This window comes from Triticum aestivum, chromosome 3D (genome assembly GCF_018294505.1).
Source record: "Triticum aestivum cultivar Chinese Spring chromosome 3D, IWGSC CS RefSeq v2.1, whole genome shotgun sequence".
NCBI lineage: Eukaryota > Viridiplantae > Streptophyta > Magnoliopsida > Poales > Poaceae > Triticum > Triticum aestivum.
Window position 1 is genome coordinate 119,644,009 of NC_057802.1, and position 72,089 is coordinate 119,716,097.

The following is a 72,089-nucleotide window of genomic DNA, read 5'->3' on the forward strand; positions in this document are numbered from 1 at the left end:
ATATAGACATGGGAGGAAACAACACCCGAGTGTTTGCATAGCAACTTAGTAAGGCAAGGATGACACATAAACATAGGTAGACATGCATTGCATATGGAAAAAAAAGATTGGCTAATTTAGCAACATTAACAGGATGCATGAAGCGGGTAAGAAGAATAAACAACAAACACAATGTGGTGAGAATGAAATAACCAAGAAATGACTTGAACCACAACACCCATACACATACAAAAACAATCACTATCTTACCCACTAATTTGTCCATATGCACACATATAAAACAAACTGAGGAAGAGTTATGAGCAGGAGTTAACAAAAGGCTACCTAGCACTCTAGCAGATGGAGCCATCCCACTGTATCGTCTCAGACCGTGGCACCTCTCGGAGCATAGTTGAAGACAAACCTCCAAATTCCTAGGAGAAATTGACCACCGCAACACCTATCAATAATGCTACACAAATCAAGATGGAAAGGAACAAATCAGGTAGAAATCAACTCACCCACATCACCAATATAAGAAAGAAACAAAAGATTTTTTCCCCAATAACACGAACCTGCAGCCATAGCACAAAAAGCCTCCTGGAAGTCGAATTTGGCATCGACCTGGACTGCGAGCTATGAGGAGGGCTGGTCATACATCACATCCACGGCTGCACGGCGGCGCCGACCTGCAAGCAAAAGGAAGATCATGAGAAACTGGTGCGCGTTGGTCCTAAACAAACGGTTTTTAACCCCTTTCCGCGACGGCATCTGGAACCGTCGCCAAGTGAGTGTGGGCGATAGGGGGGTCCTTCCCACATGACCCAGAAACCGTCGGGGATATGCCCTCCTGGCACACACGTTCGGCAACATGAGGTCGTGTGTGACCGACGAGCGCGCAAATACGGAAATACATATAGTATAGATAAAAAATACAATTAGACGGCGAAATTGTTTCCGGTCACAAGTACATCCCACACAGTCAGTCCCCGCTAAACGTTTCCGTTCGTATGTACATCCCACACAGTCGCTCCAAGGAAAACGTTTGCGCAAGGTGGCGTAACGCAAACAGTTTTGAAGAGAATGTCGTGTGTGATTGTTCATTGATCCAACACAGTTTATTCCTAGAAACTGTGTGCGTTGCCTGAGGCCATCACCCAAGGTGGTTTCTCATTAACCGTTTGCAATAGGAAAACCCAATTAGCAAGATAGTTGGCCAATTAGCAGGCTAATCCCCTATTATTCATAATCCATTTACTAATCTAATTGACATTCATATTAACAACATAATATATTCCATTTCCATATTAAGGAAGCAGGATTTCATAATTGAAATACATCAGAGTACAACATGATATAGCTTCAGCACTCAGCTACCCCATTACACAACTGCACCAGCAGAAAGTTTGACATGCAACATCTAGAACCTTTCGAAATTAGCATCTTAGACGGTACATAGAGAGATGCATCTCATCTGAAAAACTGCTGAAGCGGAAGGCGAATATTGAGCCTTCATTCATGTTGAAGGTCTTTGCAACTTTAGGCCAGTGCCTGTGGATGATTGACCGTCCATCCTTCAACCTCTTCAGGAACACTTCAATATTGAACCGTGGGTGTTGTATGAAAACTTTCCTCGCCTCCTGACCACAAAGGTGGTTTGAGAGGTAATCATCAGTGAAGCCTGAAAACAAGGATGTGCATAAATATCTTCTCTATATTGGAAATGGGGCAAAGGAATACAAAAAGGCAAGGTATAATAGTTAGTACCATCTTGTAAACCTCAGTGCTTCCCATTGTTTCCCTGCAACACATATAAGGTAGTTAGTCATCACGTTAAGTAAGGGTTCGCATGCTATCAGTAAAATATGTTGATGATAAATAAGCACATTGCAGATTCATCAGATTAATTCAAGCCACCTGGAAAACCCATTTATCCAAACCAAGAATGATTAAGAACTAGGAAATATAGCACTCGTATATGTTTCTCATGTATTAAGTGCATCCAAATTCGATTTATTCCTCACATGGTATACAATAACAGAATGCAGCCACAGCAATTGAACATCGCATTGCAGAATTGAACAAAGCAGTTAACTAAACACCACAACAAATGAACCAAACGTTAACTGAGCACCACATTGCACAATATAACATACTCCTAACAGAAGATCAGACAGTTAACCAAACCAAGCATGCTTAACAACTTCGGAATATGGCAATTGTATTTGCTTCTCATGTATTTAGTACAGCCAAGTTCGATTTATTCCTCACATGGTAACAGAATGCAGCCACAACAATTAAACATCGCATTGCAGAATTGAACCAAGCAGTTAACTAAACACCACAAGAAGTGAACCAAGCCACAACAATTGAACCAAGCAATTAAGTAAACACCAATTGAACAATATAACATACTCCTAATAGAAGATCAGATAGTTAACCAAACCAAGCATGTTTAACAACTTGGAAATATTGCACCCTGAAGAATTGAACATCACATTTGCAGAATTGAACCAAGCAGTTAATTGAACACCACATTGCACGACATATAGAACATATACACTATAGCAGAAGATTGCATGGTAAAAGTAGATAGCACAATTCACTAGAATTTGTTAAGGAAAGGCAGTAGCTAGCAAACTAAACATGGGTCCTTATAGTGAGCTAATAAGACAAGCTACTCCTCATTGTCGGAGATATCGATGACGATTGGCTCCTTGGACATGGAAGAGGGCGAGGCCTCCGCATCGTGGGTGCCCTCGTTGTAGTGGTGAGTTGCCTAGGCCGCTCCGGGCACCAACCTGCTGGCTCTCGAGATGAGGTAAGCACGTGCACGCTGAGAAAACACCTCATAGTCTTCGTCGAAGCCACCGACGGTGGCCTTGAGAAAACGCCACAAACTGTCGTTTAAAGCAGCCAACCGCGTCGCGGCGTCGCGCGCGAGGCGTCAACGGTGGCCTCGACGGCGAGGTGCTCCTCCAAGATCTGGGGGTCGGCACGAATGGCAGCCATCGCGACCTCATCCGCGCGTGCGGCCGCAATTTGCTTCTCCGCTACCAAATGCTCCTTGAGGTCCTGGGTATACCGCGTGCACCATGGCTTAGGCCGGCGCTTATTTGGTGGAGGGGTCGGTGATTTGGGTGGAAGATGTCGCGCTCGCGCCGGCGGTCAGGTCATGTGGGATGTGGAAGGAGGGGGAGGATGGGGGTCAGGTGTGGATTACCTTCCTGGATAGGCGAGGCCGAGCAGCGTGAAGGAGGGTCGCCGGCGAGGAGGCGGCGGTGCTGTAAGCAAGGAGTGAAGGTTTCAACTTGGAAAGGGGGGCGGAAAGAGGGGAAATGTGGCTTTTGGTAAGGTGGAGGGGGCGGGGCGGTAGATATTTCCACGGAAGCCGAAAATTTGGAATTGCTTCAGCCAAAAAACGGGCGCACAAAGTGTCATCAAACACGGTCCCTTATTCAGACACAGTCCAAAGATATTTTGTGCTGCATCTCACACGGCTGGTTATAATAAACTATGTGGGATCTACTAGATTTTTGGTCTTGATTTGAATTACATAAATTGGTCACAGCGGCCATGGACGGTGTTTCAATTGCTAGACCTTTTATCTGCAGTGATCATAAAAGAATTGGAATTATTCAGGGTTCGTTTGGACATTTTTATGCATTGAGTGAGTTTTCAATGCATTTATGTGCATAATTCAAATTTGAACTACATACACATGCTCCAGTGCATATAAATTCGTTGAAAAATCAAATCTTTGTCGTTGGGTGCATGCTTAGGTCCCATGCAAGAAATGGGAATGAACTTCAAACACCATGGCATCAATGATTGCTGGCAAAACAGTGAGATGCCTGGTTTTTAAATTCTAGTAAATCCAAAACTCGTCTGAAATTCATGAAACTTGGCATGCTACCATGGAGCAGCATCAACATGCCGTGGTACAAATTTTGTCCCATTTGAGGCAGGTTTGGGTATATGCTTCTCACAAACCGGAGCTTCTCGCGACAAGCATGATGGTTTTCGGTAGGGAACGCCCCACCTTTGGGGACGAAACATTATCCATTGCCTCTTATTGCTTTCAAGTTTATTTCTCGTGTCAACATAGAACAACAGGAGTGTTGTCTGAATTTTTGTGATTTTTCGGGGTTCGTTTGGATATTTTTATGCATTAAGTGAGTTTTCAATGCATTTATGTGCATAATTCAAATTTGATCTACATGCGCATGCTCCAGTGCATATAAATTTGTTGAAAAATCAAATCTTTGTCGTTGGGTGCATACTTAGGTCCCATGCAAGAAATGGGAACGAATTTCAAACACCAGGGCACCGTTGATTGCCGGCAAAACTGTGAGATGCCTGGTTTTTAAATTCTAGTAAATCCAAAACTCGTCTAAAATTCATGAAACTTGGCATGCTATCATGGAGCGGCATCAAAAATGTCGTGGTACCAATTTTGTCCCATTTGGGGTAGGTTTGGGTATATGCTTCTCACAAATCGGAGCTTCTCACAACCAGCATCATGGTTTTCGGTAGGGAACGTCCCACCTTTGGGGACAAAATGATATCCATTGCCTCTTATTGCTTTCAAGTTTTTCTCTCGTGTCAACATAGAACAACAGGAGTGTTGTGTGAATTTTTGTGATTTTTCGGGGTTCGTTTGGACATTTTTATGCATTAAGTGAGTTTCCAATGCATTTATGTGCATATTTCAAATTCGAACTACATGTGCATGCTCCAGTGCATATAAATTCGTTGAAAAATCAAATCTTTGTTTTTGGGTGCATGCTTAGGTCCCATGCAAGAAATGAGAATGAATTTCAAACACCATGGCACCGTTGATTGCCGGCAAAACAGTGAGATGCCTGGTTTTTAAATTCTAGTAAATCCAAAACTCGTGTGAAATTCATGAAACTTGGCATGCTACCATGGAGCGGCATCAACATGCCGTGGTACAAATTTTGTCGCATTTGGGCAGGTTTGGGTATATGCTTCTCACAAACCGGAGTTTCTCACAACAAGCATGATGGTTTTTGGTAGGGAACGTCCCACCTTTGGGGACTAAACGATATCCATCGCCTCTTATTGCTTTCAAGTTTTTTTCTCGTGTCAACATAGAACAACATGAGTGTTGTGTGAATTTTTGTGATTTTTCGGGGTTCGTTTGGACATGTTTATGCATTAACTGAGTTTTCAATGCATTTATGTGCATAATTCAAATTTGAACTACATGCACATGCTCCAGTGCATATAAATTTGTTGAAAAATCATATCTTTGTTGTTGGGTGCATGCTTAGGTCCCATGCAAGAAATGGGAATGAATTTCAAACACCATGGCACTGTTCATTGCCGGCAAAATAGTGAGATATCTGGTTTTAAATTCTAGTAAATCCAAAACTCGTCTGAAATTCATGAAACTTGGCATGCTACCATGAAGCGGCATCAACATGTCGTGGTACAAATTTTGTCCCATTTGGGGCAGGTTTGGGTATATGCTTCTCACAAACCGGAGCTTCTCACAACAAGCATGATGGTTTTCGGTAGGGAACGTCCCACCTTTGGGGATGAAACGATATCCATTGCCTCTTATTGCTTTCAAGTCTTTTTTCTCGTGTCAACATAGAACACCAGGAGTGTTGTGTGAATTTTTGTGATTTTTCGGGGTTCGTTTGGACATTTTTATGCATTAAGTGAGTTTTCAATGCATTTATGTGCATAATTCAAATTTTAACTACATGTGCATGCTCCAGTGCATATAAATTCGTTGAAAAATCAAATCTTTGTCGTTGGGTGCATACTTAGGTCCCATGCAAGAAATGGATATGAATTTCAAACACCAGCGCACCGTTGATTGCCGGCAAAACAGTGAGATGCCTGGTTTTTAAATTCTAGTAAATCCAAAACTCGTCTGAAATTCATGAAACTTGGCATGTTATCATGGAGCGGCATCACCATGCCGTGGTACAAATTTTGTCCCATTTGGGGCAGGTTTGGGTATATGCTTCTCACAAACCGGAGCTTCTCACAACAAGCATGATTGTTTTCGGTAGGGAACGTCCCACCTTCGGGGACGAAACGATATCCATTGCCTCTTATTGCTTTCAAGTTTTTTTCTCATGTCAACATAGAACAACAGAAGTGTTGTGTTAATTTTTGTGATTTTTTGGGGTTCGTTTGGACATTTTTATGCATTAACTGAGTTTTGAATGCATTTATGAGCATAATTGAAATTTGAATTACATGCGCATGCTCCAGTGACTATAAATTGGTTGAAAAATCAAATTTGTGTCCTTATGTGCATGCTTAGGTCCCATGCAAGAAATGAGAATGAATTTTAAACACCAAGGCACTGTTGATTGCCAGCAAAACATTTAGATGCTTGGTTTTTAAATTCTAGTAAATCCAAAACTCGTCTGGTGTGCAGGTTCACCGAGAAGCGTGTGAGATGTTCAACGCAGGATTTGTGCATCTCTTCAACGCAAACTATTCAGTGAAGCAGTAAAGCGGTAGAAAATAAACCAAAAAATATACGTGCTGCCACATGCCCCGTTTGTCGTGCGAGCAGGCGTGAGTTGATGGGACGCATGCGAGCAGTCCGTTGCGCAGGCATACCGAGAGGCGTGCGTGCAGGTGTGTGTATCGATGGGGAGGCGTGTGAGTATTTGTGTGAAATGATGGTAGGAATGGCAGACGTCCGCCGCGCAGGCTCACCGGGAGGCGAGACAACTTTTGACCACAGCCTGCCTCGCTCCCACTGGTCCGTATTAATTGCGCGCCCGAGCCGCCGGCCTTAATAGGCGGCCGCACGCCCATTCCATAGTGGTCACCGATGTCTGGACTCCGGAGTGTATGACGATGCCGCCGAAGCGCACCATCGGAGGGAGTGGCGACGCCGGGGCTGGTGAAGCACCCGCACAACGCATCAAGCTGGCCACAGAGGTTTCCGTCGCCGCCGACGAGGTCTTGCGCGGGCAGCAGCATGACCTTGAATTCGTGGGCGCCGTCGTGCCCCCCCCCCCCCAAGCTGGAGTCGGAGGTCAACAACAACTCCGGCAACAACTGCGACTCTGATGAAAAACCGGTTAGTCACCTACATATATGTTTGTGCCTTTTTTCTTCCTGATCTTGGGAATTGATTTCGAGTGTCCTACATGTTATACCATTTTTTCTTTCAGCGCCGCCGCCGGATGTAGATCTTCGACCCGGCTGTGCGGCCAGAAGCGCCCCCCGGAACTGAGGAACCAGTAGAATCTCCGGCAGACCGTATCAGCGATCTCCCGGACGGAATCCTCGGGGAGATCATCTCCCTTCTCCCCACCAAGGATGGCTGCCACACACAAGTCCTCGCATCTCGGTGGCGCACTCTGTGGCGCACCGCGCCTCTTAATCTCGACTATCGTCAGCTATCTGTCGATGATGATTCTGAACTCCCCGGAGCCATCATCTCCTCCCACGGGGGCTCCGTTTAATGCATCTGCATCCCGGCATGCTACTTGCTAGACATACCCTGCACGGTGGCCGCCTGCCTGACATCCTCTCAATTCGATAAACTCCAGCAGCTTGAGTTCTACCATTACAGCGATAGGTTTCCACCAAGAGCTGCATCTGTGCCCTCACCACCGATGCCCATCTCATGATTTTCCTCCTCTCTCCACACCGTCACCTTGACCCGGTGCCATCTAGCAGACTATCTGGTACAAATGCTTCGACTGCCAGTGCTGAAAAAACTTGCGCTTGTGTTGGTTGATCTGTCGGTGGCCTCACTTCATAGCATCATCCACTCTAGCTGCTCTGCACTGCATCGTTTGGTGCTTGTTTTTGGAATAGGAATCCATATCCCTTGTCTTAAAATAAAGTCGTCTCACCTTGTAAGCATTGGAATTCATTTTGAAGGACATGAGCTCATCATCGAAGACGCCCCTTCACTTCAAAGGTTGCTCCTTAATTGTTGTTATAAATCTTCACAAATAACTGTGGTCTCTGCGCCTAAACTGGAGACCTTGGGTGCAATTAGTGATCCGTTTGAATGGTCCGAGATGGTGTTTACCTCCACACCTATTGAGATATTGTATATTATTCACGTACACTTTTCTAATTTGCATTTTTCATTTGTGTGCATAAGTTAAATATCATCTTGGAGTACACTTTCGGTGCTAATATTATGTTCTATGCTCAATGAAGCGCTTGTCCATCCTATCAGTGGTGGTGGATTCTGTCAAGACATTATATATCACTATGTGGTGTTTTGATCTCAACATCATTATTGCCTTGCTGCAATGCTTTCCATGTCTGGAGAATTTGTATATGAATGTGATGATTTCACGCACATTGAAAGCCCATATATAATGTACTATAATTAATCGTAGAGCTATCACTCTTTCAACATAATCTTTTTTAGACATTAACTGTTTTCAATCTTCATCTCTATTTAGGCCCTAACACATGGAAAAAAGGTATAACCAATCGATGGTTCAAGAAGCACCGGGATTTTCTCAAATCTCACGACATTCGTTTGAAGACAGTAACACTGGAAGGATATGCATCCAACAATGCAAACACTAGCTTTGTCACATTCTTCATGTCGAATGCAAGGGCACTATTGTCCGTGAGGATTAAGTTTTTCAACAAGAAAATTCTTACGACTGCAGGTGTTGAACAACATAAAAAGAAGTTTCATGTGGACCTAAGGGCTTCTGATCATGCTCGGCTTCTATTTACAACAACTTTTCAACATGGACCAGTAGAATTTCTGGCCGTTGATCTTGATTTTATGGATCAGACCGATCCATTTGATTGTGACTGCCGAAAACTTTGGTTGAGTTATGTAACACCCCTGATGTAACTTTCCATATTTGTAACTCCAACTCTTGCCATTTTCGGCTATGTGTTATGATATTCCCTTCGTGGTCGGGTTTTGTTTTTCCGTTTTGCATTTTTTTCATGTCATGCATCTCATATCATGTCATCATGTGCATTGCATTTGCATACGTGTTCGTCTTTTGCATCCGAGCATTTTCCCCGTTGTCCATTTTGCAATCCGGCACTGCCACCTCCTCCAGCGCACCCCTTTTCGTTTCTTTTCATGAGCGGGTGTTAAACGTTCTTGGAATGGACCGAGGTTTGCCAAGTGGCCTTGGTATACCACTGGTAGACCACCTGTCAAGTTTCGTTCCATTTGGAGGTCGTTTGATGCTCCAACGGTTAACCGGGTAACCGCAAAGTCCTTTTGTGTGTTGCAACAAAACCCCCTCTAAACAGAAAAAAAAACCCCTCTAAGTCTCCTCCATGCTCTAGGTCCTTCGATCACGATCGTGTGGGCGAAAACCGCACTCCATTTGGAGTCTCCTAGCTCCCTCTACCTATAAAACACCTTCCCCCTCCGAAAGTCTTCGCAGATCAAACCCTAGCAAAACACCCCGCCGCCACCGGACGCGTCCACTCCCGCCGGACAAATCCCCGCCGCCACCGGACGCGTCCACTCCCGCCGGACAAATCCCCGCCGCCGTGCCCGGCGAACCGGAGGCCGCCACATCAGCGCCTCGGCCGCCTCCACCGCGCGAGCCCGCGAGGCCCGCTTCGGGCCCTCCCCGGCCCGGTAGCCGCCGCCGCTGCCCCGCGGGCGCCCAAGCCCTCCCGCGGTCGCCGCCGTCTCCGCTCCTCCGCGGCGGCGGCCGCCGCCGCCGCCGTCCGCCGTCCGGCCGCCGCCGCCAGCGCCAAGCGCCGCGCCCCGCCGTCCTCCCGCTGCGTCGCTGCGCGTCGCCGCCTCCCCGCCGACCCTCTCCTCCGTCCCCATCCACCGGCCGCGCCAGCCTTCTTCTCCGGCGAGCCACCCGAGCCCGATCCGATCTGGATCCAGTGGGAGGTTGACTTTCTCCCCCCCCCCCCCCCGAATTTCTCTAAGTCCTAGATTTCTTACAATATGTGCTCATAACTCTCTACATATAGCTTTGTTTCGTGCGTGTAATATATCGAAATGTTCGTCGAGATATTCTTCATTTTGTTCCATTATGCCATGTTCATTTGAGTCCATATCGATGCCCAAATCTCTGGTGCAAGAGTGCTATCTGCTGTTAACTGCTGTTACTTATCAGAACATGAGGATTTGTTATTTTTGTTGCATTTAAGGTGTGCATCTTATGGGCATGAGCTCTACATGTGTTTTAATTTATGCCATGCCATCTTTACAGAGGTGTATGCCATGTATTTTTGTCATCTCTGTGGTGACTAGCACAAGCATGCAAACTAGGCTTCGTGATGTTTCTGTTTTCAGGGACTTAGTAATTTTGCTGTCTGTGACTGCTGTTATTTTCTAGCTATGTATCCATGTGGCTACAAAGAGATCAATGCTCCTTTTGGTGATGTTCAGTAAGGATGTTTTGTAGATATATTTGTGCTCCATCCATCCATGCCCATGTTTGCAATTATGGAGTGCCATAGCATGTCTTAAGCTTGCTCTACTTTTGCTATAAAATATTCCTGGCAGATTCTTAACATGATATTCAATTTTGCCAAGGTTGTTGTAGTTGTTTCATACATGCTATGATCTTGCTCTTGCCATGGATAGCTTCATAAACATGCCATATTGCTGTAGGTATGCTTGTTTTGTCATGAATTACCTTGTGATGACGGAATCAAGCTCACCAAGATGCCCTCATAATGTCTGTTTCTGCCATGCTCTGTTTTCTGCACTTTTAACGAAACTTGTTATGTTTAAATGGTTGCCATCATATCTTCTGATCCTTTTTGGCTTATGGTCAGTAAGGGACTTTTGTTCTATGCATTTAGTAGATTAATTTCATGCCTTGTTTTGTTATGTTAAGTTCCTGTAGCATGTTGATTTCTTGCTCTGAACATTGCTACCTGATGCTGTTTATGCCATGTCCAGTAATTTCACTGTCTGTGAACCTGATATCTTTTGCACTTTTGCCATGCTTGTTTGAACATGTTATGGTGTGATCTACCCGTAGCTCAGTGTTCCTCTTTTGTCAATCATCTCCTGTAGATTACTTTCATATGCTTTGTTGCTATGTTGGAGTGCTGTAGCATAGTTACTTGATGTATTCTAAGTGCTATCATGCTGTTAATCACAGATTCGTGTCATTCTTGTTTTGCTTGCCATTTGCAAACCGTGCATCCGTTTCCGGTGATCTTTATATCGATTTCGACCGAAATCACCTCATCTTTCCAGTGGAATACTTGGTTTGCCAAGTTACTTCCTTGTTTATCCTTTTTCCTCCGGAGCACGCATATGCATCGCATATCATATCTTGCATATCATTCGTGTTTTGCATCATGTTGCTTGTGCATTTCCCGTGATTGATTGTGGTTTCGTTGCTTGTGTTCTTGATTTGGGTAGAGCCGGGAGATGAGTTCGTGAACGAGGAACCTGTTGAGTACGCTTACGAGGATCAAGCTTTCGACAACTCTGAGAACCTTGCAGGCAAGATGACCATACCCTCGAAATCACTTATATCTTTGCTTTGCTAGTTGTTCGTTCTATTGCCATGCTGCGCTACCTACCACTTGCTATATCATGCCTCCCATATTACCATGTCAAGCCTCTAACCATCCTTTCCTAGCAAACCGTTGTTTGGCTAAGTTACCGCTTTTGCTCAGCCCTTCTTATAGCGTTGCTAGTTGCAGGTGAAGTTGAAGTTGGTTCCATGTTGGAACATGGATATTTTGGGATATCACAATATTCTCATATTTAATTAATGCATCTATATATTTGGTAAAGGGTGGAAGGCTCGGCCTTATGCCTGGTGTTTTGTTCCACTCCTGCCGCCCTAGTTTCCGTCTTACCGGTATTATGTTCCTTGAGTTTGCGTTCCTTAGGCGGTTGGGTGATTTATGGGACCCCTTGATAGTTCGCCTTGAATAAAACTCCTCCAGCAAGGCCCAACCTTGGTTTTACCATTTGCCACCTAAGCCTTTTCCCTTGGGTTTTCGCGAGCCCGAGGGTCAACTTTATTTAAACCCCCGGGACAGTGCTCCTCCGAGTGTTGGTCCAAACTAGAGCACCGTGCGGGACCGTCCCTTGGCAACTTGGGTTACGTTGGTACCTGTATGCTTAGCTTATCCGGTGTGCCCTGAGAACGAGATATGTGCAGCTCCTATCGGGATTTATCGGCACAACGGGTGGTCTTGCTGGTCTTGTTTTACCATTGTCGAAATGTCTTGTAAACCGGGATTCCGAGACTGATCGGGTCTTTTCGGGAGAAGGTTTATCCTTCGTTGACCGTGAGAGCTTATGATGGGCTAAGTTGGGACACCCCTGCAGGGTATTATCTTTTGAAAGCCGTGCCTGCGGTTATGAGGCAGATGGGAATTTGTTAATGTCCGGTTGTAGAGAACTTGTCACTTGACTTAATTAAAATACATCAACCGCGTGTGTAGCCGTGATGGTCTCTTCTCGGCGGAGTCCGGGAAGTGAACACGGTTTCTGGGTTATGTTTGCCGTAAGTAGGAGTTCAGGATCACTTCTTGGTCATTACTAGTTGACGACCGTTCCACTGATTCTCTTCTCGCTCTCCTTTGCGCATGTTAGCCACCATATATGCTTAGTGCCTGCTGCAGTTCCACCTCATTACACCATCCTTTCCTATAAGCTTAAATAGTCTTGATCTCACGGGTGTGAGATTGCTGAGTCCTCGTGACTCACGGATTCTACCAAAACAGTTGCAGGTGCCGACGATACCAGTGCAGATGACGCAATCGAGCTCAAGTGGGAGTTCGATGAGGAACGTGGTTGTTACTATGTTTCGTTTCCTGATGATCAGTAGTGGAGCCCAGTTCGGACGATCGGGGATCTAGCATTTGGGGTTATCTTATTTTCATTTGGATTTGACCGTAGTCGGTCTATGTGTGGATTTTGGATGATGTATGAATTATATTTATGTATTGTGTGAAGTGGCGATTGTAAGCCAACTCTCGTTATCCCATTCTTGTTCATTACATGGGATTGTGTGAAGATGACCCTTCTTGGGACAAAACCACAATGCGGTTATGCCTCTAAGTCGTGCCTCGACACATGGGAGATATAGCCGCATCGTGGGCGTTACAAGTTAGATGTCATTGTCCTGTTCAATCTGGATTTTGTCTAAACCTGATGAGCAATTAATTCTCGTGCTTTTGTATTGTTTGTTAGCTGGAGTTAGATATTGTTTCCCTTTTCAACTCAGCTTTGACCCATATTTTCTTTCATACTAGGCCAATGGCTTGCCATTTCTTTAATTAAGACATAAATATTATAAGCATTCACAACATAGGCAAAGAACATCACTCTCATGAGATCCTTGAGATCTTTGTTCATTACAGAACCACAAGTTTTTAGTGCCGACCAGCACCCACAAACTTATTTTCAGCTTGCATACCAAGGGATGTAATTCTTAATAAGAAAAGCTGCATGGTGGTCACATATTTGGATTTATCATTTGGGACCCACGAGGAAAAAGCCTATCCAGGGCGGTGCCGACTCGATAGTAAACATTGATAAACCTGGTTTTAAAATTACTGTAAATCCAAAACTCGCCTCAAAATCATGAAACTTGGCATGGTGTTATGTCATAGCACCAACATGTTGTGGTAATAAACTAGTCCAATTTGGGTCAAGTTTTGGTACAATCTTCTTACAAACCAGAGCCAATCTAATTATTGTGGTAATTTCTAGCTTATTTCTCTTTTTATTGGTTAACCCATCAAATACTTTTTATATATAATAGATGTGTGTGCCCGTCTAGCGCACACACGTTGATCTATCTAACTGTTTCAGTTGTTATGGCTAACCGCAAACAGTTCATCCATGTAAAGTGTATGCCATCAATCGCGGACACTTTGATCTGGATGACCGGTTTTTGTTCTGTTGCCTAATCGCCAACAGTTAATCCTTTTGAAGTGTATGCCCTCCATCACACACACCTAGATCTGGCTGACCGTTTATTTTGTGTTGCCTAATCACCCAATTCATCCGAGTGAACCGTATGCTCTATATCGCACACGCCTTCATCAGGCTGCCCGTTTATTTTGTTTCGCCTCATCACAAACAGTTCATTGGACTGAACCGTATGCCCTGGATCACACATGCAACGTTTTGCACCTTTTTTGACGGTTCTTTTACACCACTGTTTGCGATTATTGCATCGCACACAGTTTCTTCGAAGGGTCTCTGATCGTAGTGTCGCGTTAGCAGCATCCTGCAGTAGTGAGAGAGAGAGTGCTTGAGCTCTGAGGAGCCTCGGTGGGTGCTTCCCCGTGTGCTCCTCCTTCGTTGATGCCTCAGCGCTGTGGATGATGAAGACGATGTGAAGGCAGAGGTGATGGAGCTCAGCGCCGAGGTCTAGCAGCGGACAGCAGATTGGCGTCCTCATCCCTTTCTAGGGTTAGGGGAGGAGGAAGAGCGGTGGCACCACGCGGCCTGAAGACGGGGAGGAGATGCGGGAGAAGGAGGACGGGAGTGAAGGAGTCGTCGTCGGCGGCTGGCTGGACGAAGGAGATGGCGGCGGCGGCGTATGGTTGGTCCCGCTGCGGGAGGAGTGGATGAGGAACGAGAGAAGGAGGTGGCGGCTAGGTCTTTAGCACGAGAGCCACCGTCCTTTTATAGATGTATGTGAAATGTCTAAAATGCCCTTGGCGGGGCACAGATTTTACCTGCGGTGGCACGAGATCTTTACAGCGGGAGGTAACTACGAGCTTCACATCAATCCGACGGTTGAGATCAATCCGGGGCGAGATCCGGCGGTCCAAACGACATCAAGCAAACGATCCAACCGCCGAAAAGCTCTAAGCTCTGAGAACGCCCGGTGCTATTGCGGTTTCTTGTTTCTGGATGTAGTTTTTTTAAACAAAACGGTTTTTCAAATTCACTAAAATAGGGACCACAGGTTGAATACTAAAAATACAAGGACCTTTTTGTAAAAACACCACAACGGTGAAGAACAATGGATGCTTTATTTAGTAGATAAAAAGATAAAGATTAAGGGTAAAGGTAAATGAAAAATTGAACACGGGACGATATCTTAAGATGGGAATGGGCCGGCCCGGAGCTGGCCTGTGGCCCTAAGGTCAATTTGTAAGGCCATGGGTCAACCCATTCTACAGAATTTTGTGGTCTCACTGACCCATTGGGTATATAAGGCCGACCCAAAATTTAGCAAATATTTACACAGTGCATAAGATTGCAGGTGTTTTGAAACAGATGTTTACACAATCCAACATTTGTAGACTCGTCAAATTCCCAAAAGATTAGATATGCAGCAAATAGTTACACAGTCCAGTAAAATGACAAGATCTAATCTTTCCACATATCTAATCTTTTTACAATTAGTGCAATAACGAGATCAAAAGATTACAGGTTTCAAAGAGCATCAAGTTAAAGGACCTCAGTCCAACAGATTCAGATAAGATCAAAAGATTACAGGTTCAACATGCTAATCTTCTCTTCTTACGACTTATTCATTCGGGGTTACACATCTCACTTCATTGCTTGGAACGAAAGAGCACACATGAACAATACTCTGTAATCTTAATCCTTACATGAACACACATAAACAATACGAATCATTCATGAACAATATTCTGTAATCTTAATCCTTTGATCTTTCTTGGAACGAAAGAACTGTACTGCAAACTCATAATCGAATGAAAGAACTACTTCATAATTGAAACTACTGCAAAACCAACACCAAAGAGTGCATGATGGATTGGCGTTGGGAAGGGGAGGAAGCCGACAAGAGGTTCACCTGCGAGATGATGACGCTGAGGACGGCGACCAGAATGGCGAGGTCGACGGCGGACGGGACCGCGGGTCAGCGAGCTTGACGGCGACCAAGACGATGAACGAGAGGCAGGAGGAACGCCGGCGGCAGCAGGCCAACAGAGGTGTTCGGGGGCAGCCGACGGCGGCAGCAGGCCGGTAGAGATGGTCGGGGGCGGCCGGCGGCGGCAGAGATCGTCGGGGGCGGCGGCAGCAGGCCGGTAGAGATGGTCGGGGGCGGCCGGCGGCGGCAGAGATCGTCGGGGGCGGCTGCACAGAGATGGACTAGGGCAGAGCGAGACGGTTGGCTCGACCCGTCTGGTCCATCGGGTCACACGGTGCCAGCTCCATTGACCCGTTTTTTATTGCGAAAATTTTGTTTTTGCCACTCTAGCTTTTGCCAATTTTGCTTATGCCACTCTAGAATTTGACATCTCACTTTTGCCACTCTTTGCTTTTGACAATACATCACAAATGCCATTCTGTGGCAAAACCGATAATTTTTTATTTCACTTTTACCACTTTTAGCTTTTGACAATGTATCACAATTGTCACTCTGAAAATTTTGCTTTTGCCACTGAATGGCAAAAGTGATATATTGTCAAAAGTTTAGAGTGGCAAAAATAAGATGTTAAATTCTAGGATGGCATAAGCAAAGTGGGCAAAAACTAGAGTGGCAAAAATAAAGTTTTCCCTTTTTGATTCGAGGCCGACCCACCTGGCCCATTGGCCACGAGATTTTGGGCCGGGTCAGTGATCCAGCGGGCCGACCCGGCCTATTCCCATCTTGAACGATATCCATCGCTCCCTGCTTTTGAAAGACTCGAGGAGCGTCCCTCATCATCAAAAGGAAAAAAAAGACTTGAGGTGCATCGAGGAGCGGAACCCTATCTTCACCGCCTTTTCTTCTCCGCCGGTAGCCATCCCATCGTCTTCCCCCAGTACACGAGCTTCTCACTGAGTTTTTTGGTGGTGGGGGGGGGCACCTTTATCATATTTCTTTCATTCGAGTTCCAACAGATCCGCGGTAGTATGCATAAAATTTTAATCGTTTGTTACTAGTTCTTCGGGCATACCAGCTCTTTTGTTTGCGCTATATGGGGATACCCTTTCTTTTTCCATTGTCGAGAAGGTTTGCCGTCTTGTTCATTCGAATTCCAACAGATCTGCGGTCGTATGCGTAAAGTTTTAATCTTTTGTTACTACTATTTCTTTCGGCATACCAGCCCTCTTGTTTGCACTATATGTGGTTCCCCATTCTTTTTCCGTTGTCGAGAAGGTTTGCCGTCTTCCAGGAAGGCAAAAAAGAAAAGCTGATCTTGGACATCTCTTTTTATGTGCGCAAAATTATAAAATAGCCCTTGTTGCAGACCAATAGTTGTTGTTCTAGCTATCAGATCTGGAACTTTGTTACATGTAGATCTGAGCTGCAGCCTATGGTGGTGGTCACTACTTGATCCTTCACCTTCTTTGCTTCCTACATTGGATATGATGGTCCACCCTTCATGCTTTGGACCTGTCCAAGCATGAAGTTATATTTGTATGTGCTGTACTACGGCAGAAGTAATATTGGTAATGAGCATCCAAAACCAAATGGTTTTTCTAGGCATACGGCAGTTGTGTATGTTTGCATTTCAGTTATCACTCTTCCGTTTAGGCTTGTTGCTGAAAGCATGTTTTAATTGGCAAGTATTTCAAATTTTGTTCTTTCTTTGTGTTTTCATGGCAATGAAGGACTAGTTGCTGATGAATATTACAGACAAGTGTTGTCCCATGGAAAGCTTAAGCTTAAGACTCATTCCCTTGCTACCGAACACAAACATTGACCTTAGCTATTTGTTGATCAACTCCCATAATTGTTATGCATATATATGCTTCAGTCAAGTGTCATGATGTCCATACTGCAATCCGAGTGTCATGTGTAAAACACACTTATGTGTTATGCTCATGTTATCTACATCATCTTTACCATATTTCTCTAGAAAAAACACACTTAAACATAAGGTCTCATTTTATCATCATGGTCTTCGACATCAGCATTCACCATCACTGTATAAAACGATCACAGTATACTATCAGGCTTCATTTTGTGAACTGACTTTAAATTCAATTTGGTGGTACTGTTTGTAGGAACAAGGATATAGTAAGATTGAAGAAATTGTTGGTCAAAGTTTGCAATATTTAAGTTTGACTGTGGACCTATTTTACAGAGGGAGCACTAGCTGGGAATATGCTAATGTCATATTCTTTTTAGTGAACTGTTGATCTTTTTGCTAAATGATAAAACTGCCACACTAAGTTTAGTTTTGAGGTTTCTTTTGAAAGTTCAGTATTCCAGCCTCAAATTGCCTAGCGCAAATTCTCCAAATGAAAAACATGATAACAACATGGATTGTAATTCCAGGTTGCACTTATTTTCAGGCAAATAAACACTGAAACTGGAATCCCACGCTTGTTCTTCACCAATGAAGACAATGCACAAGGCAACTGAATCTGCTTATGATGAAGATAATAGTAAAGGTAAGGATGTGCCAAGCATGGAAGAAAACGACCCATGGAATCCTTCTTATCCTCCTTGTGCTCCTGGTCCTGCTAAAGACTTGACTGACCATATCAAATTAATCAAGGAGGTGCAGTAACTAAACCACCTTTATGATATTTCTCTCTCCTGTTTCTTTTTCTTACTCACGCCTCTTCATGCTGGTACATTCTTTGTCCCAGTGGATGTGTGAAAGACATGCTTTCCTTGCTGTCTCCTGAGCAACCCATACAATCATCCCAGACCGTACTCCTGAGGTTATTTGCTATCTTTGTTACCATAATTGGACCGACAAATCATTTAGTTATAATTGTATTTGACTTGGCTACAGTGTGAAGTGCTTAGAGAGGGGCTTATAACAATAATTTAATAAACCAGTTTTTTCTTGAGCACCAGCGCTTATTTCTATACCAGTGCTTAAGCAAAACCTGCCTTCTACCAATAAGCACCAGTGCTTAAGCAAACCTGCTTATTTTTCTAAGCACCTCTGTAAGCACCTTGTACTGTAGATGGACGCCTTCTACCGAGACATGTGCATTGCAGCATGCCTTTTGTTTTTCTTATTATGCTTTTATTGATTGGACAATGGATTACCTTTTAACCCTTTTCATTTTTGTATGGATAAACCCAGCCATTGAATGATGCCTTCGTCGATAAATTACCCCGCTTGGTGGCCATCCTGGGGAAGGATAGTGTCAGGCTTTTCCTCAACTTATTCAAGGATGACACACTGGGATTGGCTTGGGGTTTCGTCATAACCCCACAGACCTTCAATCAGATGATTGTGCAAAATGCCTTGCGATGCGCGAAAGTTGCCTTGGAGGGCAAGGCTCCTGAGCTCAATGGGCACCGCGCCAATCCCAACTACATGAATTCATGTGGGTACTTTCCCCTCCACCAAGCTGCTGAAATGTTCTCTGCCGACATGATCAAATTGCTCTTCCACTATGGCGCATCGGCCAATTTGCGTACGTCTAGCCCTGAAGTCATCGAGGGCCTACTCCCACTACATGTTGCAGTTGAGAACGCTTGCCGGCATAAGTTTCTTGAGGACAACCTATTACCTGACAAAGAGAATACCGACTATGTCTACATGCTCATTCAACTGGTTTGCTTACCTGAAATGGTTTGTCCCACTTTCCTGTTAACACATAGTATCACTATTTCTGCAACTATCTATGGCAGCTCCATATTCTGTGTACCCATAATTGTCTTTCTTAGATCCTTCCCAACATGAATTACTACTGCAGCATAACAAATGAAATTTCTAATGTACTGATATATAGTTTCTCTGTGTTACTCTTTTGTATAATCCATGCGGCAACAATTTTATTTTTTAATCGAGTAATGAAGTAGCCATTTCTAGCTGCTGTTAACAAATTTAAATGTTTCAATTTGCTTTTGCTTGGCGTCGATAACATTGATGGAAGTTATTCGGCACTACTTGCTTGTTTAAAGATACTCAGTTTTTGTTCCATGTTGGTGGTTTTTGCAGAAGATCTTCTTGGATACAATCAGACTGATTGCAGAAAGAACAGATGATCTACTTGCTGTGCTCTGGAAATACATATAGGATGGAAAGCTTGCCGAAACAACAGTTTTGCTCCTGGCAGCTCAAAAGAAGATCCGCGCGGGATCTTCTTTCAAGACAACTGGCAATAGCAAGACAGATGGGTTTAGTATTATCTCAAATCTATGTACAAAGGATCTTGTTGCCATAGATTTGGAGATTGCTCAAAACAGAGCTGTGAAGAAGCAGCAGCTGAAGGCGGAGAAAAGGCTTAGGCGTATGGCATTGTTGCTTGTCATTGTAATTTCCGAAGCTGGTGAAGCTCTTGATTCATACATTCGGGCGCATCCAGAGGTACCAAACCATTTATATTTGCAGCTATAATGCATATGTGCTTGTCTTTCTACTAAATATGTAATACCCCCTCCGTCCCAAAATAAGTGTCTCAACTTTATACTCAAAGTTGAGATACTTATTTTGGGACGGAGGGAGTATTAAGGTAAGCATGGGCTTTTAGGAAATCAATGCATTAATCTGATCAATTTAAATCATGGAAATACCAACATTGACTTAGAGAAAGAACACAACATCCAGATTGCATAATAGACTTGTTATAAGTTGAGTTAAGATCTTTGAACTATTAAGTTTCATGCACCAACCAGTATTACCAAAAGTCCGAACTGATGGAGAAGGTTGGGCATTCTACATATACTAAAACACCACCTCTCACGCATGGCTCGATAAGGCCTAAGCATGGCCAGAAAGAGGGCAAGCATTTTTTTACTTAGATTGCGAAAGCTGAGATTGAACCCAAGATCTCTTGGCTCTGTTAAGTTTCATGCACCAACCAGTAGAACAAAAAATCCGAATTGACGAAGAAGGTTGGGCAATCCACATATATACTTAAGCATAAATAACCATGCCACGTAAAATCCTTCATTCAGAACGTAATACCATGAGTTGTGAATGCTAATTTTGGAAGCAAGGATAACCTCAGATTTCCATGAAGATCTAGCAGTCATCCTTTATTTGTTTGCCAACCCATTTTAAAATGTTGTCTATATGCCTTGTTTCGGGAAGTTTCAGCTTCATAGCAACCAGATTATTAAGTTTGCCAAAGGGGCACTGCTTCTTTGGCCTTTGAATTAAGCTCAAACTACCTTAGTAGTTGGAAGCTGAGGCTCCTGTTATGGTCATGAGTGAGCAAGGCAGCATGAGATGAACAACTTCAAACACCTGTTAATCCTTGAAATAAAAATAATAATCCTTCCATTCTTACATGCTAGGATGTCTACATTTTGCCTTGAATGTATGTCGCCTGATTTTATTAATTGCCCTTTGATCTGATTTGTATAAAGAAGATATCAGATCCTTTGTTCTATTCAAAGTGTTAAGGATGAGGGCGCGTCTTGTAATGAAACAATAAGGAAGCTATACCAACTGTCGCAGTAAAATTGTGGATATCGGCATCTCATTTTACTGGCACCTCAGAATCCGCCTGCAAGTATTGTTCCTTCTTATAATACTTTCTAGATGTTTCGTCTGCAAAACACAATTATTAAGTGAATAATTGAATTATGTTAATTAGTTAAACTTCCATGATTTTGGCAAAATGTGGCCTATCTTGTGCTCCCTCCGTTCCATAATGTTGTGCCTGTAGATTTTTTGAGAAGTCAAACTTTATGAACTTTGACCAAGTTTATAGGGAATGATGATATGTATTTGCTATTCTAGATGTAGATGATTTTCTCTATAAACTTGGTCAAAGTTTGACTTCTAAAAAAATCTATAGGCTAACATTATGGAATGGAGCAGTATTATGTTTATTATTAAATGCTTCCATTGCAACAATTATTTCCATCATCTCTCCGTTATATGTGGTTATGTGATGGTGCTCACTACAGTGCCATCAGCTGATTCATGTGGTATCTAGACTCTCTCTCTCTCTCACACACACAGGGACGTTTTCTTATACAAGTTTAATGTGTCGTGTAGGTGCCTTATGCCACACAGGTGGCCCACGTCGAGGTCCTGAAACGTGTCTCATCGATTCTCAAGAACCGTCGTTTTTTTCCTACTGGAGAATGCATCAACATAGGAAACATGTACTTCTTTTACACCTGTTTTCTTTCTTTTCCATTATTATATTTGCATACAAATACACCATTTTTGTTTTTTTTGTAGCTGCCCCTATGATCAACAATCGTCCAGGTTGTCCGGTGAAGAGTTGCCCAACAAATATGATGGGTATGCTACAGCTGAGAAGGTAAAAATATTCTAAAACTGGAGTTTGTCCTATTTGTATGCGGTATGCTTGTTCGCTATCCAAATTCTGTTCGGCAGGGTATGACACAAAAACTTAACACTTGGTGAAAAAATGGAAATTATCCTGTCAATAGAGATGCAGTCTGTAATGTTCTTGCTCTGGTTTTATGCAATGACCAGCAATCTTCTTGTAACATTTTTCTTGTGAGATTTCTCATGGGCTGAATGTGCTAATTTGTTAGCTGAAATGATCTGAATTTCAAGGGCTAGTCCAAACTGTGTGATGTGTATCGTGGTAACCACAAGATGTTACAGCAAAGGGAGAATAGTAACGATACATAGCTAGCAGAAGAAGAAAGATCTACATTGCATCAGATGGTACTAATTGCTAATTCTTTGTTATTTCATTTAGATATCATACATACCTTTTTACTCCCCCAATCTAGGTATCTTTTATTGATCACGGGTCAAAAGGCAGATAAAACGTGTTACAAATCATAATAGTATTTTGCTCAGTAATTTCTACTCCCTCCGTCCCAAAATAAGTGTCGCTGATGTAGTACAAAGTTGTACTTTGAATAACTTTGAAATAGGGAATTGAAATATTTTCCAAATCAAGGGGTTCCAGGGTGATGAATCTTACTTTATAGTTTGTACCCTGTTATTTGTGGTCAGCTTGTATTGCCTACAAAATAGAATGCTCCATTTGCCATTTTATAGTATCCCAATTGCGACCTGCATGTGTCTAAAACACATGCTTATGGAACTTAAGTGTTTCACATGAAGCTGGAAACACAAAAAATAAGGTAGAATGAACAGACGATAAAACTATGTGCAAGTATTTAAATTTGAATAGCATTGACATGGGAAAAAATGAGACTATAAACTGTAATGGCTCTTGGTTGCCGTCTTCTTGGGGCAAACTAAGGACAATGACACTGCTATGCTGTTGACTATAAAATTAACATCCATTGGAAACGACAGCAAGGGGCCCGCTTCCACTTGTTTAGTCCCATACTGTTTGCTTACTCTTTTAACTTGCATGATCCTAGTAGTGATGCTCAATGATTTATACCGTTGGGTTTACTCAATGCTTGTGAGAACTTGTTTTTCTTCTGTTGAATTAACAAAAATATGACTGGATTTGTTAAGGAAAGAGCAATCCTAGAGGCAACTAGCATAATTCCCGTGTGTTGATTTGGAACCAAAAAAATGGTGTGTTGATTTGGAACCAAAAAAATGATTCAGTTGATTAGATTAGTTGGATATAAAATGCACATGCAACACTGGGGAGAAGAAACTCAATTAAGCAGCCAACACCGCAGCTGCGTAACTGCGGCAGCAATGGGAGCACCATTCCAAGATATGTTTTTTTCCTCTTCAGATTGGAGGGGGTCCGGTGGGCTCTAGTCGGATGAGGGAGATTGGGGTGGGATGGAGGAGTGTACTCACCACCACCACCAACCCCAGTTTATAAGATAGTAGAGGTTGGGGAGATTGGGGTGGGGTGGGTGGGGGAGTGAATCACCACCACCACCCCAGTTTATAAGATAGCAGAGTTTCAAATTGAAGGGGGGGGGGGGGGGGGGGGGGGTCTGGTGGGCTCTAGTCGGATGGGGGAGATTGGGGTGGGTTGGGGGAGTGAACTCGCCACCACCAACCCCAGTTTATAAGATAGCAGAGGTTCAATTTGGAGGGATCTGGTGGGTTCTAGTTGGATGATGGAGATTGGGGTGGAGTGGGGGAAGTGAACTCAACACCACCATCACCACCACCAACTCCAATTTACAAGATAGTAGAGAATATCTATACTACTCTACTATATAATGTACATAATGTACTAACAGCAGAACATATGAACCGTTGGGTCATTACAATTGGACGGCTCTAATTGATTGATTCGAAATTGGGAACTCGTGGCATCAGCTGTGCCCAGGTTGGCCCAGCCGAAGCTCGGCAACTGTCTGTGCCATTGGATCAGGCAATCCTAGGACCCATATTGAAGGGATTCGTGGTGGGGACTGCTACCTTGCCTGCCATGTGATCTGGCTCTTGCTTCAGAACTTCCATCTGAGCTAGCTAGACGTGGTGAAATGGTCTCACAGTAGACAAGTAGCACAGGCTAGAAACATCTCGATACGTGCACATGGATAGGCTAGCAACCTAACATAGTAGCACACTGTTGAATACTTGAATGCATGTATGGAAGGATTTCTTTCTTTTTTATATAGTAGTACATGGCAATATTGATTACTGTTTTTTTATAGAAAATCTGTACGAGAGACTAGTGTATAAATATGAGTATCAGGATTTGAACCCTGGTGGGTGGAGTCGTGCCCCCACAACTCAGCACCGTGCCATTGGTCACTGATAAGGGGGAGAAATGTTCAAACAACCTGTGAAAAAACAAATTTACATTTTTTGTTTTGTTTTCGGTCTAGGAAACAATCATGAAAGAGAAATGAGACATTCTGACTTAGGGTGAGAAAGAGGGAAAATGAAAAAGGGAATAGTTCTTACATCAAGTTTATTTTTTGATATTTCTATTTTGAATTAAAATATTTAAAAGTTCACGACACATCAATAACATTTCTTTTTGAAGAAACAATGGCCGTGTCTAAAACATTCCTCATAAAGAAAAAATTGTTGCGCTGTTGTGATTTGATGCGAAGAACAAGTAATCTTTCACAAGTTCTCAAGAGAAAATAGGGATCTCTTCTTGAAAATTTCAAGATAAATTTATCATAACATATGTTCTTTAGCTTTAATTTTAATGTTTTAGTATTTTTCTTATACTACATAACAATCTCGAACAAAGCACAGACAGATGACCAGTAATAGTAGAGATAGAGATATCAATGGCATATGTCCCAATCACTTTACATGTTCCTTGAATGCAGCTTACTCGTTCAGCTGCTTGCCATGCTAGGCAAGTGATATACTCTGAAAAGAAATATCTGAAAACATCACATAGTCCAGGGTAATCCAAATATAATATGTAAGATCTCAGCGGATCATATTTTCTGTGTTGAGTATTTTTAGCATCAACTTTATTGATCCATGATACAGGCTGCCAGAATGAAACAACCTAGAGGATGGAAGCTCGAACATGCAAGGAGAAGCTTCATCCCATGCTTGAAATCAGTGTTATCATCATCCAAGTTGGAAGCAAGGGCATCTCCCATATATCCCTTGATAGAAATCAAAAGCATGAGAGAGACTGAGGAAATTTGGAATAAATCAGCAACCGAAGGATCCTCTTCAATTCCAAATAAAAATCTTGGTTTGTTGGGAAGAGTTCTGCAATTAACAAGTAGTCATCAATCCAGAAGGCTATTCGGTACTGCTGCATCGACGGTCTTGAAACTTTTAAAGCATGCATGAGTTGAGAGGTATGTCGTATGAGCTGTATTTTGTATTTCATGCTAACAAGCCGGTCTAATATAAAAAACGTCATGAAAGAATAGCAATTTTCAGATTTAACTTGATAAGTGGATGGCAATTTTCTTATTTAACTTAATAAGTGGTCTGCTGGGCACCACATATTTAACACATACAACTTGTTTTATTTGCAGTTTCTCAGAAGAGAAGTTACTTCTCTCTCATCATTTTCAAGTCTGCTCATTATTGCTTCCATGCTATCTTAGCCGGTGTGGCTTTCGATCTATGCAGATACAGAAGCGCCTGTTGTGACCTTATGCACAGATGTGGTGCAAACATATTTTATTTCAGTGGCATGCTCCTAACGTGCTTAAGCGCGCATGTATCCCTCACATTTGCCTGGATGTATCTCTCGCATTTGCCTGGATTTAAACTCTAGCTACATATAGTAGCATTTGAACCACTCTGACCCACTGAGCTTGCGTACATGGTCGATCGTGCATTCCTTAGGATATTGAACAGTTTGCGTGTATATGATTTTACTCCGCTTGGGGATGCGGACTTAAAAATTCTCGTATGGAAACCAGTGCTACAAATTTCTACTGATCTCATTGAATTAACTGAAGCTTAAAATAGATTTTATAGTCTGTAAGATTTAATAGGATATATTTGAACTTGGAACGTAAGTTGTTTAAATTTTATTTTGGTTTGTGTCGGGACGTTAATTAAATCAAATAAAATGTGACCCTGATTGTTCGCAGGCAAGGAAAAGAGGGATCTGCCCTAAAAGTAGGACTATAGATAGCAAGAAGTTGACCGATGGCCTTTGCCCTTGCCATTGTCGTCTTTGTCGCGGTAGTAGTGCTTGAAGGCGACATCTCTCCTATAAATGACGCTACGTGGCTGCTGGCGTTGGCTCAGCCGTTTTTCTTTCTTCACGTGCAAAGCTGCTTCAGAAGTGGATGACCGGTCGGGCTCGTTGGCCTGGGGTCAGGAAATAACTACTACTGTACTTCTCAAGTCCTCGGCGTGAAGATGGATTTAAGAGAGATGAAATCCTAGCAATTCACTGCGGTGGAAAATATCCATATCCTTCCACCTCCGCCGCCACACTCTCCTCGTCCGCGTCCGCCACTCGCACCCCTCCCCTGATCCCCTAATTCCCTCCCTTGCGTCACCAGCTTCACCCACTTCTTCATGTGCGACGGCCGACGCAGCTCCCGTGCCTTCCCATTGCCGCTGGATGGGAGTTGTTGGGACATCGCCAGTCCACATCGGCGACGGGTGGTGACCAGCTCTCCGCGCATGTGGAGCAGCGGGTTGCCGGGGGCACAACTACCACTTCGCCACTGCCCTGACTCCTTCCAGTGGATGCGCCGTCGATGGAGACCGCCAACAGGATGAAGATTTGTCGTCCCAGCAAACTCATGCGCTGTTGCCGCCACAATTGTTCTCTTTGTTGGAGTCTTCCTCCTCTAGTACGTCCTCTCCTGCGACCTCCGTAAGTTCAAGGTTTCACTACCGGAGCAGCGGATTCCTTGTTGAAATGTTTGATGCGGTCTGCTCGGCCTTTTTCTTTGGCAGGAGAGAAAAAAATTGGTGTCTTTGACACTCCTGGGACCGACAGATCATTCATGGCATGGTTGGATTTGAATGGGGAAGTGTCCATCCAAAATTTGTTTGGTTGACTGGACTAATTGTTCCTTTGGCTGTTTTAATGGAAACCCATTCACATAATTTTTGCAAACATTAGCGAAGATTTCAGTGGCAGGGAGTGTTTGCCGGAGTGGAAACGATTCAAGAGCTGGAAGGAGCTCAAGATTTTGCTACTGCCTTGCTGATAGGTTTGTGAGGTAATTTAGCTACATATTTGCGTGTTTCTTTTGTGCTCTAGCAATGCATATTTTAATTTGGAAAATAGAAACATGAAGTGTAATTTAAGCATCTAATAGCAGATGTTGTTAGCATGAACAGAATGTGTACCATGGCGGCAGGAGAGGGAGAGGGGGAGGGAGAGGGGGAGGGAGGGGGGGGGAGAGAGAGAGAGAGAGAGAGAGAGAGAGAGAGAGAGAGTTTTATTCACACATTATCAATCCAACTTTTCTGTAACTATTTTATGTACATCTTATGGGAAACGCCAGTTCAGGGTGACGGTTGCGTGTTATATTGACAGGGGTGCAACTCCCTGATAGCGTACAATTGTTGTTGGGATCGAGACTTGGAGTACAAGCGATAAGCTAGAGATAGGAATAATGTTACAGAGATAACAGAGAATACACTGCATAGCCTATCTACGGTTGCAACTAGAACTCCTAGCCGCACCACCTTGGCACCATTGTCACGTTGTTTAACACCCTCCCTTAATCACAATTTGGTCAAGTTGAGATTACGCTCGAGCTTTCAAAGATTCTTGTGGGCAATGCTTTTGTGAAGCCGTCTGCAACCTGATCTCGTGAATGCACAAAACGAATGTCCAATTGTCTGTTTGCAACTCTTTCTCTGACAAAATGGAAATCTATTTCAATGTGTTTTTCCTTACATGAAAAACCGGGTTAGCAGACAAATAAGTAGCACCCAGGTTGTCACATCATAAACATGGAACCTTAGCGTGCTTCACACCCAGCTCTATCAACATGGACTACACCCAGATAATCTCTGTAGTAGCATTTGCTAGTGCTTTATACCCAGCTTCAGTGCTAGACTGTGGCACAGTAGCCTGTTTCTTTGCACACCATGATATTAGATTTGGTCCAAAGAAAACTGCAAATCCACTAGTGGAGCGTATGTCATCTAGACACCCTGCCCAGCCAGAGTCAGAAAAAGCACTGACAAGAGTTGATGAATATTTGCTGAATGTAAGACCAAGACTCATAGTATTTTTCACATACCTCACTACGTTTGGCAGCAGTCCAATGAACTGTGGTGGGTGCGTGAAGAAACTGGCATACTTTTTTTAACATCAAAGGATATATCTGTTCTTGTTAAGGTTAGGTACTGAAGTGCTCCTACTAGACTTCTGTATCTAGTACTATCCTCTTAATTCAAGAGGTCTCCCTCTTCAAGTGACAATTTTTCTGTGCTAGATAAATGAGTTGAGGAGGGTTTACACCCTTGTAAGCCAACTCTCCTTACCAAATCAGTAGCATGCTTCTCCTGAGAGAGATGAAGACCATCTTTATTTTTCTTTACCTCAATACCTAGGAAGAAGTGTAGGTCTCCCAAATCTTTAAGAGCAAACTCAGCACTTAGGTCCTTTAATAGTCCTGTCACTGCTTCATTAGATGAACTTGTGACAATGATACATCAACATAGATAAGCACAAATATGGATGTATTTGACTTATTGTAAATGAATAGTGATGTATCAGACTTAGAAGGAACAAAACCAAGTACTTGTAATGTCTGACTGAGACGAGAGTACCACGCCCTAGGAGCTTGCTTCAGTCCATATAGAGCTTTGTCAAGCTTACACACATGGAAGGGTTTGTCCTTGTTCTCAACACCAGGAGGTTGTTTCATGTATACTTCCTATTCCAGAACACCATGAAGAAACGCATTCTGCACATCTAGTTGTCTAAGACTCCATCCCATGGAAACATCAATAGACAGCACAAGACAAATAGTAGTAGCTTTAACTACGGGATTAAAGGTGTCCTCATAGTCTATGCCACACTGCTGTTTGAAGCCTTTTGCAACAAGTCTGGCTTTGTAGCGATCTATGGTTCCATCAGACTTTCTTTTTATCCTGTAAACCCACTTGCAATCAATCAAAATTTTACATTGCCGTGGAGAAACCAGATACCACGTGTTATTTTTCTGAAGTGCCATGTATTCCTCTTCCATGGCCTTTTTTCCAGCGTGTATCACTGAGTGCTTCATCAAGAGTATTTGGTTCACCTGTGGAACATGCTAGACCAAACTTGGTTATCTATTTGTAATTAACCGGTTGAATTACTCCCTTCCGTAGCCGTGTACGCGGGTGAATAGATGAAGTAGTGCTGTTGTTGAGCGTAGAAGATCCAGCCTTTGGACCCAGCAATCACGAGGCAGATCCCCCTGGCGCGGCGTTCCAGACGCGCCAGCCGCTATGGCAGCGGGATCTTCTGTGGCGATGGGTGATGCTGAAGCCGTCGCGGTGGGCGCAGAAGATCCCGGCCGCACGGATTGCGTGGGCCTGACCGGCTCGGCACCGGATTGCACGCTTGTTGTGAGCCGAGGCGAATCCACGCCAGATCGCGCGCCTAGCTGCTGACGGCGTACGTATTGGCGGGTTCCGCTCACGGGCCGGAGGCTGCTGCCGCGTGGCATCGGAGGATTGGTGTGGGCCGGATGCCGCATCTGGCCCAGTTGGGGCAGATCGCGTGGCCGCCGCTGGATCGCTGCCCGCCGCACCTGGTGGGCGACACGAGATCTGGCGCGCTATCGCCTTGTTGAGCACGGATCCCGTAGCAGATTCGCTGCCATGCTACGGGAGCACCGATCGTTAGGAAGATTTGTCCCCCGCAGTGTGACACATAAAACGTGAAGCGTTTGGGGTGATTTCTTCACCGTTCTCTGCACCGTTTTCATCTGCACATCACAAGAATCAAGTGCACGGTTACGAGGATTAGTCAACATGCGATCATTACAGTTATTTCCCCCTTGATCAAGACCGGTAAGACTAGATGGTAGAAGAAGAATTTCTTGGCGAAGTAGGGCACCAGCATTGGGGATGAAGGGTGGCGAAGGGGAACTTTGTTTCATCAAAAACGGCATCTCGAGAGATATAGGCGCGACCTGTTGGAACGTCAAGGCACTTGACGCGTTTGTGTTGAGCTCTATAGCCAACGAACACACATTGTTTGGATCTAAAACCGAGTTTGCGATCATTATAAGGACGAAGATTGGGCTAACAAGCACATCCAAACACACAAAGAGATGTGTAGTCTGGTTTGGTATGGAGAAGCCTTTCAGTGGGAGTTTCATTGTTTATAACACGACTAGGTAGCATATTAATGATATGAACTGCTGTGAGAAAGGCCTCATCCCAAAATTTTAGGGGCATGGAGGCACAAGTGAGAAGGGCAAAGCCAACTTCGATAATGTGTCCGTGTTTGCGTTCAACAGACCCATTCTGTTGATGGGCATGAAGACAAGACACGTGATGAGAAATACCATGTTTTTCGAAAAAGAAGTTGAGCTTCTGTTATTCACCACCGCAATCAGATTGGAGGGCTATGATTTTGGTGTCAAATTTTCTTTCAACTAAGGCTTGGAAATTGAGAAAACTAGGCATACATCGGATATTTTCTTAAGAAGATAGATCCAAGGAAATTTGCTATAGTCGTAAATGAAACTCACATAATATGTATGTCTACCAACAGAAGAGGGAGCAGGCCCCCACACATCAGAAAAAATAAGCTGCAAAGGCTTGGTAGAAATACTAGTATAAATAGGATAAGGTAACTGATGACTTTTAGCTCTTTGACAGGAATCACAAATTGTTTCAACATCACGCTCTCCAATATATGGGAGCTTATTTTTCCTAAGCAATCGCTCAACTAAAGAAAAAAGATGCATGTCCTAATCGATCATGTGACCGTCTTGATGAGACTTTGGTGGCACTAAAAACTTGCTTATTGAGTTTTCTAATCTCCGGAATCAATGGGTAAAGCCCGCGAACACATCTACCTCGATGCCTGATCATTGATCAAAAAGAAGAAGGGGTGAAATTTAAGAAATACATGATTATCAATGGCAATGCGATGAATGGAAAGAAGACTTTTGGAAGCACTAGGAACATGCACAAAAATTCTGAGATGATTTTTTCTATGAGGGATTTTAATAACAGAGTGACCAATGTGACCAATCTTCATACCTTCTCCACTAGCGGTGTGGATGTGATCTTGGCCGCGGTACTTCTCGCGCATGGTCATTTTTTCCAGCTCGCCGGTGATGTGGTTGGTGGCTCCGTTGTCGACGTACCAGTTCATGTCGACGCCATACGAGGCATCAGCCACCCCGGACACCTTTTCACCTTGGGACGATGCATCATCATCATCATCATCCTGAAAACGGTACCAACAGTCTTTTGCTGAGTGTCCCAACTTGCCATAGATTTGGCACCGAACAGCATCCGGGCACAATCTGTTGTTGGTGGAGGAGCTTGTGCACCGGCCCTTGTTGTTGGTGGAGGGAGGGCCGGCTATCGCCGCGTGCGTTGCCGTTCTGGCCACTGCTGTTGCCCCCTCCAGAGCCCTTGCCCTTTTTGCGAGGGGGTCCACGGTACGGAGAGCTGTGGCCGCGCCCGCGTGTGGCGATGTTCGCCGAGGAATCAAAGCCGCCGCCGGTCCCTGCCCCTTGGAATAGAGCCACCCTTTGATCAAAGTTGCTCATCTGAGCGAACAATTCGTCAAGAGTGACCAGAGTAGTGCGGGCGTCAAGGGCAGAGAGCAACGACTGGTAGTCCATGTCGAGGCCGTAGAGGATGTAGGATACCAGCTCGTCATCCTAGAGTGGCCGACCCGCCGCCGCAAGCTCGTCGGCGAGGGAGCGCATGTGCGCAAAGAAGGTAGCCATCGATTGTGTCCCCTTCCACGCGTTCGTGAGGGCGGCGTGGATGTTGTTGATGCGGGACAACGAGGTCGATGAGAACATCCTTGCCAACGCCTTCCAGAGCTTGTTTGCGTGGGTGATCGCGGTCACCTGTACGAGCACTTCTTTGGACAGATTATTCAGAAGATATCCCAGTACCTGCTGGTCTTCCCTGGTCCAAAGTTGATGTAGAGGATTCGGGATGGTCTCCTCCTTGCCATCCTTGTCCTTGGAGACGACAACCTTGGCTGGCTCTAGCATGCTCCCATCCACGTACCCGATGAAACCAACACCATAGAGTTGTGGTGTGATCTGGGTGCGTCACATGATGTAATTGGTGCAGGTGAGGTGCTCGGTGACTTGGCCGGAGAGGGTAGGGTTGGAGGCGCTGGAGGAAGCCATGGTAGGAGGTTTCGGTGGAGGAGGAAAACCTAGATGTGATGGAAGAGTTAGGCTCTGATTACCATATGGGAAACGTTGTACCCAGTTCAGGGCGACAATTGCGTGTTATATTGACAGGGGCGCGACTCCCTGATAGCGTAAAATGGTTGTTGGGATCGGGACTTGGAGTACAAGGGATAAGCTAGAGATAGGAATAATGTTACAGAGATAACAAAGAATAAACTGCCTAGCCTATCTATGGTTGCAACTAGAACTCCTAGCCGCACCACATTGGCACCATTGTCACGTTGTTTAACACATCTATTTTATTTCTTCTTTGGTTTAGAGAACATAGAAATGCAGGAGGTGTTTTTATGAACATGGCAATGGAATTCGATAGGATTAATTAAATTGGTTCCCCCAAGGTGGTGTTGATCACTTTGTGTTTCTTTTCCTATTGGTGTGAAAACGAATTCCTTGGGTGACACCAATGCAGGCATTTGTGATCTTGTTAACCGATGCACCCGCTGACATCAAGATGTGGCATGGTGCGGGCTTTGGGGTTTCAGGGGCGTGAAATGGCGTGGAAGACAGAGATGGAAGTGGCCTGCATCCTCGAGTAATGCTTTCTAAAGGTGTGGAATATTTCATTTCCTCAAACTTAGATCCCCTCATTTTATTTCCCATGTTATTTTCAGATCGGGGTTGCCTCTTTGAGAGTAGCAGATTGCCGAGATGAGGACCTGTGTGGATGCCCAAAGTTACAGGTTTTGATTCTTTATGATTCTTTTTTGAATTTATTTTTCTATTGCTACAACCTGGTCATAACTAGATTATGTAACCACCACGTATAGTCCTACAAAATTCCTATGAATTTACTTCAATCCAAAGAGGGGTCTTAATTTGATAGTAGGGTTATAAACCAACCGTAATTATGGATCAAATGAAAGTGGTGGCATAGAAGCTTGAGAAATATGATGGTTTGCATTTAGTTTCGCTTTACTTTAATTTCGCTGTGTTTCCTAGAAGCTTAAGAGATGAGGTTTGAATTTTTGTTGTAGACATGGCCGTTGATGTGTGTACCATGGCTTCATTGCATATTGACTTTTACAAAGATGAAAGAGAGTTGTTTCTAACCTGCTACACAACAAGAATTGCCAACACTTTGTAGTCTCTTAGGATCTTGAAGGGAATGGAGGAAACTGAAGGTGCTAACAATTCTTGTTTGAAGGTCATCAAGAACTATATCCTCGAAACTAAAAGTTGTTGGAAAAGATCTGTTATGATGCCATAGAAGTTGCAGATAAGGATCTTCTCCCCTTATGCGCTGGGTCTGAAAGCAAGGGCATGTACTATTAAATGCACACAATATTTTCTCTTCTACATTTGTTGGATGAATTGGTACGAAGATTATGTTGACATATTTCTTTTTTCCCTTTTAAGAATCGATGATCGTAGCTGGTTGATTTTCCAACATAAGGACCAGAGAATTGCTACAGTTTGAGATGACAGTGAATGCTTACAAGGTTTGTTCTAAGTTTAAGATAGCTGATTGGTCGAAACTATTTATTGTTGCATTTATCATATGTAGTACTACTGATTTCCTTTCATACCCAGACTAACTTTGCAAATATGCGTGAGGGCGACATATGCCCTTCTCATCCTACATGACTTGGAATAGCTTTTGACTTTTCAGCTACATATCATGCTTTGAATTCACCTACAAGGTATTTGTTTACTGCACGTGTAAACATCTGGTTTATTGCAATGTATCCTCTAAAGCATGAATGAACATTGCTCATATTCATATCAATTGAAGAGCCTTTGATATTGCCACTGAATCTCTTGATGTAGAATCTACCGTTACAACACCAGTGCATGATGAGACTGAGAAGATCTTGACCTTGCTGCGACATAATTTAAGGAGCTGGAATGAGGTTGGACCTTTAACACAATAGCAAAATTTAACTCGAAGAACCTCTGATATCACTAAATCATTATCAGGTACATAATACAACATGTATATTTCACATTTGCATTATCTACAACGTCATTAAGTCTCATCGTGAAACATACAACTAGAGATACCTACATGTATATATCAAATTTGCATTTGTTTTACAACTTCATCGTTTCTATAGCTGTAAATGTATAGATTTTCATAAGTATGATTGTTTTTTAAAATTAAATGCATAGGCTAACCAGCCATCTCAGGCCGAGTCTGTTGCTACTGTTGCTCAACCTTTCAGTGGACTACAAGATGATATACCACAAGGTAGCTTTAGTATTTTGAACTTTCAGCTACATTTGGTCACGAGTTATGAGATGCATATGGTTCTAGCATCCTTCACAACCATTCCTGTGATTGATTCAATTTGGTTTGTCATTGTTGGTACTTTCATGCCATTTGATTATGTGGTAGAGTGTGCTTCCGGACTGCGCGTGGGGTTGGGCATTCTTGGCTAGACCTAGGCGTCCTCGCCAGCGACTTGCTGTCTGACCCATCTACCGGCATACACCATCATTTCCGCTCTTTCATATGTAGGCTCGGATGCAAGGTGCAAGTCACCATGACGGTAGCGGGTTGAGAGAAGTGGAGAATAGGGTTCCTCCAGGTTCCATCCATGAATGGTGTCAGTCCAATATCTCAGTTAAATGTCTGCTATTCCTTCATTTCTTCATCTTCGGTTGAAGAATAATCCCTCTACTATCATCTTGAAGACTTGAAGGGTGGCATGCGCACGTCCATACAATAACTTTAAATTTTAAGTGTACTTTAGTTGATGTATTGTAGTTGATTGAATCCCGTCAAAGATTCAGAGAAAATCAAGTAACTTGATAATTATTTGCTTAGAGAGCAAGAAGTTGCTACTATATCGTGGTTCATGCCAAAAGCATTGTCAGCCAAAATAGGATAGAGAATCCCTTGAAAACAATTGAAAGAATAATGCATTTCGAGTGAAAGGATCTTGTTTGCATCCCCGGGGTAGCATGGTAAGGGGTGTTAAAATTTCATTCAAGAGGTGTTCAATATTACGAAGTTAACTCTATCATCTCACTTGGATTTAGTATCGTGACATCTGACGGGTTGCTTTCTCCTTTTGATAATTTCATTGTGGTGCTTCAGTTCATTTGAGCTAATGATCGTAAATGTCATGACATTTTCGGACCGTTGAGATAGTTGCCATCGACATGGAAGTTGTCATATGTGATAGGAACATTGTATTATCTCAAGCGGACATAATATCTTATATTGTGATGATGTTCAAAGTGCCATAAGAAGAGGATGCTACACATGTTTCATCTATATATCAATTTTCTTCTTCAGAAAACAACATTTTAGTCTTTAACACAAGTTGTACTGCAGGAATATGAAACCAAATAATCTACTTATCGGTGCTGAATGACAACTCATGGTTGGGATTTTTTTCTGGCAGCAGGAGCCCAGAACAGGACCCCACCATATTCTTGTTAGTGGATTTCTATGGATCTACTTTTAGTTAACTCTGTCTCGGACTCTCTACAATCCCAAAACTGTATATAAACAGAATGTTGATGTCTACTACACAACTTGTTCTTGTAGATTCGTGTTGGGCCTCCAAGCGCAGAGTTTTGTAGGACAGTAGCAATTTTCCCTCAAGTGGATGACCTAAGGTTTATCAATCCGTGGGAGGCGTAGGATGAAGATGGTCTCTCTCAAACAACCCTGCAACCAAATAACAAAGAGTCTCTTGTGTCCCCAACACACCAAATACAATGGTAAATTGTATAAGTGCCACTGGTGCGCGTCGGTCCTAAACAAACGTTTTTTACCCCTTTCCGCGACGACATTTGGAACCGTCGCCAAGTGAGTGTGGGCGATAGGGGGGGTCCTTCCCACACGGCCCAGAAACCGTCGGGGATATGCCCTACTGGCACACACGTTCGGCAAAATGAGGTCGTGTGCGACTGGCGAGCACTTAAATACGGAAATACGTACAGTAGAGCTAAAAAATACAATTATACAGCGAAATTGTTTCCGGTCGCAAATACATCCCACACAGTCAGTCCCCACTAAACGTTTCCATTCGTATGCACATCCCGCACAGTCGCTCCAAGGAAAACATTTCCGTTCACAGGTACATCACACATAATTTTTCCCGTTAAATCGTTTTCGTTATTGAATGTAGCACACACGGTCCGTAGAAGAAACTGTGTGGCAAAGGCTGTCCATGACACATAGTTTTTATATGGTAAACGTTGGCGCAAGGTGGCCTAACGCAAACATGTTTCAAGAGAAAGTCGTGTGTTATTGTTCATTGATCCAACACGGTTTATTCCTAGAAGCTGTCTGCGGTGCATGAGGTCATCGCCCACGGTATTTTTTCAACAACCGTTTGCAATATCAAAACCCAATTAGCAGGCTAATTCTCCATTAGCAGGCTAATTGCCCTATTATTAATAATCCATTTACTAATCTAGTTGACATTCATATTAAGCACACAATATATTTCATTTCCATATTAAGGAAGCAAAATTTCATAATTGAAATACATCAGAGTACAACATGATATAGCTTCAGCACTCAGCTACCCCATTACACAACTGCACCAGCAGCAAGTTCCACATGCAACATGTAGAACCTTTCGAAATTAGCATCATAAACGGTATATAGACAGATGCATCACATCTGGAAAACTGCTGAAGCGGAAGGCGAATATTGAGCCTTCATTCATGTTGAAGGTCTTTGCAACTTTAGGCCAGTGCCTGTGGATGATTGACCGTCTGTCCTTCGACCTCTTCAGGAACACTTCAATATTGAACCGTTGGTGTTGTATGAAAACCTTCCTCGCCTCCTAACCATAGAGGTGGTTTGAGAGGTAATCATCAGTGAACTGCTTTGGAAAGGCCTGAAAACAAGGATGTGCATAAATATCTTCTCTATATTGGAAATGGGGCAAAGGAATAAAAAAAGGCAAGGTATAATAGTTAGTACCATGTTGTAGTGAACTGATGTCTTCTTCATTGTGCAGACAAAGATCTTATTGTTTTTTGTCGCTAATTTCTTTATCCTAACAATCTTTCTGAGTTTCTTGATTACATTGATATTCATGGACAACTCATTTCCCCATATGCAAAAAGGGACGAACAGTGGGTCAAAACCTCTGACAGCAGGACCTACATGTGCCAGACAAAATTGTTACAAACCAAAATATTAGAATGGTTCCTGCAATTGCAGAATAACGTGCTATTAGACAACGGACAATGCACGTGCTAACCTCGATTGTAAACCTCAGTGCTTCCCATTGTTTCCCTGCAACACATATAAGGTAGTTAGTCATCAGGTTAAGTAAGGGTTCGCGTGCTATCAGTAAAATATGTTGATGAAAAACAAGCACATTGCAGATTCATCAAATTAATTGAAGCCACACGGAAAACCCATTTACCCAAACCAAGCATGATTAAGAACTAGGAAATATAGCACTTGTATATGTTTCTCATGTATTAAGTGCAACCAAATTCGATTTATTCCTCACATGCACAACAATACAAAATTCTACCCACGACAATTGGACATCGCATTGCAGAATTGAACCAAGCAGTTAACTAAACACCACAACAAATGAACCAAACATTAACTGAGCACCACATTGCACAATATAACATTGAACCAAGCAGTTAACTGAACACCACAACAAATGAACCAAACATTAACTGAGCACCACATTGCACAATATAACATACTCCTAATAGAAGATCAGAGAGTTAACCAAACAGTTAACTACAGCTAACTGTAGCAATTGTATTTGTTTCTCATGTATTTACTACAACCAAATTCAATTTATCCTCGCATGGTATACAATAACAGAATGCACCCACAATTTTTTAAAGATAAATTCGATTTATTTCTCACATGAAAGACAATACAAAATTGCAGCCCGAAGAATTGAACATCATATTTGCAGAATTGAACCAAACAGTTAACTGAAGACGACAACTAATTAACAAAAGAGTTAATAAGTGAGCACCACACTGCATGACATATAGAACATATACACTAGAGCAACAGATTGCATGGTGAAATTAGATAGCACAATTCACTAGATTTTGTGAAGGAAAGGCAGGAGCAGCACAAGCAACGGGTAAACCGAGCATGCGTAACCGGCGTAGCTAGCAATTGGCAAGGTGCTCCTCCAAGATCTGGGGGTTGGCACGAATGGCAGCCATCGCGACCTCATCCGCGCGTGCGGCCGCGATTTGCTTCTCCGCTGCCAAATGCTCCTTGAGGTCCTGGCTATACTGCGTGCACCATGGCTTAGGCCAGCGCTTATTTGGTGGAGGGGTCAGTGATTTGGGTGGAAGGTGTCGCGCTCGCACCGACGGTCGGGGCATGAGGGATGTGGAAGGAGGAGGAGGATGGGGGTCGGGTGTGGATTACCTGCCTGTATAGAGGAGGCCGAGCAGCGTGAAGGAGGGTCACCGGCGAGGAGGCGGCGGCGCTGCAAGCAAGGAGTGAAGGTTTCAACTTGGAAAGGAAGGCGGAAAGAGGGGAAATGTGGCTTTTGGTAAGGGGGAGGGGGCAGGGAGGTAGATATTTCCGCGGAAGCCAAAAATTTGGAATCGCTTTAGCCAAAAAACTGGCGCGCAAAGTGTCATCAGACATGGTCCCTTATTCAGAACCGTGTACGTCATGTGGACATCACAAACGATTCAGATAGCTTAACCCGTGTGTGATGAGTTTGAACGTCAAAAGTTTTGGTTCGAATTTCCATGGTTACAGTGGTCATCCACGTCATTGCATAATTTGGGTACACAAAGGCGACTACAGCACACCCACACTTCTTAATCGAGCAAGTTCAGCATTTAAACAGAGCTAGCTGACCTAAACATTACTCTAACAAATTAAAGACCGACGCTCTTAATTAAAAAACATAGAGTACTACTACGGCTGGTGCTCGTCGATCTCCGCCGGCGCCTCCATGTCCAGCTCGCGCCAGACAGTCTCCTGGGGAAGGGGCTCCATGGCATCCATCACACCATACTCGGCAAACATCTCGCCATCCGCGTCCGCCATCTCTTTGGAAAAGGCCGCCACGAGCTGCGCGTGGGCGGACGCGATCTGGGCTTGGACGGCCTCCATCGTCGCAAGGTATGCGACGGAGGAACGGATGGCTGCTCGAACGCCCTCGGCGATTGCCAGCTCTTCGGTCGTGGTTGCCGACCGTTGTCAGAGAAGCTTCGTTCGATTTGTGCGGTGATCGCCAGGAGCTAGGCGTGGGCGGCCTCGACATGGTCGTGGGCGGCCTCCATCAGGGCTAAGGCCACCATTGCGGAACGGACAGCTGCTGTGCCGCTCTCGCCAGTTGCTATCCCCGAGGCAGATGTTGCTGCCGCCACCTGAGAAGCAACATCGGCCGTTTGGGCTGCCTTTGCCGCCCGGTCGCAAATTGCGGCCGCGCTCATGCACCTTGTTAGCGCGCGCATGTCGGCTGCGGCCGCGCTCTCGCCTGAGTGGGCCACCGAAGTTGGCCTCACGACGCGGGTCCACGTGCCCATCTTTCACCGGCGACGATTGAACAGTGGAATGATATTTGGGGAGCAAGCTAGTGTGCTTGAGATGCCGGCTGTGGACTGTAGCCGACGCACCTTCTCGCGTAAGCCATAGGCGTACTATACACCGACGGTGCTCCAAGATATTTTCTACTACATCTCACACGGTTGCTGATAATAAACTGTGTGCGATCTACTTGATTTTTCATCTTGATTTGAATTACATAATGGGGTCATAGCGGCAATGGACGGTGTTTGAATTGCTAGACCTTTTATCTAGAGTGAACATGCAACTATATGTGTGTCGTAAAAGAATTGGAATTATTCAGGGTTTGTTTGAACATTTTATACACTAAATTGGTTTTCTAGCCATTTCAGGTGAACAATTCAAATTTGAACTATATGCACATGCTCCAGTGCATATAAATTGGTTGAAAAATCAAATCTGTGTCCTTGGGTGCATGCTTAGGTCCCATGGAAGAACTGGGAATGAATTTCAAACACCAGGGCACCGTTTATTGCCGGCAAAACATTGAGATGCCTGGTTTTTAAATTCTAGTAAATCCGAAACTCGTCTGAAATTCATGAAACTTGGCATGCTATCATGGAGCGGCATCAACATGCCGTGGTACAAATTTTGTCCCATTTCGGGCAGGTTAGGGTATATGCTTCTCACAAACCGGAGCTTCTCACAACAAGCATGATGGTTTTCGGTAGGGAACGTCCCACCTTTGGGGACGAAACGATATCCATTGCCTCTTATTGCTTTCAAATTTTATTCTCGTGTCAACATAGAACAAAAGGAGTGTTGTGTGATTTTTTGTGATTTTTCGGGGTTCGTTTGGACATTTTTATGCATTAACTGAGTTTTCAATGCATTAACTGAGTTTTCAATGCATTTTATGTGCATAATTCAAATTCGAACTACATGCACATGCTCCAGTGCATATAAATTGGTTGAAAAATCAAATCTGTGTCCTTGGGTGCATGCTTAGGTCCCATGCAAGAAATGGGAATGTATTTCAAACACCGGGGCACCGTTGATTGCCGGCAAAACATTGAGATGCCTGGTTTTTAAATTCTAGTAAATCCAAAACTCGTCTGAAATTCATGAAACTATGCATGCTATCATGGAGCGGCATCAACATGCCGTGGTACAAATTTTGTCCCATTTGGGGCAGGTTTGGGTATATGCTTCTCACAAACCGGAGCTTCTCACAACAAGCATGATGGTTTTCGGTAGGGAACGTCCCACCTTTGTGCACGAAACGATATCCATTGCCTCTTATTGCTTTCAATTTTTTTTCTCGTGTCAACATAGAACAACAGGAGTGTTGTGTGATTTTTTGTGATTTTTTGGGGTTCGTTTGGACATTTTTATGCATTAACTGAGTTTTCAATGCATTTTATGTGCATAATTCAAAAAACAAATTGAGGGAAGAACAGTAGGAAAGGCTCCTATTGTGTTTTCATATATATATGAACAGGGTGTTACAAATGCTTTACATTTTACATGTGGGTGTCAACCTGCCCAGACAGATTGGGTCAGGGAGACAGGGGGGTGTTACCACTACTGCAACTCAGAAATAAAAGAGGAAATGAAAGTAGGGTGACCCCCTAGTCCTATGTTGGAGGAGGTCAAAATTGTCCTTGAATCTTTTCAGGCACCCACTGATGGTTGGTGCAATCCTCCTAAAGTGTTTATTGTTTATTTCCTTCCAAAGACTCCAAGCAGCCACCAGAAAGATTTCAAAAAAGAGTGGGCGTCCCCAAGAGTTTTTAGCCTGTTGAAGCAGTTGGAGGCGGCAGGTGAAGGGTGGCCAGCTAATCCCAAGTTCTTGCCAGCAAGATTGACTGAATGGGCAAGTGAAGATCATATGGTCCACTGTTTCCTCGTCGTGGTTGCCGCAAAGCAGGCAACTGTGGTCATCACCTATATCATAGTGTCGACGTTTGAGCATATCACGTGTATTCAATCGGTCGTTCATTAGAAGCCAGCCAAAAACTTTGATCCTCATGATGCAACGAGAGCGCCAGAGAAGAGAGAAAGCTGGATGGGCGTTGGCGTCTCGAAAGAAGAACCTGTAGTAGTCGGCCGGTTGATAGACAGATTTCCCCCAGGTATAATGCCAGACATCGTTGACAGATGTGGACGGGTGCATGTGCGTGGAGATCCGTTGAATGCCTTGAACCTTGGCCAGGGCTTGGGGAGAGAGCGGTAGGTGAAAGGCTTCTGACAACGCCGTCTCTCCAAGAAATCTTTGACAGTCTCGTCCTCATGCATGGCAAAGGAGAACACGTGTGGGTGCGAATTTTCCAGAACGTCCACCGCCCAAAGATCTTTCCAAACTAGAGCAGTTGTGCTCGAAACAACTCGGACTTGAGATCCCTCGGAAGACAGGGGTGAGCTTGAGGATATCATGCCACCAAAATGAGCCAACTGGATTAGTGGCATGGGGGACCTTGTCGGCATAGTATGTGTTCCAAATGAGATGCACCCAAGGGACATCGAGCTTGTTGTAAAATTTGTGTAAAAATTTCATGAGCAGAGCATCATTTTGCACCTTAATGTTGATAACCCCTAGGCCACCATGTTTTTTGGGTTTGTAGACCATGTCCCATGCGGCAAGGGAGTTGCACTTGTCCCCTTGTTCCGTCTTTTTGGTCCAGAGACACCTCCTTCTGATTTTATCAAGCATCTCAATCAGCTTGGGTGAGAACTTGAGTGTGCACATGGCGTAAATGAGGAGGGATGTGACGGTAGCATTAAGCCAAGAAAGTTTGCCACCATAGGACATCATTGCATAATTCAAATTTGAACTACATGCACATGCTCCAGTGCATATAAATTGGTTGAAAAATCAAATATGTGTCCTTGGGTGCATGCTTAGGTCCCATGCAAGAAATGGGAATGAATTTCAAACACCGGGGCACCGTTGATTGCCGGCAAAACTTGAGATGCCTGGTTTTTAAATTCTAGTAAATCCAAAACTCGTTTGAAATTCATGAAACTTGGCATGCTATCATGGAGTGGCATCAACATGCCGTGGTACAATTTTTGTCCCATTTGGGGCAGGTTTGGGTATATGCTTCTCACAAACCGGAGCTTCTCACAACAAGCATGATGGTTTTCAGTAGGAAACGTCCCACCTTTGTGGACGAAACGATATCCATTGCTTCTTATTGCTTTCAAATTTTTTTCTCATGTCAACATAGAACAACAAGAGTGTTGTGTGATTTTTTGTGATGGGGTTCGTTTGGACATTTTTATGCATTAACTGAGTTTTCAATGCATTTATGTGCATAATTCAAATTTGAACTACATACACATGCTCCAGTGCATATAAATTGGTTGAAAAATCAAATATCTGTCCTTGGGTGCATGCTTAGGTCCCATGCAAGAAATGGGAATGAATTTCAAACACCGGGGCACCGGTGATTGCTGGCAAAACATTGAGATGCCTGGTTTTTAAATTCTAGTAAATCCAAAATTCTGTTAACCATTCACATGACGCCACGTGTCTTGGTTTTAATGGCTGTAGGAGGTGCCGTGCAGACAGCTTCTTGACCTTGACTGAATGGGAGGCGTGCGAGCACCGTCCGGTGCGCAGGCTGACCGAGAGGCGTGCAAGATGTCCTTGAGTGCGCAGGCTCACCGGGAAGCGTGCAAGCTGTCCTTGAGTGTGCAGGCTCACTGGGAAGCGAGCCCTTTGACTTCCATGGTTGCCTGCCTTGCTCGCATGCTCTCCATTAATGGCGCCCGAGCCGCAGTTTAATTCACTTTTTAAATATAAAACACTCATCGCAAACGTTTTAGTTAGAACACCCATATGCAAAGTGAGAGCAGCGCAGGATTTGTGCATCCCTTCAACGCAAACGGTTGTTTTGGATGACCCGTGTGGAACCACATACAAACAATTTGGTAAGATTTGTCAATCCTTGTAACACTGCGATTTGCAAAAATATGAAGCTAAAAATCACTAGCAGTATCTAATTTTTGCAACTCAAATTCAGTAATTAAGCATAGATTTCATTCATAGATTGAGCAGTCGTTCTTAATTTATACAAACAGTTCAACTCGACAGCTGAAACGACCACACTTTTCCCCAATTGTTGCCAACCACGTACTGAAATAGCTAGTTCAACTATATATACTAGCTAAATTTAAGTACGTTGTACAGTTCCACCACATCTATAGTCAGACAAACTGAACAAAATAGCCCCTAAATACTACTACTCCTGCGGAGGGGCTTTGTACTACTTCCGGCTGCCTCTCCTCTGCCGAGAGCGCTCAATAAGAGGCGGAGGAGGAGGAGCCTACTGACGAGCTGGGCAACCGCAATGCGGTGCCTGCCGCTAATGCAGCTTCAGCGACGCTCGCCTCGAACACCGTCTGCTGCTCCAGACGCCCCCTCTCGAAGCGGTGGTTCTCCTCGTAGATATCCTGATTCCTCGCCTCTAAGGCGGCGTGTGTCGCTGCCACTGTGGCGGTAAGGCTCTTTGCGTGCTCGACGAGGCGCTCCTCCTCCTCCCGCAGGAACTCGCTGTAGCGCGCAAGGTCGCTGTCGCACGTGCGGGCATCCACCTCTGCCTCCCGCCTTCGGGCGGCGGTGGCGGAGTGGGTGATGACCCCGGCGGTCGACGGTGGGCTGGCGGCCACGACGGCCGACGAGGGGGTGGCGGCCACGACCACCCACTACAAAAAAGACACATCCGTGACATTTTGGGCCGAACGATTTTTTTCTGTCATACTTATGACACTTCTATGACGATAATTGTGACAAAACCCGGTATCATCATAGATGTGGTGGGGTCCTACTTCTATGACAAAAAATCATGACAGAAAATGGGCTTTTCGTCCTGGGCGGGCTAGAGACGCAGCTGCATGACATTCTTTGGGCCGTCCATGATGGAAAAAACCGTGGTAGAAGCGAGGGCGAGGAAAATATTGGGGTGTTCCCTGTTACGGTGGGTGGTCGGGGCCAAGCGGTGCGCGTTTCTCTCGTACACGCACGCACATGGGTGCGAGGCGTTGGGCTCTAACTGAACCCGAGTGAGGCGTTGGGCTCTAACTGAACCCGAGCGATTGCACTGCAGGCTACGCGTTACTGAACCCGAGTGATCGATCGATGGCTGTTAACTGAACCCGATCGAGAGATTCCTTCGCTATTGCTGCTAACATAAGCCGATCATTCCTGCCTCTGGATGAACAGTGAGCGTTGCTAGGGGGGTTTGGATGAATAGTTCCCGGTGGGGGTGGATGAACAGGACCCCGTGGTGTTGCCTCTGGATGAATGGTGGGCGTTGCTGGGGGGGGGGGTGGATGAACAGTTCCCGGTGGGGGTGGATGAACTGGACCCCGTGGTGTTGCCTCTGGATGAACAGGACCCCGATTGATCGAGCCGGTTGGGGCTGGATGAACAGGACACCGTGGAGGGCTGGATGAACAGGACCACCCCGTGGAGGGCTGGATGAACAGTAGACGGTGGAGGGCTGGATGAACAGTAGCCCGTGGAGGGGTGGTTGAACAGGAGCCCGTGGAGAGGGCTGGTTGAACAGTAGCCGATGGAGTAGCATGCGGTGGAGGCTCGATGAACAGGAGCCCGTGGATGAACAACGCAGGTGGAGGCTGGAGGAGGTCGACGGTGGATGAACAGTAGCCCGTGGAGGCTGGAGGGGGTCGACGGTAGAGATGAACAGTATCCCGTGGAGTCCTGTTTTGCGGTATGCCACACCCCTCCCGATGAACAGGACCGCCGTTTCGACCGTAGCGCTCCAACACAAGTACGTTTCCTCCATTTTGCGGTATGCCACACCCCTCCCGATCAACATGACCCCCATTTCGACTGTAGGAGGTCCGTTTCCTCCGTTTTGCGGTACGCCAGACCCCTCCCGATGAACCGGATCCTGTTTCGAACATGGCCGGTCGAACACAAGGTTGTTTCCTCCGTTCTGTGGTATGCTAGGCCTCGTTTCCATCGGCTGTTCCGTCCAAGCCGGTTGGCTCCCACGCGTTTCGTTGCCTCCCGATGAACACGACGCGTTCCGTTGCCTCCCCATGAACAGGACGACGACGTAGTTTCTCCGTTCCGACCCAGGCATGCACACGAGCCCTGGCTGTACGTATGCGCGAGTAGGAGCTCGAGACCCTGCCCGTATGTACGTACGTGGCCGTATTTTGTTTCTTGCACACTGGCCGTTGTACGTACGTGTACATGCTACGTGCGCGCCTCTACTACGACACGTGCGCGCCTCTACATCGACCAGTATGTACGTACACGTTCGCAACCGGAATGACAACGCTACATACGCTTCGACCAGGTAGGTCCCGACTGTCACGCACTTCCTTGCCTGCGAAGATATAGCTGGTGGGTCCCAGCAGTCAGGGGGGCGAATCATTGTTTTTGCCCGGACGCACTTCCTTGCGTGCGAAGATGTAGCTGGTGGGTCGCAGCAGTCAGGGGGAAACATTTTTTTCGCGAAATACGGTGGGCCGTCCGGTGGGTCCCCGCTGTCAGGTGGAGTAATAATTATTTTGCGCGTAATAAGGAGGCACTTCCTTGCTGCGGCCGTGGCCCCAGCTGTCAGCCTCTCCACGTACAGTACTCTTCCGATGGAAGTCGTTCCTTGACCATGTTGACCACGTCGCGCCGTGAGCACCAGGGCGGTGGACGACGGTGAGGCCTAGGAAGGGGACAACGCGGAGCCGGGGAAGACGCGGCAGTGGAAGCCCGCGCGGAGAGGAGTACGAGGGTTCACTGGTTCGGCTGCGGTGTGAGGCTGCCGTCGCCGCAGGGCCTGGCCAGTGGTGGGAATAGTAGGGGCGGGGAGGCCTCCGCGGCAGCACAGCCGGCTGCGGGAGGCAGGAGCATGCGGCACGACCATCGCTGCTTTGGGCGGCTGGAGCAATAAGACCAGAGGTTGAAGAAGCACTACGGCCGTTGGATGGACATCGTACGGTCACTGGAGCTAGAATCATGCATATTGACTAAGTTGACAATGCCCTCCGTCCCCGTCAACTTAGTAGGCCCACAAGTCAGCCTGCCACTATACTGGGTCCCAGCTACCAGGGGGAGTATTCATTTTTTTGTGCGTAATAAGCAGGCACTTCCTTGTGTGCGAAGATATAGCTGGTGGGTCCAAGCTGTCAGCGGCGGTAACGTTTTTTCGCGAAATACAGAGGCCCTTTCGGTGGGTCCCAGATGTCAGGTGGAGGAATCATTATTTTACGCGCAATAAGGAGGCATTTCCTTGCATGTGGCCGTGGACCCAGCTGTCAGCCTCTCCACGTACAGTCCACTTCAGATGCATGTCGTTCGTTGACCACGTTGACCAGGCCGCGCCGAGAGCACCAGGCGGTGGACGACGGCGAGGCCTAGGAAGGGAACGGCACGGAGGCAGGGAAGACTCGGCAGTTGTTTCCCACGCGGAGGGGAGTACGACTGTACGAGGGTTTACTGGTTCGTCTGCCGTCACCGGAGAATAACATCAGGTGTGGGTGAGTAGAGGGATGGCTAGGCCAGCGATGGGAGTATGGTGGGGCGGTGAGGCCTGCGCGGCAGCACAGCCGGCCGCGGGGGCAGTCCCGCCGGCGCTTGTTTGAGTGGCTGGAGCAGGAAGAGCAGAGATTGAAGAAGCACGACGGCTGTTCGATGGACATCCAACAGTCACTGCTTGTGCGTCAACCTTTTTTTAGGAAAGCCTCAAATCTGTGGAAAACATCATACAGCCCATCTGCCATTATTTCTAATAATTTACAGCCTATTTGTCAATTCTTAAGGTTTTTTTGAGCCCATATTCTTTTTGTTAGCATTACAACCCATATTGTGGCCACGGTTAAAAAATTATACGAAATTTTGCATATTTCGGTGCGGTCCAAACTGTTTTTAATCCCGAAATTTCGAGTTACATTCAAACTGATTTAAAAAATAAATGTATATCAATATAAAATCCAACAAATTGTCCACGCATAAAAATCAATGCAATTTAAAATCTCGAAATGAAAAAAAGAAATTTGAAACTAATTGCCGGTTTGATGTGTTTTAAAAATGTACAGCCCATTTCTCATTTCTCCTCGTCTTGAAAGATTTGCAGCCCAACAGGCCTGACAAAGCGACTTACTTGGCAAATCACAAAAAAAACTGGGCTGTGGCCGTGGACCCAGCTGCGGCCATGGACCCAGCTGTCGGCCTCTCCATGTACAGTACTCTTCTGATGGAAGTCGGTCGTTGACCACATTGACCACGCCGCGCCGAGAGCACCAAGGCGGTGGACGACGGCGAGGCCTAGGAAGGGGACGATGACGGTGTCCTGGACTAGGGGGTACTCACCACGTCATCTCCCGGTGAGTTGATTGGGCCGAGGACCCCCGTGGCCGTATACTCATGGGACAGTTCGGACAGCCCATGCCGCATACAAGGAGGATTCTACAAGACTTGGCGCCCAAGACAAGGGCTCCTCTAAACCCTAGGCCTACGGTGCATATATAAACCGAGGCCAGGCTAGTCAATAGACAATCTCATATTCATTACTAAAATCTCGTGGTAGATACATGTACTCTGTACTACACCCATATGAATACAATCAAAAGCAGCATGTAGGGTATTATCTCATCAAAACAGCCCGAAGCTGGGTAAAACCTCGTGTCCATGTTACCATCGCTCCAAGATGCCTAGCTTAGGACCCCTACTACGAGATACGCCGGATATTGAACTGACATTGGTGCTTTCATTGAGAGCCTCCTGGCGGTCGCCACGGGGCGATGGGAATTCGGATCGTCTCTGGCGCGATCTACGCATCGGAGCCGAGCTTTATGGTCGATGTCGGCATCTTTTGTCGCTGGCTCGACTGGTCACCTTGGCTTAACCAAGGACTGTGCCCTACCTCCAATAATCATGTTCGGACGAGGGCCTTCATCAACATCAACTCCGATCTCTATCATGGTCATGGAGGAATCATCCTTGGAGCTCGGGGGCTCAATGTCAACATTGCCGTCGGGCGACCGTGCTATTTTTCCGGCCAGCAAACTTGTATCCGCTGCCACCACCTCCTCGAGCATCGCTTTGACGATTCCTTCGGTGGAATTGTGCGGAATTAAGTCTACAATAACCATGCAAAATTTCATCGAGTTCCGATGGAGGAATCTCCAGCAATCTACGATATACCGGAGCCCTATCAAATCTGGATGGAAATCTGGACGAGTTTAGGGCGTGGTCTCTAGAGCCAAGCTCGGAGGTCCTTTGGAAGATCCAACCGTTCATCTTCTGCGGAATTCCCATATGTACCACCCCTCAAAATTTCAGCTCGATCCGACCGTCCAAACTCCGGGAACCTTCCGATGAGTGGACCAATTTTCGGATCTGTTTTCTGCGCAAATACGAATCCGACCCGAGTTCATGTTTCTTCATGAACGTGATATTGGACAACCTTTTTAAAGGAATTTTTCTTCTAAGGTATTGTATGTTGTTTTTAACACATGCCCATAAATTTTTTAGCCTTCTCTGAGGTTCTCTTCAACATCACGCTGGTGTCAAACCAGTCCGGTAACATTGCTCCACGGCTGCCGACCTGCGCTAGACACATCGTTGCTTTGTTGAGCCGAGTTCAACTTCTTCAGAACATCATCTCGGTGAGCCGAACAAGAGTTCAGCATCACGAAGCATAAATCATCACCAACATCGCCACCCCACGGATTACACGGAGTGGGACACCGGCATCACCGCACGGTCACTTCATCAAGCCGGCATTGACCACGTCACGAGTTACGACCTGCATCGGCATGGCCGCACTGTTGCTTCTTCAAGCCGATGTCCATCATGCCGACCTACTTTGACTCATTGGCTGACATCGAGGCTTCGACACCTTGGCTGGACCGGGGGCTCCGCTATTTCTTCATCAACATGCTCTGGTGACTTCGGCGTCATCGGCCGACCAGCTTCGACACATCGGCTGGCATGGTGGCTACAATGTCACCTTACCGACCTGCTCCGTCACCTCGTCTAGACCGGGGGCTTCGCCATCTCTTCATCAACCTACTCCGGAGACTTCGGCATCACCAGCTGACCAGCTTTGTCACGTTAGGGGGACCGGGGGCTTTGCCTCGGCGAGCCAACCTTTGCTAGCATCGCCATGCCGTCGCTTCATCGCCCATCAGGCAATTGGTGTGCGGATCGAGTCCTAATTTTAGTAGTCACCTTTTCTTCGGATTGCTACAAATAAACCAGGTGCTATTAATCCTAGTAATTTTTGCTTGTTTGGGTTTATTTTTCCCGAGGAATTATTACTCTGGTTTGTTCCATCATCTGTAAACAGATCTGTCTAATGATGGCCACATTAATGATGGTTGCGCGATGGTTCGGTCAGTTTCCCGTCCGCAGTTCAGCGAATGCCGCATCTAGAGCTCGGACTGCCCTGCAAATTCGGGCTTTTTCACGCCTTCACTGCGTCATGCCGACGCCCTGCATCGACATTGGCTTCGGCGCCAGGCCACATCTCTTTAAATAAATTTTTTTGCGTAAAGCAATGATGCAAGGATTTTATATATATTTATATTCTTATTTTTTGGACCGCACTATTTTATGTGTGTAGGTAATCGACTTCGACTGCATCACGTGGTCACTTCGGCAAGCCGACGTCGTTGTCCCAATCGGCATAAATCGGCTCGCATGATCACCTTGTTGGTCGAATTGCCATACCGACATGTTCGGTTGCCTCGGGGACTTTGGCATCATCGAGAGGGTTCTACCTCATCGGGTGTAAATTATCTGGGTTGGGCGGTGCTGTCACCTAGGCGTACTTACGTACCACATCACCTCGGCTGACCGGGGGCTTCATCATTACTTCATTAACCCACGCCGGGAACTTTGGCTTCATACTGCCGCCCTGCTCCGTCGCCTCGGACGGACTGGAGGTTCCACCTTGCCACATTGGCCGTGCTACGTCGCCACTTCGGAGTGCCGAGCTCTTCGCTCCGCCACCTCGGGACCAGCTTGGGGGCTGGGACCTTGTCCCGCATCAAGCTCGGACCACGTCATCAATGCCGAACACATTAACCAGCTAAGTCGCTTTCATGCTCAAAGTTTTAAAATTTTAATTTGTGTTCGGTTCGACCATGCTCACAAACGTTGTTTAATGAAAAACACTTCATTTCCCCTGTTAACTGGGGGCTCTTAAATTTATGTGAGTTGTTTTATAATAAGTGTTCTTCTTCTTAGTCGTTGCAAAGTCTTTTTCTATCACTCCTTTTTTCGACGCGAGTGTGTGGTCAATAGTCGGGGAGCCTAATTTCTATCTCAAAGCCGCTAGAGTTTAGTTTGCTAAACTGGCCTAACGAGAAGTACTCCGCCTTCGGGATAGGAGGTTGAAGCTGTAGGCTGACTCGCTTGAAGTCTTGAGATAGGATGTGTCATGTTAAAGCACGACAGAAGCACAATTTTTTTCATTCTAAGACTAGTTTTAAGATTGGCACCGAACACTTGATTTAGTTCGGATGTCAAGTTTTTACTGAAGTTTTTTGGTTTTCCAAGCCTATGGCACTTTTAAACTATTTGTGTGTTTCCAGCATAAGTCTCGTAGTGCAACGCCGGACACCTTTAGAGATTCGGCAAAAACATTCTCGGATATTGCTATATATGCATCAGTTTCAAGTTGTGTCTTTGGTCAATGGTTGGGTTGCCCGGCTCCTGTGCTTGCCTCCTACGTTCTGCTTTGTTCGGCTAGGTGTGCAAAGGGAGACCACTGCGATTGTGCTTCTAGCTCGCATGGTTAAGCGCCTCAGTGGAGAAAGCCGAAAACTGATTGTCACAATAAGCGTAAACTGGTCAGCGATCCGATGACTGTGTTAAACTATAAGATCGATGGAGGTCACCCCGTGTTAAATGATGGTCCGTTCATAACATTGGCCGAAGTGTTTACGGCTTGACCTCGACTGTCGCCGAACACTAACCGGGGGCTAGTAACTGGCCTCCCAACTTTAAGCTCCTATGACTAAGTGGAAGTTATAAAGCCCGCATATCTGATTGCCTCGTTTCCGCTAACACAACCACCTCCGGGCACCGAGACATCGGCTAAGGGTTGTCTTGTTATTGCGGAAACACCCTGCGTATCATCTACAAAGGGGTAGAAGCCGACGATGGGTCACTTTCAACTGATAAACGGTCGCAAAGGAGTCAAAATAAACATATCATCGGCATTTGTATTTAATATACAAGGGCTACCTTCCGTAATCATCGTTATAAAGCCATAAATATGCATCAATTTGACTCAAGATTTTGGCCAAGCTGGGTTGCGTGGCTCCTGTGCTTACCCCTACATTCCCGTTGTTCGGCTAGGCGGTAAAGGGAGCACCTCTGTGATTGTTAATACCGGGTCATCCGAGTAAGTACCTCAGACTGGGTGAAGCCGAAAGCTAGCAATTGATACGTCTCCGTCGTATCTATAATTTTTGATTGTTCCATGCCAATATTCTACAACTTTCATATATTTTTGGCAACTTTTATACTATTTTTTGGGACTAACATATTGATCCAGTGCCCAGTGCCAGTTCCTATTTGTTGCATGTTTATGTTTCGCAGAAACCCAATATCAAACGGAGTCCAAACGGGATAAAAACGGACGGAGAATTATTTTGGAATATTTATGATTTTTGGGAAGTAAAATCAACGCAAGACGGTGCCCGAGGGGGCCACGAGGCATGGGGGCGCGCCCTGGACCCTCGTGGGCACCCCGTAAGGCGGTTGATGCTCTTGTTTTGCCGCAAGAAAGCTAATTTTATGAGAAAAATCTGGGCGAAAGATTCAACCCAATCGGAGTTACGGATCTCCGGATATAAAAGAAACGGTGCCAGGGCAGAATCTGGGAATGCAGAAACAGAGAGAGACAGAGAGACAGATCCAATATCGGAGGGGCTCTCGCCCCTCCCACGCCATGGAGACCATGGACCAGAGGGGAAACCCTTCTCCCATCTAGGGAGGAGGTCAAGGAAGAAGAAGAAGGAGGGGGGCTCTCTCCCCCTCGCTTCCGGTGGCACCGGAGTGCCGCCGGGGGCCATCATCATCACCGCAATCTTCACCAACAACTTCACCTCCATCATCACCAACTCTTCCCCCTTCTATGCAGCGGTGTAACCTCTCTCTTACCTGCTGTAATCTCCACTTAAACATGGTGCTCAACACTATATATTATTTCCCAATGATGTATGGCTATCCTATGATGTTTGAGTAGATCCGTTTCATCCTATGGGTTATTTGATGATCAAGATTGGTTTCAGTTGCATGTTTTATTATTGGTGCTGTCCTATGGCGCTCTCCATGTCACGCAAGTGTGAGGGATCCCCGCTGTAGGGTTTGCAATATGTTCATGATTTGCTTATGGTGGGTGGCGTGAGTGACAGAAGCACAGACCCGACTAAGTAGGTTGTTTGCGTATGGGATAAAGAGAACTTGATACTTTAACGCTATGGTTGGGTTTTACCTTAATGATCTTTAGTAGTTGCGGATGCTTGCTAGAGTTCCAATCATAAGTGCATATGATCCAAGTAGAGAAAGTATGTTAGCTTATGCCTCTCCCTCAAATAAAATTGCAATAATGATTACCGGTCTAGTTATCGATTGCCTAGGGACAAATAACTTTCTCGTAACAAAAAGCTCTCTACTAAAACTAATTTAGTTCTGTCTTTATCTAAACAGCCCCTACTTTTTATTTATGTCCTCTTTATATTCTTGCAAACCTATCAAAAACACCTACAAAGTATTTCTAGTTTCATACTTGTTTCCGGTAAAGCGAACGTCAAGCGTGCGTAGAGTTGTATCGGTGGTCTATAGAACTTGAGGGAATATTTGTTCTACCTTTAGCTCCTCGTTGGGTTCGACACTCTTACTTATCGAAAACTGTTGCGATCCCCTATACTTGTGGGTTATCAAGACCTTTTTCTGGCGCCGTTGCCGGGGAGCAATAGCGTGGAGTGAATATTCTCGTGTTTGCTTGTTTGCTTTATCACTAAGTAATTTTTATTTGCTGTTCTTAGTTGTTTTGTATCTTTAGTTATGGGTAGGAAACGCAAAATACCAAAAAAAAGTTGTACCTACTGAACCAATGGTTGAAGAACCACTCAAAATCTATCACACTCCTGAAGCTTTTTTACTTGGATCATCTTCGATCCCTTTGTGCTCGTGCTGAAACCCCAACTAGCTTAGTTGAGGGCAAATCTTTAGATGAGCATGCTTGTTATGCGCGACACCGAATATCTGAAAAAGGGAAAAATCTATTGAGTCAAATTCATCGTTTGCAATGCTATGCTTGGAATTTATGTGAAATATATGATGTTACTTGTTGTTCTGAAAACCCTAAGAAACACCTCCCCTACCAATGTGAGTTTATTGATAATGGAATCCTATCTTCGTATGCTAAGGGTGTTTATAATTACTATGATATTCAACAAATTGAAGAATTTGTTGCTTTTAAGGGTTCTTATGAAATTGCTTCTTTGATTGAAACGTATGATGCTACTCTTTGCAAATCTGAAAATTTTGCCATACTTAAATATTGCTATGATAATTATGCTTCTAATGCCTACGTTGAACCATATATTGAGGACTACTCCGCTGTCCAAGAAGAGATTAATATTTTGCAGGAGTCTGTGGAAGAAGAAATTGATAAAACCGTGAGCTCATTGGATGAAAAAGATGATGAGGAGAGCGAAGAACAAAAGGAGGAAGAGCGGATTAGCTACCCATGCCCACCTTCTAATGAGAGTAACTCTTCAACTCATACATTGTTTAATTTCCCTTCGTGCTTACCGAAGGATGATTGCTACGATGATTGTTATGATCCTGGTGATTCTCTTGAAATATCCCTTTTTGATGATGCTTGCTATGCTTGTGGCCAAGATACCAATATGAATGATGCTTATGGAGATGAACTTGCTATAGTTCCTTATGTTAAACATGAAATTGTTGCTATTGCACCCACACATGATCGTCCTATTATCTTTTTGAATTCTCCCGACTACACTATATCGGAGAAGTTTGCCCTTATTAAGGATTATATTGATGGGTTGTCTTTTACCATTGCACATGATGATTTTGATGAATATAATATGCATGTGCCTGCTGCTCCTACTTGCAATTATTATGAGAGAGGAACTATATCTCCACCTCTCTATGTTTCCAACACGATAAAATTGCAAGAAACTGTTTATACTATGCATTGGCCTTTACTTTGTGTGCATGAATTGTTCTTTTATGACATGCCGATGCATAGGAAGAGAGTTAGACTTCGTTGTTGCATGATATATGTTACTTTGTGCTCACTACTAAATTACAAATCATTGCTAATTAAAATTGACTTTGATATACCTTGGGATCCGGGTGGATTCACTACTTGAGCACTATATGCCTAGCTTAATGGCTTTAAAGAAAGCGCTGCTAGGGAGACAACCCGGAAGTTTTAGAGAGTCATTTATTTCTGTTGAGTGCTTTCATATAGTTTAAAAACAACAAAAATAAAGAGGGGAACCCAAAACTTTTTCAAAAAGAAAAGTGAAACTGAGAGAGACAAGCATTGTTGAAGTGGGAGCTAGCCTTGAACTTTGTTCATGCTCACGGAAACTTTGTGAATCTTGATTACAGAAACTTTTCAACAAAAATAATTATCCCCTTGTACAATTCCATTGTATTATAAAAATAATGTGCCAAGGTTTGCCTTTAGGATGTTTACAATGCTTGTTGGTTTGTGCGGTGCAGGACAGAAACTTTGGCTGTAGTGAACGATTTTTCATTTTTTACTGGAACGTCAAACGGTTCTGATTCTTTTGCACTGTCTTTATATACAAATTTTTTATTTTTTTCTAATTTTGGCAGAATTTTTAAAGTAACAGAAGTATGGTGAATGTTCAGATTATTACAGACTGTTCTGTTTTAGACAGATTCTGTTTTTGATGCATAGTTTGCTTGTTTTGATGAAACTATCGATTTATATCAGTGGATTAAGCCATGAAAAAGTTATATTACAGTAGATACAATGCAAAACAAAATACGAATTGGTTTGCAACAGTACTTAGAGTAGTGATTTGCTTTATTATACTAACGGATCTTACCGAGCTTTCTATTGAAGTTTTGTGTGGATGAAGTGTTCGATGTTCGAGGAGGTCTCGATGTGAGAAGAAGGAAGAGAGGCAAGAGCTCAAGCTTGGGGATGCCCAAGGCACCCCAAGTAAATATTCAAGCAGACTCAAGCGTCTAAGCTTGGGGATGCCCCGGAAGGCATCCCCTCTTTCTTCAACAAGTATCGGTATGTTTTCGGATTCGTTTCGTTCATGCAATATGTGCAAGTCTTGGTGCGTCTTTTGCATTTAGTTTTCATTTTTATTTTATGCACCATGCTGGTATGAGATAGTCCTTGGTTTATTTATAGAATGCTCTATGCACTTCACTTATATCTTTTGAGTATGGCTTTATAGAATGCTTCATGTGCTTCACTTATATCATTTGAAGTTTGGATTACCTGTTTCTCTTCACATAGAAAACCGCCATTTGTAGAATGCTCTTTTGCTTCACTTATATTTGTTAGAGAGTGGGCATATATTTTGTAGAAATAATTAAACTCTCTTGCTTCAGTTATATCTATTTAGAGAGATGACAGGGTCATTCACATGGTTAGTCATAAAATCCTACATAAAACTTGTAGATCACTGAATATGATATGTTTGATTCCTTGCAATAGTATTGCGATATAAAGATGGTGATATTAGAGTCATGCTAGTGGGTAGTTGTGGATTGTAGAAATACTTGTGTTGAGGTTTTTGATTCCCGTAGCATGCACGTATGGTGAACCGTTATGTAACGAAGTCGGAGCATGATTTATTTATTGATTGTCTTCCTTATGAGTGGCGGTCGGGGACGAGCGATGGTCTTTTCCTACCAATCTATCCCCCTAGGGGCATGCGTAGTAGTACTTTGCTTTGAGGGCTAATAAACTTTTGCAATAAGTATATGAGTTCTTTATGACTAATGTGAGTCCATGGATTATACACACTCTCACCCTTCCATCATTGCTAGCCTGTTCGGTACAGTGCATTGCCCTTTCTCACCTCGAGAGTTGGTGCAAACTTCGCCGGTGCATCCAAACCCCATGATACGATACGCTCTGTCACACATAAGCCTCATTATATCTTCCTCAAAACAGCCACCATACCTACCTATTATGGCATTTCCATAGCCATTCCGAGATATATTGCCATGCAACTTCCATCATCATCATATACATGACTTGAGCATTTATTGTCATATTGGTTTGCATGGTCGTAAGATAGCTAGCATGATGTTTTCATGGCTTGTCCATTTTTTGATGTCATTGCTACGCTAGATCATTGCACATCCCGGTACACCGCCGGAAGCATTCATATAGAGTCATACCTTTGTTCTAGATATCGAGTTGTAAGTAAATAAAAGTGTGATGATCATCATTATTAGAGCATTGCCCCAGTGAGAAAGGATGATGGAGACTATGATTCCCCCACAAGTCGGGATGAGACTCCGGACGAAAAAAATAAAAAAATAAAAAAAAGAGAAAGGCCAAAAAAAGAGAAGGCCCAAAAAAAAGAGAAAAAAATGAGAGAAAAAGAGAGAAGGGGCAATGTTACTATCCTTTTACGACACTTGTGCTTCAAAGTAGCACCATGTTCTTCATATAGAGAGTCTCTTGAGTTATCACTTTTATATACTAGTGGGAATTTTCATTATAGAACTTTGCTTGTATATTCCGATGATGGGCTTCCTCAAATGCTCGAGGTCTTCATGAGCAAGCAAGTTGGATGCACACCCACTTAGTTTTCAGTCCGAGCTTTCATACACTTATAACTCTTAGTGCATCCGTTGCATGGAAATCCCTACTCACTCACATTAATATCTATTGATGGGCATCTCCATAGCCTGTTGATACGCCTAGTTGATGTGAGACTTTCTCCTTTTTGTCTTCTCCACACAACCTCCACCATCATATTCTATTCCACCTATAGTGCTATGTCCATGGCTCACGCTCATGTATTGCGTGAAAATTGAAAAGGTTTGAGAACATCAGAAGTATGAAACAATTGCTTGGCTTCTCATCGGGGTTGTGCATGATGTGAATATTTTGTATGATGAAGATGGAGCATAGCCAGACTATATGATTTTGTAGGGATAACTTTCTTTGGCCATGTTATTTTGAAAAGACATGATTGCTTTATTAGTAGGCTTGAAGTATTATTGTTTTTATGTCAAATGACAGACAATTGCTTTGAATCACTCGTGTCTTAATATTCATGCCATGATTAGATACATGATCAAGATTATGCTAGGTAGCATTCCACATCAAAAATTATCTTTTTTATCATTTACCTACTCGAGGACGAGCAGGAATTAAGCTTGGGGATGCTGATACGTCTCCGTCGTATCTACAATTTTTGATTGTTCCATGCCAATATTCTACAGCTGTCATATATTTTTGGCAACTTTTTATACTATTTTTTGGGACTAACGTATTGATCCAGTGCCCAGTGCCAGTTCCTGTTTGTTGCATGTTTATGTTTCGCAGAAACCCAATATCAAACGGAGTCCAAACGGGATAAAAACGGACGGAGAATTATTTTGTAATAGTTATGATTTTTGGGAAGTAAAATCAATGCGAGACGGTGCCCGAGGGGGCCACGAGGGAGGGGGCGCGCCCCAGGGGGGCAGGCGCGCCCTGGACCAACGTGGGCACCCCGTAAGGCGGTTGACGCTCTTCTTTTGCCGCAAGAAAGCTAATTTTATGCGAAAAATCTGGGCGAAAGATTCAACCCAATCGGAGTTACGGATCTCTGGATATAAAAGAAACGGTGCCAGGGCAGAATCTGGGAACGCAGAAACAGAGAGAGACAGAGAGACAGATCCAATCTCGGAGGGGCTCTCGCCCCTCCCACGCCATGGAGACCATGGACCAGAGGGGAAACCCTTCTCCCATCTAGGGAGGAGGTCAAGGAAGAAGAAGAAGGAGGGGGCTCTCCCCCCCTCTCTTCCGATGGCGCTGGAGTGCCGCCGGGGGCCATCATCATCACCGCAATCTTCACCAACAACTTCACCGCCATCATCAACAACTCTTCCCCCCTCTATGCAGCGGTGTAACCTCTCTCTTACCCACTGTAATCTCTACTTAAACATGGTGCTCAACGCTATATATTACTTCCCAATGATGTATGGCTATCCTATGATGTTTGAGTAGATCCGTTTTGTCCTATGGGTTATTTGATGATCAAGATTGGTTTGAGTTGCATGTTTTATTATTGGTGCTGTCCTATGGCGCTCTCCGTGTCGCGCAAGCGTGAGGGATCCCCGCTGTAGGGTTTGCAATATGTTCATGATTTGCTTATGGTGGGTGGCGTGAGTGACAGAAGCACAGACCCGAGTAAGTAGGTTGTTTGCGTATGGGATAAAGAGGACTTGATACTTTAATGCTATGGTTGGGTTTTACCTTAATGATCTTTAGTAGTTGCGGATGCTTGCTAGAGTTCCAATCATAAGTGCATATGATCCAAGTAGAGAAAGTATGTTAGCTTATGCCTCTCCCTCAAGTAAAATTCCAATAATGATTACCGGTCTAGTTATCGATTGCCTAGGGACAAATAACTTTCTCGTAACAAAAAGCTCTCTACTAAAACTAATTTAGTTGTGTCTTTATCTAAACAGCCCCTACTTTTTATTTACGTCCTCTTTATATTCTTGCAAACCTATCCAAAAACACCTACAAAGTATTTCTAGTTTCATACTTGTTTCCGGTAAAGCGAACGTCAAGCGTGCGTAGAGCTGTATCGCCGGTCGATAGAACTTGAGGGAATATTTGTTCTACCTTTAGCTCCTCGTTGGGTTTGACACTCTTACTTATTGAAAACTGTTGTGATCCCCTATACTTGTGGGTTATCAGCAATCTTAAAGTATCACATTGGTCGGCAATGACGAAAGTGAAAATTTTGGTTCGCTATAAACCACATAGTCCGGGAACTTTCCCAAAACTAAACCCTCCATATTTTCCTCCCACATTGATCGGAGTTGAGGTTTCATGATCATGATCAGCATGATGACCCAAGGAAAGGAACCGATAGCGGGACTATTTTCTTTGGAAGATGTTTCTTACATTAAATAGTAATATAACATATCTCTCTGTGTACCTTTGTTTATAAAACCGTATGACCAGATTGCCTTGTTTGCCGTAAAACTTTGCCCTTGTAAAGGCTTTATAAAGTAGGACAAACACTCCCCAGCTACTGGCCGAGGAGGTTGAAGCTGATGGTCGGTCAACAAAGTTTTGTACAATGTGGATCTGAGCATTAATGATGTAAAGTACTTGGATACATAGAATCATTACACATAAAAATTGCGAGTAAAATCCATTTACTGCATTCCATCTTTTAAACCCCTTGGGGACTACCTTGGCGAGCTCGGATTTCAACCAGCTCTTAGCTTTTTAAGAGATCTTTATTCTCTTTCCGAGAAGTTTGTGTTAAACACAACAAATTTTTTTGTCAAACGGACTTCGATTCTTAATTCGGCCACCCGTGCCCACATTAAGGCTCGGGGGCTAATTCCTGCTCGTCCTCGAGTAGGTAAATGATAAAAACAGAATTTTTGATGCGGAATGCTACTTGGCATAATTTTTTAATGTAACCCTCTTAATTGTGGTATGAATATTCAGATCCGAAAGATTCAAGCTAAAAGTTTAATATTGACATAAAAGTAATAATACTTCAAGCATACTAACTAAGCAATTATGTCTTCTCAAAATAACATGGCCAAACAAAGTTCATCCCTACAAAATCATATAGTCTAGTCATGCTCCATTTTCGTCACACAAGAATGCTCTCATCATGCACAACCCCGATGACAAGCCAAGCAATTGTTTCATACTTTAGTAATCTCAAACATTTTCAACCTTCACGCAATACATGAGCGTGAGCCATGGATATAGCAGTATGGGTGGAATAGAATATAATGATGGGGGTTTTGTGGAGAAGACAAAAAAGGAGAAAGTCTCACATCAACGCGGCTAATCAATGGGCTATGGAGATGCCCATCGACTGATGTTAATGCAAGGAGTAGGGATTGCCATGCAACGGATGCACTAGAGCTATAAATGCATAAGAGCTCAACAAAAGAAACTAAGTGGGTGTGCATCCAACTTGCTTGCTCACGAAGACCTAGGGCATTTGAGGAAGCCCATTGTTGGAATATACAAGCCAAGTTCTATAATGAAAAAAATTCCCACTAGTATATGAAAGTGACAAAACAAGAGACTCTCTATCATGAAAATCATTGTGCTACTTTGAAGCACTAGTGTGGAAAAAAGGATAGTAGCATTGTCCCTTTTTATAATTTTTTTGGGCCTCCCCCTTTTTTGGCCTTTCGCTTTTTTATTGGGACAATGCTCTATGAATGATGATCATCACACTTCTATTTATTTATAACTCAATGATTACAACTCGATACTAGAACAAGGTATGACTCTATATGAATGCCTCCGGCGGTATACCGGGATAGGCAATGAATCAAGAGTGACATGTATGAAAAATTATGAACGGTGGCTTTGCCACAAATACGATGTCAACTACATGATCATGCAAAGCAATATGACAATGATGAACGTGTCATGATAAAAGGAACGGTGGAAAGTTGCATGGCAATATATCTCGGAATGGCTATGGAAATGCCATAATAGGTAGGTATGGTGGCTGTTTTGAGGAAGATATAAAGAGGTTTATGTGTGATAGAGCGTATCATATCACGGGGTTTGGATGCACCGGCGAAGTTTGCACCAAATGTGAGAAAGGGCAATGCACGGTACCGAAGAGGCTAGCAATGATGGAAGGGTAAGAGTGCGTATAATCCATGGACTCAACGTTAGTCATAAAGAACTCACATATTATTGCAAAAATCTACAAGTCATCAAAAATCAAGCACTACGCGCATGCTCCTAGGGGGATAGATTGGTAGGAAAAGACCATCGCTCGTCCCCGACCGCCACTCATAAGGAAGACAATCAAAGAACACCTCATGTTTCAAATTTGTTACATAACGTTTACCATACGTGCATGCTACGGACTTGCAAACTTAAACACAAGTATTTCTCAATTCCACAACTACTCAACTAGCACAACTTTAATATCACTACCTCCATATCTCAAAACAATCATCAAGCATCAAACTTCTCTTAGTATTCAGCACACTCATAAGAAAGTTTTTACTAGTCTCGAATACTTAGCATATTAGGATTAATTTTCCTATTTAAGCAAATTACCATGCTGTTTAAGACTCTCAAAATAATACAAGTGAAGCATGAAGAATAATAGTTTCTATAAAACAAAACCACCGCCGTGCTCTAAAAGATATAAGTGAAGCACTATAGCAAAAACTATGTAGCTCAAAAGATATAAGCGAAGCGCATAGAGTATTCTAATAAATTCCGAATCATGTGTGTCTCTCTCAAAAGGTGTGTACAGCAAAGATGATTGTGGTAAACTAAAAAGCAAAGACTCAAATCATACAAGAGTCTCCAAGCAAAACACATATCATGTGGTGAATAAAAATATAGCTCCAAGTAAAGTTACCGATGGAAGTAGACGAAAGAGGGGATGCCTTCCGGGGCGTCCCCAAGCTTTGGCTTTTTGGTGTCCTTACATTATATTGGGGTGCCATGGACATCCCCAAGCTTAGGCTCTTGCCACTCCTTGTTCCATAATCCATCAAATCTTTTACCCAAAACTTGAAAACTTCACAACACAAAACTTAACAGAAAATCTCGTGAGCTCCGTTAGCGAAAGAAAACAAAACACCACTTCAAGGTACTGTAATGAACTCATTCTTTATTTATATTGGTGTTAAACCTACTGTATTCCAACTTCTCTATGGTTTATAAACTATTTTACTAGCCATAGATTCATCAAAATAATCAAACAACACACGAAAAACAGAATCTGTCAAAAACAGAACAGTCTGTAGTAATCTATAACTAACGCAAACTTCTGTAACTCAAAAAATTCAGCCAAAATAGGAAGACCTGCACAATATTTTATCACATTCTGGTGATTTTTAACAATTTGTTTCGTGAACAGAAAGTTTCTGGAATTTTCAGCAAGATCAAATAACTATCGTCCAAGAAGATCCTATAGGTTTAACTTGGCACAAACACTAATTAAAACATAAAAATAAATCTAAACAGAGGCTAGATCAAATATTTATTCCTAAACAGAAGCAAAAAGCAAAAAACTAAAAATAAAATTGGGTTGCCTCCCAACAAGCGCTATCATTTAACGCCCCTAGCTAGGCATAAAAGCAAGGATAGATCTAGGTAATATCATCTTGGGTCTTTAATTTTTTACCGGAGTTATGCTCGAATCCGGGAGGTTCTTTACGTTTCCCTTCATATTCGGAAATTTTGAGATCTAAAGAGTCCAACCGCTTATTACAAAGGGTAATCAACATATTCATGCGGTGGAGATTCCCGCTAACACTCTTAAGAGGTTCAAGAGATTTTTGTAAAATCTTTGTTACTTCGCAAATTTTCTCAAAAACTTGCGTTTCTTCTTGGGTATGATGAGGCCCCTTTTGTTGAGGTAGTGTTCCCACTATACCTTCTATAATTTCATGCTCAATACTGGGATCAATTTCAATAAAATTGCCTTTGGCAACGCAATCCAAGAGTTGTCTATGAGACATATTCAATCCAACATAAAAGTTGCGAAGCAAAATTCTAAAATTCACCTCTAGGGTGCAATTACGATAAAATTCCATCATTCTAAACCAAGCATCTTTTAAGTTTTCTCCTTGTCTTTGTTTGAAGTGAAGAACCTCAAACTCGGGAGACAAAGGAGTAGATAAAGGACTAGCCATAACGACAAGCAAGCAATCCAACACACGAGCAAACAAGAAGCGAGCGAAAAAGAGGCGAACGGAAAAAAGAGAGGGCGAATAAAACGACAAGGGTGAAGTGGGGGAGAGGAAAATGAGAGGCAAATGGCAAATAATGTAATGCGGGTGATAAGAGTTTGTGATGGGTACTTGGTATGTTGACTTTTGCGTAGACTCCCCGGCAACGGCGCCTTTTTTATATCCTTTTTGCTACCACTTGAGCACTGCGTTGGTTTTCCCTTGAAGAGGAAAGGGTGATGCAGTAAAGTAGCGTAAGTATTTCCCTTAGTTTTTGAGAACCAAGGTTTCAATCCAGTAGGAGGCCACGCTCAAGTCCCTCGCACCTACACAAACAAATAAAAACCTCGCAACCAACGCAATAAAGGGGTTGTCAATCCTTTCACGGTCACTTACGAAAGTGAGATCTGATAGATATGATAAGATAATATTTTTGGTATTTTTATAATAAAGACTAAAAGTAAAGAAAGCAAAATAAACGGTGACAGAAATAGCTTGTTAACGGGAGATTAAGATGATGGAAAATAGACCCGGGGGCCATAGGTTTCACTAGTGGCTTCTCTCAAGAGCATAAGTATTACGGTGGGTGAACAAATTACTGTTGAGCAATTGATAGAATTGAGCATAGTTATGAGAATATCTAGGTATGATCATGTATATAGGCATCACGTCCCTGACAAGTAGACCGACTCCTACCTGCATCTACTACTATTACTCCACACATCGACCGCTATCCAGCATGCATCTAGAGTATTAAGTTCAAAAGAACAGAGTAATGCTTTAAGTAAGATGACATGATGTAGCGGGATAAACTCATGCAATATGATATAAGCCCCATCTTGTTATCCTCGATGGCAACAATACAATACGTGCCTTGCTGCCCCTGCTGTCACTGGGAAAGGACACCGCAAGATTGAACCCAAAGCTAAGAACTTCTCCCATTGCAAGAAAGATCAATCTAGTAGGCCAAACCAAACTGATAATTCAAAGAGACTTGCAAAGATAACCAATCATACATAAAATAATTCAGAGAAGATTCAAATATTGTTCATAGATAAACTTGATCATAAACACACAATTCATCGGTCTCAACAAACACACCACAAAAGAAGATTACATCGAATAGATCTCCATGAGAATCGTGGAGAACTTTGTATTGAGATCCAAAGAGAGAGAAGAAGCCATCTAGCTAATAACTATGGACCCGAAGGTCTGAGGTAAGCTACTCACACATCATCGGAGAAGCTATGGTGTTGATGTAGAAGCCCTCCGTGATCAATGCCCCCTCCGGCAGGACGCCGGAAAAGGCCCCAAGATGGGATCTCATGGGTACAGAAGGTTGCAGCGGTGGAATTAGGTTTTCGTGGATGCTTCTGTAGGTTTGGGGGTACGTAGGTATATATAGGAGGAAGAAGTACGCCGGTGGAGCAACATGGGCCCCACGAGGGTGGAGGGCGCGCCCCGGGGGGGGGGGGTAGGCGCGCCCCCTGCCTCGTGCTCTCCTGGTTGCTTTCTTGACGTAGGGTCCAAGTCCTCTGGATCACGTTTGTTCCGAAAATCACGTTCCCGAAGGTTTCATTCCGTTTGGACTCCGTTTGATATTCGTTTTCTACAAAACTCTGAAATAGGAAAAAAAATAGCAATTTGGGCTGGGCCTCCGGTTAATAGGTTAGTCCCAAAATAATATAGAAGTGTATAACAAAGCCCATTAATCATACAAAACAGAATATAATATAGCATGAAGCAATAAAAAATTATAGATACGTTGGAGACGTATCAGGGGCTACTGGGCTTTGCGCTCATTATTTACAAATATTAAAGGGGCACATCGATCCCCTGATCTGGTGTTGCCACCCGACCAGTGGCTCGGGGGCTACTTCATTGCCTATTCAATGCAGGAAATTCAAAGTGCTCAGTGTTTGGCATAACCGAACTATGACAAGTACGTCTTCGGACGACAATAAGTACCATATCGGAATTATCCGGCATCAAGCTGATATATCGCGGCGACTTCTCACGACCCTCTCTCAGGGGCCCGTCCGCCGATCACTATTACCTCTAATATATTACACTGCGTTTCTATTCCTATGTATGCTGCCGAGCTAGGAGTTGATCCTCAGGCCGATTTCACGACCTGAGTCTCAGAAGCTACTAGGATCAGCGGTTTCATATTTTCCTTCAGGTGCATCTCGGATTTTAGGCCAACAGACACCTTGAGGGCTACTAGCTATATATCTCGTCAGTAAATAAATTGCATCAATCGGAAATAAAATGATCAAACAATCAGCCCGAGCCCGAGGTGGTGCATCACCTCGGAGGCAGTACGCCATAAAGTTCGGCTGCGAGCGGCTGGCTCCATAGAGAACTTTTCAGCGTTAAGCTCGGCTAACTTCCTTTAAACTTCTTCAAGCCAAGGTGATCTATGACACCTTGTATACAGTCCGACGTTGGAGCTCGGATACAGTCCGGCATTGGTGCTCGGCTGCAAAGATACCTCGAAATGCAGTCCGGCGTTGGAGCTCGGATGCAAGAGGACACCGCCGCCCGGGAACAACTTCGAACCCGAGGTGGGCTTAAAAATAACAAGGCATTGATAAAAGCCGATAACTTAAAGGGGCTCCTCGGATACCTGACATATAAACCCTTCGGATGTACTTCGGCGATCCTCAAAATCGAAGATAAGAAGATTTGTTGAACCAGTTTTCAAGACCGACGACCGAAGATGAAGAACAGTTCGGAAGAATTGAGGAGCGTCCCCAACTTGAAGACCGGTTCAGGAGGCTACTGACGGTCTCCCGATCAGTTAGATTGGGCCGAGGACCTCCGTGGCCGTATACTCATGGGCCAGTTCGGACAGCCCATGCCGCATACAAGGAGGATTCTACAAGACTTGGCGCCCAAGACAAGGGCTCCTCTAAACGCTAGGCCTACGGTGCATATATAAACCGAGGCGAGGCTAGTCAATAGACAATCTCATATTCATTACTACAATCTCGTGGTAGATACATGTACTCTGTACTACACCCATATGAATACATTCAAAAGCAGCATGTAGGGTATTATCTCATCAAGAGAGCCCGAAGCTGGGTAAAACCCCGTGTCCATGTTACCATCGCTCCAAGACGCCTAGCTTAGGACCCCTACTACGAGATACGCCGGATATTGAACCGACAGATGATGCAGAGCTGGGGAAGACGCGGCAGTGGATGCCCACGCGAAGAGGAGTACGAGGGTTCACTGGTTCGGATGCGGTGTGAGGCTGCCGTCGCCGCAGAATAACAGGGGGTGTGGGTGAGTAGAGGGATGCCTTGGCCAGCGGTGGGAGTAGTAGGGGGCGGTGAGACCTCCGCGGCATCACAGCCGGCCATGGGAGGCAGGAGCGCGCGGCACGACCGGCGCTTGTTTGGGCGGCTGGAGCAAGAAGACCAGAGGTTGAAGAAGCACTACTGCCGTTGGATGAACATCGTACGGTAACTGGAGCTAGAATCGTTCATATTAACTAAGTTGACAAAGCCCTCCATCCCCGTCAACTTGGTAGGCCCACAATTTAGCCTCCCACTATGCTGGGTTCCAGCTAGCAGGGGGAGTATTCATTTTTTTGTGCGTAATAAGGAGGCACTTCCTTGCGTGCGAAGATAGCTGGTGGGTCCGACCTGTCAGCGGGGGGCACGCTTTTTTCGCGAAATACAGAGGCCCTTCCGGTGGGTCCCAGATGTCAGGTGGAGGAATCAAAGACTTGAGAAGGCGTATAGAACAAGCTAGTGTACCAGTAAAGAGATGTTGTTGAGTTGTAGAAAAAGAGAGACGTGCTCCTGTAGCTGGTTCTAATCCAAACCTAGACTATGACTACATATGGTGCTATGCTACTCTGCAAGTAATGAAACTGACATATCCAACGTTCGCTTCTCCTCTTCTCTACTTACTCTGCCTAGCATCAGAAGCTCTGGCCGCAACAACCATGTCCGCTGGCTGCTCATCCACCAGCTCTTCAGCAGGCAACAACGAAATATGCGCCAAGTCGCCACGCGTACCATCGCCTGTGGGTCTCATCACACCCCCGCGGGCACGCGCACCGCAGCCGGTTGCTCATCGCAACCCGCTGCCGTTGGTGTGGTGCCACTGCTGCAAATCACGCAGGATCATCCGTCGCGTCTCAACCACAATCCTCAACCCTGGCCGTGTCTTCTACAAATGCCCGAATCATGGGGGTAATAATATGTTTAAGTGTTGTTCTGCTGCTTTTAGTTGCTGATTTTTTAATAGTTTGGTTGATGATCTTCCAATTTGATTCGTGCAGAAAAGGGAAGATTCGTGTGATTTGTATTTCTGGGAAGTTGCTGATGTGGGGGAGTGCAACTACGCTGATTATTTGGTTAGCCGAGGAATCCCAATACCAGCAGGTTGGGGTGTTGGACAAGTAACTGAAGGAACGACATAAGAGGAAGATGCAGAGCAGAAGGTTAAAGATGCAGTTCCTCTGATCATGGCCAAGCAACAGCTGCTGAACGGCCTTGACAACAATGAGGATATGAAAGAGCTTGTGAAGATAATGGGAAAAATTGATGTGCTCTGTAGGATGACTGTCTGTTTATTTGCAGTGTATGTAGCACTCGTGATGTATTCAGTGGCTATGACATGAGCACTTTGCTGAAACTAGTAATAAATCAAACATGTGTAGCAGGCTGGGCGTACTGTTGTGAACATCTAATGATTTCTATTAACGGAGGGGTATCCCCTTTTGCTCATAAATAAATAAATAGCAGAGGTCCTTTTGGTAATAAATAAATAAATTAGCAGAGGCCCTGTCGGGTCAGCTTTGTTCTCATTCGAAGACATCGAGCAAATTGCAGTCCAACAACAAACTATGTCATCAAATTCAAGTTTCACAGCCAAATATGAGTACAACTAAACAACAATGTCATCATGTTTTAGTCGTCATACAATCACCAAACACAAATCAGCATACATAACAAGTGATGTTCTCACAGGAAAATACTAAACAATATGTTCATCAGGTTTCAGTTGTCATAGCAAACACAATTTCACATAGTAGATAAAAAACGTCTTCTGACAGGCAAATACGACAAAAGCAATGTAATCATCATCCGCAGCAGCAGCGTCAACATCTTCACCATGTGTATCAGTCTGAATCGTAATTCCCCACGGTGTCATCTTCTTCTTCATCCTCAACGTCCTCAAACGTTGGCATCTTCTTGATCAAATCTTGTATGTCCACAGCACGACAGGCAATCTTTTCGCCGGCGTCATTGACGTGATGGTTCTCAAAGATATTAGGAACATCTGTGTTATCTTGTACATCAGGAGCAGTCTAAGCATCATCTTGTTGTGCAACTTCATTAAACGAATTCCTCTGCTCAAACCTTCGCCATACTCTCCAGTCATCGCTACATGCAAATGTGTCTTCCAAGAAAAATATCTGTGTTGCTTGATTTGCCAAAATAAAAGGCTCATTGGTCTGGTACACCGCCTTGACATTGATGGATTTGAAATAATCATCAGCTCTGGGTTTTGCGATCCTGGAAAACAGGTTATACCAACGACAGCACAACAGAACCACACACCGATGATCCTCGAAACTGGAGATATACTGCAACTGAACAATGTCTGTTATGTTAGCATACATTTCAGTTGTCTCTTTGTCATACGTATCCGTGCTCATGATGGCACTGTTTTGTGTCTTCCTGCCTTCGTCTCGTGCAAGGGTGTTGTAGCGCACATCTCCAACAACGCAAGATTCATAATGTCTTACCCGAGTATCAGGACCCATTGCTAGTGAGTAAAGGGCATCATCAACTGCCTGCCCATCCTCCCGCATCTTCTTAACCTATGGTTAGAAAATAGACAAGCTGATCATCTTATGTACTCAATATATTAAAAAAACTGACAGTGCAATTCAAAAGCTTACATGGCTCTTGAACCATTTCGCAAATCCTGCCATAACCAGTTTGTCAATGTTTCTTGGATTTTGCGGCAGTAACTCCTTTTTGTAGATGCTGCACAACATAGTGATCGCGTCAAACATCTAAATATATAAGAATGTGCTGCAAGTTTAGTAGATTACGATGTATAAGCTGCAGTACTTAGCACTTACTTGATATAAGGTAGTATCTCAGGACAGTTATTCAACACATACCAAACCATTTTGTCCAAATCTTTAGGTTTGTCCTCTTGTCGACTCTTCCCTGTAACTCGAACAGAATAATCGAAAACATTGAGCCCGGGATTGTCTTCATCCACCTCTTTGCTAAGCTGATCAGCTGTTTCAATGTATTTTGAGCAGAATGTCAACGCTTCTGTAGCAATGTAGGCCTCTGCAATGGAACCCTCGGGTCTAGCTCTGTTCCTAACATAGCCCTTGAAAGTGCCTAGCCGCCTTTCAATAGGGTACATCCAGCCATACTGTACTGGACCTCTAAGTAGTGCCTCATCAGGTAGATGAACAGCCAAATGCACCATCACATCAAAGAAGGCTGGAGGATATATCTTCTCAAGGTCGCATAGGATAGTTGGTATCTTGTCTCTAAGACGCTCCAAAGCATCTATCCTGATATTTCTACTGCAGAGTTCCCTGAAGAATTGTCCCAACTCTGCAACTGCTCTGTATAAGTCAGGGCGGCCCAATCCTCTAAGGATAACAGGTAAAACCCTTTGAAGTAGGACGTGGCAGTCATGAGTTTTCAACCCTTGTACCTTGTTTCCATCTGCACTGACTCTCCTTTCAGGGTTGGAAGCAAATCCATGTGGGAATCTCACACGTGACAGGACCTCGCAGAATTCTTTTCTTTTTACCTTGTCCAAGACGTACACAGCTGGTGCCATATCCCGTGGTTTACCTTCATCTTGCACCTGCAAATCCTGTCTGATACCCAGGTGTGTCAAATCAATCCTAGATTTTAAGGTATCTTTCGTCTTGCCTTCAATATTAAGAAGTGTGCCGATAATGCTGTCACATATATTTTTCTCGATGTGCATCACATCAAGATTATGCCGCAGATCCAAATCTTTCCAATACTCCAAGTCCCACAAAGTGGACCTGCGGGTAAACAATAATCTCTCTTCTGCCCTGCCACGCTTCCTTTTCCCGCTACCATTATCAGGATGGTTTCCTGGTGTAATATGCCTGACCTTCTCTAATTCCACTTGCAACTCATCGGCGGTGAGCCTCTTTGGCGCATCACGGTTTTCATGCTTTGCATTGAACACATGTCTTCGGTATTTTCTAGGATGCGGCTTGTCCTTGGCAAGGAAACGGCGGTGTCCAATGTAACAGATCTTGCTAAGTATTGCGTATGACAGCGGATTCCTGTCACAGCGAACACATGCATTGTAACCATGTGTCGTTCGCCCTGACATAGTGCCCAAAGCCGGATAATCATGGATGCACCAAATTATAACAGCACGCAGAAAGAAATCAGCTGGTGGGCTGCTATATAGGTCTCGAGTGAGAACACCCCTCCATAGCTGTTGAAGTTCCTCCACAAGAGGCTCCATGAACAAATCAAAATCCTTTCCAGGACTTTTTGGACCTGGGATGAGCAAGGCCATCATGTAGTTTGATTCTTTGGTGCAGACATTTGGAGGCATGTTGTAAGGGATAACAAGCACTGGCCACATGCTATATGTGGCGCTCTGGTGGCCAAATGGGTTAAATCCATCTGAAGCTAAGCCAAGTCTAATGTTTCTCGGGTCAGCAGCAAACTTTTCGTGTTTCTGATTGAAGCTTTTCCACTCACTACCATGTGATGGATGGCTCATTACATTCTGATCTCTGTACTCCTGGTTCCTAGAATGCCACAGTACATCCTCTCTTGTTTCAGCATCATGAAACAACCTCTACAATCTTGGTGTAATTGGAAAATGTCTCAGAACATTATGAGGAATCCTCTTCACAGCATCGCCATCTTTCCATCTTGATGATTTGCATTTCGGGCATTCACTTAAGTTGGCATAATCCTTCCGGAACAGAACACAATTATTCTTACAAACATGGATCATATCATATCCAATTCCAACTGCACGAAGGAAATTCTTCATTTTACTGTAGGTGTGTGGCAGCTCAGACGCATCTGGGAAAGCTTTGCGGAAAGCAGCCAACATCGCATCGAATGATTTGTTGGTCATCCGCTCAGATGTCTTCACCTGAAGAAAGGTGACCATAGCTGAGAATACTGACAGCTTATTTCCTGGGGTGACAGCCACGTTGCATTGTTCCAACATGCGGGCCCACCAT

At 44.3% G+C, this 72,089-nt stretch overlaps 1 protein-coding gene and 1 long non-coding RNA gene across 5 annotated transcripts; both read left to right on the forward strand.

The window, feature by feature from the left end:
• The first annotated feature begins 14,409 nt into the window (after nucleotides 1–14,409).
• Nucleotides 14,410–25,898, forward strand: LOC123076186 (uncharacterized). The gene is made up of 9 exons (XM_044498571.1): nucleotides 14,410–14,489; nucleotides 17,861–17,873; nucleotides 18,901–19,395; nucleotides 19,491–19,541; nucleotides 19,843–20,133; nucleotides 21,775–21,884; nucleotides 21,964–22,045; nucleotides 25,114–25,436; nucleotides 25,620–25,898. Exons 1-8 carry the CDS (start codon nucleotides 14,410–14,412, stop codon nucleotides 25,426–25,428), a joined length of 1,437 nt encoding a protein of 478 aa, XP_044354506.1. The 3' UTR covers nucleotides 25,429–25,436; nucleotides 25,620–25,898.
• Nucleotides 25,899–26,438: 540 nt separating this feature from the next.
• On the forward strand, nucleotides 26,439–35,959 carry LOC123077787 (uncharacterized). Of its 4 annotated transcripts, XR_006436826.1 has the most exons (10): nucleotides 26,442–26,903; nucleotides 27,010–27,278; nucleotides 32,875–32,997; nucleotides 33,077–33,145; nucleotides 33,610–33,727; nucleotides 33,822–33,904; nucleotides 33,996–34,105; nucleotides 34,233–34,382; nucleotides 34,575–34,653; nucleotides 34,924–35,670. It is a non-coding gene; the product is annotated as an uncharacterized lncRNA (long non-coding RNA). The 4 variants fall into 4 exon arrangements; XR_006436828.1 differs by having other exon boundaries at nucleotides 26,439–27,278; nucleotides 32,875–33,013; nucleotides 34,924–35,673; XR_006436827.1 differs by lacking the exon at nucleotides 34,924–35,670 and adding an exon at nucleotides 35,746–35,959 and having other exon boundaries at nucleotides 26,442–27,278.
• The last annotated feature ends 36,130 nt before the right edge of the window (nucleotides 35,960–72,089 follow it).

What these genes read in the sequence shown, in the direction of transcription:
- LOC123076186 (XM_044498571.1), top strand. Translation starts at nt 14,410, where the DNA reads ATGCGGGAGAAGGAGGACGGGAGTGAAGGAGTCGTCGTCGGCGGCTGG. An exon ending in TGGTTTGCTTACCTGAAATG is followed by an intron (nt 19,396 to 19,490) that starts GTTTGTCCCACT and finishes TGTCTTTCTTAG; the next exon opens with ATCCTTCCCAACATGAATTA. An exon ending in GGTATGCTACAGCTGAGAAG is followed by an intron (nt 22,046 to 25,113) that starts GTAAAAATATTC and finishes TCCATGATACAG; the next exon opens with GCTGCCAGAATGAAACAACC.